Genomic DNA, 72089 nt, shown 5'->3' with positions numbered 1-72089 from the left:
GGCAGAGAAGAACTCGAAGAAGAGCAGGAGCGATATACTTTCGATCTGCATAAAGTTGCGCATGAGGCGGAAAGGTATGGAATTCCGAGTCTAGCAGCAGCTGCCTTCGCAACCGCAACATTACTGGACACAAAAGATGATTTCAATCCGACGATGATAGTCGACAAAAACAAGCTCGTTCGTGCACGAAAAAGGCTCCGTTTAGAGACGAGTCACTGCGCGTCCAGTTCGCTCGGCACAATAGTTACTTTGACGACAGAAAGGATAAAACCCTTACATTGAATGGCATAACTGGCTATCGTCAAAAATCAATGCAAGCCCACTACGTGATGCTGAAATACCCAGGATCTGAATATATCAACCACGTTTCCATTCAAGGGCGTTCAACTGGGAACAACATTGCCAAAACGATGTTGGCTGCTCTTGAAGTCAAGGAACTGATGCGAAAGGCATTCGGGTCGTTGGCTGCGACGGAACTGTCCTATGGTCTTGCCCTATGGTCTCGCCCTATGGTCTCGCCCTCTGCTAATTCAGCAATTTCACATAGAAGCAGTGACGCTAGAAACCTGAAATTTCTTGACTTTTACTTTTTTTTCTTGCCCCAACTTTTAATCCCGATAATGTTGGTATCGGATAATTGTAAAGTTCACAATAAACCTTTTGTCACAGTCAGTTATGAAATGCAAGAAATTTGCTGATATTCAATAGCTTGATTGACAGTTTACTATTAGCGTGCGGTTTCATTTTGTGTTAACGCGACGGCGCTAAAATTCCATTCGGTACCCAGGCAGCAAAATCCGTCATTTTCACATTGATTCAACGTCGATTTTGCTGTCTGGGTAGGGAGTTATTGGTCTTTGACGCGATATGAGTCATTCTTTGCTGGCAGACAATAATTAGGAAGGTAATTTGTTATTTGGGCAAATTGCTTTGTAGTGCAAAAAGTGCATGGAGTACTGTTTGCACAGAAACGGAAAAACAAAATCGATGAAATTCTGTGTTCAATGCAAGAAGACCCGCAAAATAAAATGTGAAGTGAGAAATTTGACCTAGAAATGGCGAAAATAGGTCAAAAACCGAGTCTTTATCACCTTTTCTACCTAAAATACACAATCACGAATATATTTTGCGAAATAAATTGATTGAAGTGATAGATAAGGCTTTTGACCAACGGCATACTTATTGCTAATTACCAACGGAGTAATTAGCAATAAGAGGGACGTAGGCCTGATGGTCTCGGCCAGTAACTCTTGCCGCCAAAAGGAAGCAGTAACAGATACAGGCTCCGATGTGGTTTACTACCAAGCGAAACAAGAAGATTCACTTTGCTGCTCGGTCCTTCCTTAGGTTGATTAAGCTGACTCGTTATCTGACAGGCCAATCAGTAAAAGTTGTCGATAGTTGCCTACAAACAAACGTCTTCGCTGCGCATCCGAAGAATGTAGTGTTGGCCCTTTTACATGACGAGTCTAAACCAATGCGTAAGCTCGCAGTTCATCGGATCCAGAAAAAAAGGGACGAGTACACGGGTGGAATACTTCATTTCGAAATTCCGAAACTAAACTTTGGGTACACAGATTTGACAACAAACTCGTTGCTCCGGTGGAGCGAGCGGAAACTTACTGAGCCACCAATCTACGCAATTTCAGCATCCAACAGCTCACAGAGCGTTTTGTCGAGACCGATGTTTCTATATCGATTGACAGTTTTCCGTGCTGCACACAAGCAGTTGAGCGCGCAATCAAACTCGTCACCGAAGTAAGCGATGAAGTCATCGGCCATGACAGCAGACATGAACTTGCTGACGCGAACTGCTGCTCGCTCACAGCGTTCACATTTTGAGTCAAAAAAAGTTTACGTTCTGTGATTGTTTTTGACTGTTTTCTTTGTTTTGAATATTTTATATTTTTTTAATTATTTAACTTTTTTTTTTTTAGAAGAAAATATGTTTTTTTTAATTTTGTTTGGGTAATATTGACTTTTTGTGCGGCGTTTTCCCGCGGCCCAATCTAAAAAAAATTTTTCAGATTGTTTGTTTGTGACCTAAGCCTCCTATCTGAGCCGAGTTGCTAAGTGATTTGACAAAAAAAGTGCATTGTCGGCCCTCCCTATTATATACTATACATATATCAATTACAATGACATATATTTCATTAATTGATCTTAATTCCTGACATAATTTTAAATCATTTAACATTAAAGATTATTTTACTCAGAATGCTACTTTGCTGCTCGTTCGAAGGATCCAGGACCTGAGGATTACACTTTAGTTAGCAACACAGTATCTCCAGGATTCGAATACGAAGATTTCCAGTTGGTATCTTGCTCAAATTTGACTGAGAAGTTTCCCCAGCACAAAGATCTCATTAAACAACTCACAAGATACTGACCCCTGTTGGTGACTTTGACGCATAACGTGTAAACTTTTGGAGTTTACCATTGCTACTATTTTACCATAGTTTACCATAATTTACCTTTATAACTTTACACCTCATCTTCCCATGACGCTTGGTATCAAACGTAACCGCATTGAAACACAACCTAAAAAATTTGACATGCTCATTATTTCAATTAATGTAAAAAAACACCAAATAAATGGATTTTAGCTTTTGTAGCCTACTTTCTTTATAGTGTGTAGTAGATGTCATATTAGTAACCAACATGGCTACTTATGACACAATATGGCACCAGAGTCCAGTGCTTAAGCTACTGCAAAACATTCCTGATCACACTTTATTCGCTTTCTCACTGACATTATAACAAACTGCGTCATTAATGTTAACTCAGTTAGTTTTATATCTCTGTGGTACAACTAAGTTAACTATCCACCAAATCACTTCTAATAAATCTATACAACAATACCTTGGTTGGCTGATTTGAATTTTTATCCTTTGACAGGCTAAGTCTTGGTAGGTTATTCCTGATAGTTTCGCATTCTTGTAGAGGCTTTTGACGCAGAGCCAGTTACCGAGATTGGCAGCGTGAAATTTCGGAATGTCAAAGTGTTGTTATGTGTACATTATTCAATGCACTAGGTGTCGCTGAATGGAGAGCAGTCCTGAAAATGCGTTGCTCAAGCGCACACCCCGAGAGTTGAACCAGCGCCACTTTATGTTGAGGTTTCTTCGTGCACAAATTCGGCCGCTCATTGCGCTCAATCAACTGAACCTACGTAATTGACGAGTGACGAAATAGGCTACTTCTCTGCACCACAATTGCATGCCGAAGACGTTGTGCGATGTGCACAGCATAGGTCCATAGAAGAACTCCCAGCAATGTTTTTTTTGGGCCAAGGCCGTCGCTAGACTACGATTCTACTGGTATGAAAGTATGGATGACAAAATTATTGCAGGACCCCGGAAGTATTTAGTGCCGTGTCCTCTACCTAAAAACTCAGAATAAAAATGTAATTTTTTATTCTAATTTTTCACTTTTTTTCGCTTGCTCAGTCGCATTGCTTTAAACCTAACCTACTGTATAGCCTACTTGTATAGCATAGGGCACGCCGCATGCATCATTCACAATAACAACAACAACCGGTTTAGGGTTAGGCGTTTGGCCATTTGCTTAGCAAATTTTTAAGAAAAATACAGTAGGTCTATTCCCATGAAGTGAAAACATTACTCATACAACTAATTTAAAGAAACACTTAAATTAAGCTATTCTAGGGGTAAGTTACTAGGCTATCAAAGGTATACGATAAAGTAGCCTATTTTTGTAGGCATGTACTATAAGACGGGGGTCACCCACTGGCGGCCGCGGGCCGCATGCGGCCCGCCACGCTGTTATGTGCGGCCCGCGGAAGGTATCAGCGTACAAGTATAATCAAAATTACTTTTCTTGAACAGTTAAAGATCATGAAGGTAAAAAATCCTTTCGGGGAAGCATAATTTCGCTTTGCATACGATTCCACTGACCGACCAATAAGATGGTAGTTCTAGGTGGGGGTTGCTTAAAGTTATTTCACACTGTCCCAGTGGTTGATTAAAACGCCCGTTTTCGAAATTGTCTATGAGTATAGGTTTGCTTATTTTAAGTTTGTAAATGTCATGTAAACACTAGTGTGGGTTTCACGAGCAGTGTTCCCTTTATACAAGTTTTTTTGGGCAAAATAGGTCGGTATGCCAACTCAATTTATAACAAACTGGCAAAATATTATATATAAATTTAAAGACTTTTTCTGGTTGTATTATGAAAATATTTAGCTTAGTAGGTTGCAAAATGTTGTTAAATCAACAATTCTTGCCATGCTGATAAGCACCGCAATTGACAGTTGTCAAATATATTCAAAGAAAGACGTTTTACAGACTCTCACGTAAAGGATGGAAAACCAACTCATTGCTTGTTTAGAGGGAACACTGTTCATGAGTTACGATAGAAACGTTTTTTCGGTGATTTCCACAAGCGTTTGTTTCATGGTGCCTGGTTTCTTTTTCCTTGTTATTGGAGTCTATTTTTCGCTGATATGTTTGCAGGTCACTATTGTTGCCTGTATTGCGATGCGTCAAACATTTCCTTGTTTACTGAAGCTTTGCAAGATATCTTTTGTGAAATAAGTGACAACACCACTCTTGCTTGGCGATGAATATTCTGATGAAACTGCACGCCTCGCTATAAGTGCTCAAAACAAGTGGCTTCGTTTATTAGGCATTGTTAAAGAAGTCAAAAGTGTTGTTAAAGGAGCTTGACCTGGCAGTAGCGTTGTTCGACTAATTTTGTTGCTGCGGTATTCTAAGATGTAACACTGGATATTGGGTACGAAATGTGTTCTTTTCTAGCATAAGAGTCAACCTACCTAAAATTTTATTAGTGCGGCCTACTACAGCCCTCCATAGTGCCAAAGTGGCCCGCATGCAAAAAAGGTTGGTGACCTCTGTTATAAGACATTGATTCTTACAATCATAGGCCGCAAAGTCTTTAATTTCAAAGGAATTGTAAAACGAAGAGCATGGAAGGATAAGGATTACAAGTGAACCCCAAAAATCATTTGAGACGCGGTGAAAAACAAACAAGTAGATCAATTTTGAGCCGCGGAGATAGAGAGTTTGCGAAGCATAGGGACGCTACTTACGGATTTTAGAAATTTCCTTGCTACGTGAAAATCAAGATCAGCACAGACAAAAGTTTGTGTCTAATGTGGTAATATCACTGTGAAAAATAGCAAGCGGACTATTGTAGCTTTCGTTTTAAAATTTTACATTAAAAATAAATAGAAAAAATGCCTGGTCCCACTTCATTTTAACTTCGCCCTATGTTGCCTAAAACCTATTCAAAACTTTTTCAAAGACTGGCTTATTGACAGTTTGCTCCTCAAATGGGGGCCAGATCTTCCCTCTCCCTCATACTTCCTTAGATTACTAGAAGCACAGTAACGCCATACACTTGGTTTTTCTCAACTTTTCTCAAAATTGCCAGGCCGATCTGATGATATTAAATTTGATATTAAAATTTGTGTGGTTTTCTTGTAAATTCAACATTTTGGTAAATTTTTGCTGTTTCTAGTTAACTTCCAGCAAAGCGTGAAATGGATTACATTGCGGTTACCAACCATAAGCTCATAATTGCTTCGTGCATCCATATGCGCAAGGAAAGAAGCGCATTGTCTTGTTTTCCATTGTTTGGTTTGACCTCAATAACACAAAGCGCCTTATTTCTTGTGCAACAATATAAAAGCCAGTGAACACAAAGGTTCTTAATTTGAAGCAATAATAGCAAAGATTTTTGGGTTATCAGCTCTACGAGGAACAGCAATCCACGATCAAAATAGTAGGCTATGTAGGCCACAAACTATTCAAAATAGTTGTTTCAACGAGCGAATATCCATTGACAAAAAAACGTTACAATAAGAAATCTTCGCTTAGATAAAGACATGAAGAACCTAGTTTTAAAATAAACACTGTATGGAAATGCTCTCATTCGTGTTTCGACCAAACTTGCAATCGAGGAAATGTATCACCTCAAATGCATAGTCGGCTGCATAGCCGAGTGGTGAGAGCCTTGGAATGGCAATCGAAGGGGTGCCGGTTCGACACCGCTCAAGAGCATGCGGCTGTGTCTCTGGCAGGACACTTAAAGGCATGCCTGAAGGTGGACACGAAGATTGGCTTCCTTGCCTTCCCGTCCACTTAATCTAAATCTTCAACCACCGGGTGTAAGCCTGGATACGACGACCCCAAATGCTTTTGACAGAAACTGGAAAAATAATGGTTTTGCGAAGACAAACAATGAAATCATGAGAAAAGTTCCAGATGTTTGTTTCACCGTGCACTGCACAGTATGTTGTTGCAATGGACGCAAAACAAAAATGATAATGCCAGGCGTCACGTAAGACAAACAACAAATCAGCTTTTTTATCATTGATTCAACATCTGAAGACGTTGCGACAATATACAAAAAGCCGGCTATTGTGTAGACCCGCCATTTATAAACTATTCGATTGCACCAAAAGTGAGACAAACTAATGTAGTGGTTCTTAACCTTTTGCCTTATCGGTACCATCTTGAAATTACCAACCGGTTCTCGCACCTCCTCCTAAGATTGGCTGAAAAGTAATGGACACCAACAGTTCGAAATTTTGTTGAAACCTGGTAAAACAACTTTGCTTCTTACGTCATATTATAACAAACCTTGATAATTCAGCATCCCCGCACCGCCTAGGCACAGGTCTCGCACCCCTTAGTGGTGCATGCACCCCTGGTTAAGAATCCCTGGACTAATGGATCAAACAATGAATAAAAATGCAGACAAAGCTAAATCTAAGTGACGAACAATTCCGTCATCTTCATTTATCTTTGAAAAATGCTGCCTAAACTGATCAACAAAAAATACTGTAAATAACGACAGAGATCACAAAAGCGGCATTTGCTCGACTTTACCATAAATTTAGTCATAGGCCTACACCTAATAATTCCACTCATACAATAACGGCCACTCAATGGCTGTAAGATACAAAGTCAACCGAGTTCTGTCCACTTTGTGTAACAGTTCAGGGGAAGACACTACTTGAAATGATGCACTGCGCAAAACATTTTCAATGAAGACTGAGTCTAAAAAGCGATGTGGATTGTGCTGCACAGTGACTACTAGTCTAGCACAGAAAAGGCACAAAAATATCACTATGAAGACAAACATCTTGTGTAAAATTTGCGGGAATCATAACACAATGCAAATACCATAAACGCGTAGTTTGCATGCTGCTCCAAGCTGGCAGGCAACCACAAAGGTAGACAATAAAGGTAGTTTGCAACTCGATAACAACACATTAAACATTATAAATACGTAAACCGACAATTTTCTTTTACAAACGTTTTACGTCTATCGGTAAAGTTTCCGTAACAATTTTATGTGAAGCGTTTACAAACCACAATAATTTGCTTAGGCCTAATTGTTCCGGCTAATTGTTCCGGCTAATTGTTCCGGCTAATTGTTCCGGGTACATTTTCATCCTGATTTTCGCACATTTTCTAAAAATTGAGAGAAACGATTTTTGACGTTAAATTCAATTTTCCATTATCTGCCTGATATCTTATTCGGTCAAGCGTTCGAATTTATGATCGAGTAAACAAATAAACGGAACAATAAAGCTTCGATTTCATTAAAATATCAACAATAAAATAATAAATGTATTTGTTTATTATTTAAATGTTTTTTTTTAATTGGCTACCTGCATTTTTGTGTGTTGCTGCATTTGTTTTTCTGGTCCAACGGTTGTTCTGACTACAAGCCAACGTTTTGTAATATATTGTACATCTCTTATTGTAGCTGGTAGGCCTAGTGGTAGGCCACTATCTTTTTCGTCACAAATAGGCCTACGTGTTAGTGGACACTAGTGAAAGTTTACTTCAGGCAATAGCCTGAAGGTTGGTTAGGGTTAAAACATGCCAAAGCTTTAGCTTTTTGTGCAGGTAAAAGCAACCGATAATCACTGAAGCGTGAAATGACGCTCCGTGGTCAGTACATTTGTGTAGACGTGGACATTAATAACTTGACCATGGAATCGTTCTGTAGCAACGTTGAGCAGAAATTCTTGGCCAGAGAACAGAAGTTGCCAGAAAACAAAAGTCACATCGTCCAGTGTGGGTAAATGATGAAAAATGCAAAAGTAAACTTTTGGCAGCTCGTTGGTGATCAGTACAGACAAGTGACCACATACCTTTCAGTAAACAAGTTTTAATTCAGCGTTCAGTAGTAAACGAACCACCAAGCTAGAGACAGTTCAATCGCAGGGGATGGCTGGCATAGCTACCGGGACACTAACCAATGTAACCATAGTGACCATCAATCAGGAAAGCAGCGGGCAAGCAATAAAAACTGAAGTTGCAGCTTCCAAAGCTTGCTGTCCAGTTACTTGAACTGTTGTTGGTACTGTAGCCTAGGACTGGTCTTATTCTGCATTCGAATCTACACAACTTCCTGTAAGTGAAGATTAGCTATTTAACTTCTGCCTGTAAACTTCTGTTTTATCAGGCAATTCAGCTAAAAGCATTTTAAAATTGCTATTATTGCAACTGTAGGTGATATAAGGCTATTCAAAACGAACATCTTTTGCTCTAAACGATATTTTACGCCAAAGCAAGGTAATTAGATCTTTCGAAACGAAACAAAATGTTTCGAAATGAAATATGATAGGTTGATGAATATAGATAGGTATGAATGATAGGTATGATAGGTTAATGAAATATTACGCAACTTCAGTGGCGTAAGCAGAAAATTTTCGTGGTGGGTTCAAACTTTTCATTTTTATTCAACATTAACTTCACAGCAAAAACGAAAGTAAGTCTATGACAGACCATAAAACGTAGGCTTGTAATTGTGGTGATATTGATGAGGGATAAACGATAGTCTAGCAAGCTTTCACTAACATTACCATGCGCTCATTACCCCTTCAACGGCCGTGCCACCCAGCCCAACGAGTTTAATAAAGGTCACATTGCTTTATCTCGGAAACTGTTGACATAAACGTGAAGCGGGTGACTGTTGATCCAATTATGTAATCATGTAGTCGTTATCTAATCATTATGTAACCCTGGCTGCATTCTTGAATACTGCATCAATCACTATCTCTAATATATGGTGCCTTCATCAATCAAACATATGATGTCTGCACCAAATATATGGTGCAGTAGCAGTTCTTTTTCTAACTGTAGCCTACCTTAAGAAGGTCACATGCTCTTTTACTTTGCCCTGTGTTGACTGTTGGAAAAATTTGAGACATTTTCAGTCCCTCCACTCACTTTCAAAAAACATTATACACACCAACTAACTTAATTGAATAGTTTTTTCCCCAACTTTGAGCTTTGCGTAGCACCTCTAATTAGGCTTTAACTAACTTTTGACAAAAATTGACATGATTTGTTATTCCTAATCGAATTTTAGTAAGCCTTTCAACATTGTTATCATTTTAAGGCAAAAATGTGCCAGGAGCTAGTAGGCTATTTTGCTACATGAATACATATAGTGCAGAATTATAAGGACGGCTATAAGAAAGTTAACACTAAGCCAGGGCTTCCCAAACTGGGGGTCGCGACCCCTCAAGAGGTCGCGTAACGAACTTCAAGGGTCGCAGAAAGCATACCAATTTGCACAAGGTAGCCTACTGCATATTAACACTTTTGTGCGAGATGCTGTGACAGCTATTAACTTTACTAAGAGTCGAGCACTCCATAGGCTGCCAGCATTTTTGAAAATTTATGAGGTGAAATGAAATCGGAGTTAAAAACTCTTTTACTGCATCGCGAAGTGAGGTGGCTTTCAAAAGTCAAAGCTTTAAAATGGCTAGCCAATTAACCTTGAAGACCGAAATCGTGGTTTTTCCAACAGAATAAAATTCAGTCCACCATGTTTCCTAATAACATCTAGCTTTTGAAAGTATATCAAATGTCAGATTTGCTTGAAAAACTAAACATATTTAATTTATCTCTCCTAGGAGAAAACATCAATATTTTGCATTGAAATCTAAAATTGATGTCCATCAAAAAATTGAACATCTGGAAATCAAAATTTAAAAATGATTTATCTGAAATGTTCTCACTTCGCCTACCGCTCCAACCTAAGCAACATTGAAACCGTCTTGCGACCAGCTGTCGTCGTTCGTATGAAGCAGAAAGTTTGTGGTCAGCCGAGTAGAAGGACTTGGAGCCAACTTTTCGTCAGATCGTTAAGTGTGCGACCAGTGCAGACCAGCTGTAACCATGGCCACCTAAAGATACGGCCTGATTTGTCACATTTTGCAGAAATTTCCAGGTTTTTCTAACTTTGGGCGAACGTTTAAATAAATTTTTCTAAAAAGTAGATTTTTACGCTTTCTTTATTCTTTTTCCCAGATAACACAATAGGTTTTAACATTCTCACATGTTGAAAAACAAAGAAAATTCGATTTTGAAGATTTTAGTCAGACTGTTAATTTTCAATAACAGTCTGATTTTGCGTTTTTCAACTTACTTTTTCTCATTTGCTACTGCTTCCCCAAGGCAACAAAAAAGTTTTATGTCATTAGGAAACCGCAAAAGGTAAAAACATCTCAGAAAATGTCAGTCAAGCACTAGCAGTAGCTGTAATCAAAATCTGCAAAATGTGACAAATCAGGCCGCATTTCCAGGTGGCCATGCTGTAACTAACATTGAACCACGGCTGGACTTGCTTTGGAGCAGAAGGTAGCCACACCTGACACCCATCACACTGAATAAATGTGTTTGTTTTTTTGTTTTGTTTCTAGTAGGCTGCCCAAAAGCTTCGTCGTTATGGTCAGAAAAAAATAAAAACAAACTGAACTGAGTGCCGGTAAATTGTTTTTTTGTTTTCGTTCGATATAAGCTTTTCAATAAATATCACAAATGTATATTTTGCACTGTTCGTCATTTTAATCGTAAGGGGTTGCGAAGCATTTTAGGAGATTAAAAGGGGTCGCGAGCAAAAAAGTTTGGGAAGTCCTGCACTAAGCAATACAATACCAAGAAATTTGTAGATCTCAGGCTACAATACAACAGAGAAGGTTAACACTTTTACTAGTTAAACAAAAATGTTGTCCTTCTAGGATATTAGGTTGGCCAGTTTCTTATCAATCACTACAACCACCCAATTTATTACACTCTAGTAGAGGTGACCGGAAATTTTCAGCAATAAAGCTAGACACTAGCTTAAGTTGTTGTTGTTGTGACAGGTTGACATTATTGGAAAGCCAGCATCTTTTTATCCCGTTTCCACCGAGATACCGCTTAGCCTACCCGCAGGGCCATCCAATCGCTATTGCAATAATATATTGTACATGTTTACAAATAATTTGAACAGGCAAACGTCATTGGCAGATCCTAACCCTTCATTAGGAATCCGAAACTTTTCTAACAAAACAGTTAGTGTTGGATTGCAAATTGCGAGTTGCTCACTGTTCTAGTGAGTAGCCTACTCGGTACTTGGTCTTGTGCTGATTGCCAGGAAGAACGCTCCTTTCTACATTGTTTACTTTTAGTAGCCTACTTGCTGATAGAGGCGTTGGGAAACTCGCGGCAAACCAAGTCGTCCGTTAAAACGTCCGTTTAATCAAGCATAATTTTTTCTTTTGGAATAAATTGTCTTAGTCTAGATTGCGAAACATAAGTTAGTGTAAACCTTCATGTTTTTGACCGACTTATTTTGTGGTTTATACTAAACAGACCATTCCACTGTGAAAGTTGTTAAATAAACCAAGACTTTCTACTTTATGAAAAGTATCGGGATTTTCTCAAGAGGGGAGAGGGTATTCGAAAATTTTTTTTGTTTAATTGAAACAAAAACGAATTGAAAAATCACCCATTTGCTAATAACAACCAGTAAGTCATATTGTATAAGATTAGCCTATCATACTCAGGTTGCATTGACGATAATCTTTTTTAGTTTGCAGTAACTAGTTTACTCATTTGGATAAGTTTTGTATTAAAAACACAAAACGTGATATGACACTCTTGACGTCACATATAATGTTTTACGTAGACGACGTAGTTAGCTTACTCAATCCAATCAATCACGCGTAGCGGCGTATTGACAGTACGTTCAGTAGTTACTAGGGGAGTGGAGCGTTCAATATAACTTGAAAGTTTTTTTTATTAAGAGTAGCCTAATGCTATACTTTATAGTCTGACCAAAGTAGGTAGCCGAGGCTATTTGTTGGTAAAATATAAACTCTCAAGGTCTTTGCGTAGGCTATGCCACGGTATGTACGGGTTGAATTATTAAATATGTAAATATGAAAAGCATGATGGAAAAATGAAAATGTGAAAAGCTTAAACGGAAAAATAAAAACTGTAATAGTTTGATTTACAGGAAATGTCCAGATTAAAACATAAATCGAACCTCTCTGTGAAAGTTTAAATATCGAATGCAATTTATTACGGTAGGCTACTTTAAACAAAAATTATCGCACTCTGAATATGTATAAAAAGAAGGCCTACCCTACAGGGCTGCGTGAGCATCATCTCGCCCCTTCCTCTTCCCCCGAAATTCACTAATGGGCCTCCACTTTTTAGTAAAGGTGCCTAAAATGTTTTTCAAACCATTATAGGTTGTAAATTCGAATCAAACACATCAGACTGACTCCACAATCTGTTGGAACTCCATCTTTGACTACATAACAATGCAAAAGACTTTGGAGTTTAACTAAAATAACTAAAAGGTTTTACAGGGCCGTTTTCAAACGATAGTTTGGTAATGAAAAAAGCTGTCTCCAAAACATGTAATTGTATCACCCTTGAAATACAAAAACTAAAAACTAGAAAAAGAATGACCCAGTGTTTGTCTTGAAAAATAAAACGCTAGGTTGAATGTAAAACAGCCTACATAAACAAGGTAGTAACAAAAAATTTTGGCGACCTGGATTTTCCTTTCGCATCCCGCCCCGATAGCGCAGTTGGTTAGCGCGTGACTTCATGAACGAAAAAGATTCAAGATCAAGCGGCTCTGGTTTGACTCCTGGAGTGTGCGTTTGAGCAGCACATTCTAAGGACTGCTCTCTGTCAATCTCGGCAACCGGCTCTCCGTCAAAAGCCTCTACAAGTATGGAAAACTACCTAGAATAACTTAACAAGGCTTTGTCAGTCCGAGAATAAAGATTCAAAAACCAACCAACGCACCACCTTCCCCCCTCCTAAAATGTTTTTGAATTACAAAAAAAAAAAATCATTTCGAATGTAAAAGTATACGCTGGATAATCTCTGTCAACGCTTCTGCATGCCATTATTGAACATTTTTGCCGTTTCACGAGCATTTAATTTTGGACAGGTCTTATGCTATCAACTGTTGAAACTCATTTTCCACGAAAGCGAGAGGGTAGTAGGCTATTATTTCTCTTGTAAATTCAACAAAATAGCATAAATTTACTGGTTTTGCTGATTTGAAATAGTCATTCGAAACGATGACCAACAGTTAGGCTACAATAGGCCTACCGATGGATGCAACCTAAGCCACAAAATGTCGAGTTTTTATAGCAGTAGGCCTATATAGTAACATTGTTAATATTAAAATGCTGAAAAACGCTGCACCAACTAAATATGAATATGGGTGGGCCTCTAAACAAAGGTGTGATCCCACTAACTGGGGTTTTGGAAGCGGTAAATAGGGCCTTGCGTAATTTAAGGTATAATATCGAGCTTATGTAGCAACATTCACAACATTTTTTCATTGCAAATAGCCAAAAAAAGTAAACAAATTATAATGAGTGGACCCTAAAAAGCCGTTCCCCTTCTCGAGGAGTATGAGAGGCGGTTAATGCGGCCCTGCTACCCAAAACCCCTCTTGAACAACAATAACATGTTTGCACTACAAAATCAAAACAACGCTAAAAATAACATTTTATCAACATTTTTTTAACGAGGGGGCATGGCTCAATGGCCCTACCCCCTGCATACACCACTGATTGCTGGTTTAGTTGTTTTCTTTTTACAACAGGAAGGATACAACTGACTGGCAAAGGCGGCGATCGAGTTTCAGCGGCATAAATTAGCGGTACGATACTGACGAGCTTAGCTTCATGGGCGAAACACGGTGTCTATCGCTGTTAATTCTTGCTACAATCGGCTGCCGAAAAAATATAAAAATTTCATACTTTCTAACCTTGACTAAACAACAAGAAACCTTTTTTGTGTTGCTAATTTAGCTTTGGTGTAAAATTATTAATTGTTATCATACAAAGAAGTAATCTTTTATTAACATTTTGTAGCCTAATTTTAGCTTTGTTGTCTAATTATTTCTCAAAAAGCTCGTTAATTAAATATAAAATTCACCCTTTAAAATCAACTCCACACAACACAATAGATTGATTCGGCCTAATAATAATTATTAGCGGATCATACTTACACCTAAGATTTTTAAACCTTGCAACAATGCCAATAGTTATAAAAATACAAAAGTGATTCGTAAGATTTGTAGCCTACTTAGGCTAACTGTTTGAATTGTTAAAGATATTGTAAACAAAGGTCGAATTCTATTTTTCCTAGATTGTTTAAAATGGAAAACCATAAATTAGATGCTCAGTACTGGATAAACGAGTTGAATTTAATTCCACACGAAGAAGGGGGATACTATAAGGAAATCTACAAAAATAAGGAATCCACCAATCAACTTCCAGAACGGTACGAAGGTGGAACTAGAAGTTACGGAACAACTATTTACTTCTTGTTGCCGGTGAGAAATTAAAATATTACAATTTTAAATATTGATATACTGTATTTGTAGTTGGCTGTTATTTTATTGTTGTTTATTGGTTGTCGGCTGCGTAGCTGAGCGGTGACAACATTTTTTCACAAACTTTTCTGTTTTGAAAGTGTTTTCAAATGTATTAAAACTTTTTCAAAACAGAGGTTAAAGTTTTTAAAATAAAAGAGTGAAGTTAAAATGCTGTACAGTAAGTAGCCTATTAGCCTACTTATCAACAATATTGCCAATAATATCAACAATAGTGTTTTGAAATTGAGCATCGTTAGTTGAAAAATGAACAAATGTATGTACTCCTTTAGTAGTAAAGTATATTTCGTATTTTTCACAGGGAGATAGTTTTGCTGCTTTCCATATTTTGAAGACTGATGAAGTTTGGACTTATCTGTATGGAAAGCCGGTCGTGATTTACATGATAAACAGCGAAACAGGAAATCTGACGACAGCACATCTTGGTCCACATGAAAAAGATCGCTTCACCGGAATAGTGCCTAAAGGTGGGGCAAGTAGTGAGAAGGCTAAATAAGAACTTTGTAGTATCAGAATTTCTTATTCTGTAGCTTCTTTTCATGAGTATCCCAATACAACATTCTACTTTAACTACACAGGTAGCCTTAGAAGGTTTATTTTGGGTTGGTGGTTGTTTTCAAGCCAGTACTTTGCAATACAATTTGACCGGGTGATTTCATCACTAAAATCAAGATCCTGAGCTTTTAGTGAAGGGTAATTGTATTGGATGTAATTCATTCTGCTCGCTTGCTGGGGGCTTTGAATACTTTTTTTTTAAACTTGTTGGTTGGTTTTGAATCTTTATCGTCGGACTGACAATTCTGACAGACTGACAGTTTGACAGACGGACTGACAGTTTCGCGTAGTCTACTAACTGTAGAGGCTATTGACACAGGACCAGTTACCGAGATTAGCAGAGTGAAGTTTCCGATTGTTGAAATGTTGTTGCAGGGATCTTATTCCATTCATTAGGTGCCTCTGAATGGAGAGCAGTCCTGAAGTGCGTTACTCAAGTGCACACCCCGAGAGCCGAACCAGCGCCGCGTGATCTTAAGCCTGGCGCGTAACCACTGACCACTAACCACGGGGCGGACTATTGATTGTATTTATTGTTTAATTAGTCCATGATGTGTTTCTGGTTTGTGTTGATTTGTTTGTGATGTGTTTGTGTTATTCAGGACATTACTATGCTGCTCATTTGAAGGATCCAGAACCTGGGGATTACACTTTAGTTAGCAACACAGTATCGCCAGGATTCGAATACGATGATTTCCAGTTGGTATCTTGCTCGGATTTGACGGAGAAGTTTCCTCAGCACAAAGATCTTATTAAAGAATTCACAAGATATTGACCTCATCCAAAACAAGATATTTTTTGATCAATTTAAAAATAGTCATTAACAAACTACCTCATAAAAAGCATTAACTTATTTTCTATTATTAACAATATTGTAATTATTAATTTTTATTAATTTATTAACTATCACATAGCATAATTAATTATTATTAATTGTCATATTATTATATTGTGACTATTATTATTATTAATTATTATCTTATTATTAATGTTATTATTATTATTATTAATATAAAGTTATTTTTTATTAATTTAGATATGTTTCGTGGGATTTTAGTATCACTGGCAAATGTAGAAACCTCAATTATGAAAGGAGTGACCTCACTTTTTTTTGCTGTTTATTAAATTAGCACAAACAATGACAAAATAAATTGATTCAATTTTTTTGTGCTTTTTGGAGTCTGTCACAATCAATGTGCTAGGTCTTACGACGGGCCGCTTGTATCTCGATCGAGCGTGCTGTTTTGATTGTAAAATTCTTATGCTATAGGTTATCATCGGTCATTATCCTGAAGTAACCTCTGATTACAAAATCTGTATTATGTAACGTGTATTCTAGGTCATTCGATTGCTACGTGCAGTTCTAGAGTCTTCTTTAAACTTGCTTGTTTTTACCGCTCAATGCAACGTGACCGAACGATGAGTTCGTGTGATGCAACATTACGTAACCTTCTCGAAGTTACTAGACCGAACAAACCTTTTATAAATAGTGGTGTAATTTGCGTTATGATTATGATGGGAGTTGTATTATGATGAGTTGATTATTATGATGAGTTGGTTACAGAGATGGGCGTGATCTTGATCTTGATCTTCAAGATCACTTTTTTTTTGGTGATCTTGATCTTGATCTAAGATCACTTTTTTTTGACTGATCTTGATCTTGAAGAACAATAAGATCAAGATCACTTTAAAATTGAAGTTTACTTACTAGATAGAGTCATTTTTTTAGAACTCGTACTGTACAAAGTAGTTAGTGGCAACTACTAACATTAAGTCACTGTTAATATGATATGTGTCCAACAAAAGACGATTTAAAGTCTCCATCTAATCTGGTCAGTGTTGCCATTTCAAAATTGAAAAAGTTTTCTGTGTTGGTCATAATAAAGAAGTCAACTTCCGTGTACTTTATATTGACGTATAATAAAAAATGATTTAACTTTGTTCACAATTTCTATGTGTGAATTTTAAAGAAATGTTTTCTTTCTTTGACCCAATTTTAGATATTTCAAAAGTCTAGAATGGCGGTGTTAAAAAATCTGGACTCTAGCCGACTTTGGTCATGTAAAGTGGTTTATTGCAGCAAATCAACCAGACCAAGACTTGTTTACGGTCTGAGTATGGAGCGGTTTGTCTGACCGCAAACCTCTGAACTTTTTTGATAGCAGACAACAGTATCAAGGTTGCCAGATGGGTAAATGGTGCCATAAACATTGACATAATACAGTGAAAGTTAAAACTACTTAGTAACACGAATAAAAACTCCCACATGAACCAAACTAAAATTTGGTAAAAAATGATGCAGTTCAAAGTTTATTTTTATTTATTTATTATAAATAAAAAGTATAAAACTAATTGCAAATTTTGCGACTTTTTCAGAACTACTATAAGTAACCTCGGCCTTGGGTGTGACGTTGCGATTCTAGGCAAACTACGTCAACAATTTATAGGCCTAATAGCAACAGTCACTAACTTATTACAATTCTTAGGCCAGCGATCGAGTAGTTAAAAGTAAAAGTTAGCAATACCAACTATATACCTTTACCCAGGTTGCTTATAGTAATTATATATTTTTTGCAACATCATTGATCAAAAACTTCATTATTTTTCAAGTACACAAAAAGTGATCTTGAAAGTGATCTTGATCTTCAAGATCACGATCTTGATCTTGATCTTCAAGATCACATAGTTTGGTGATCTTGATCTTGATCTTCAAGATCACCTATTCTTGGTGATCTTGATCTTGATCTTCAAGATCACCAATACTGGTGATCTTGCCCATCTCTGGTTGGTTATGAGAGATCATTGCTGTAATAGTAGCAGTTGGTAATAGAAGCAAAGATTATTGTTGATCAAAAGTTGAAGTATTACATATGGGTAAAGCAAAGTTGATGCTGATATAATTTCTGATTGAAATTAGAATCGTATGAGAAGCTGTGAGTGGATTACGTTAAACTTGATCAATAGTCGCAAGCATTGGAATCTATTGCCGTTTACTGTTACTTTGTTTAATTGTTGGAAGTGGTGAACCATTCGTTGGAGTCCTTCAAGCGTTTTTATATATCATCTCACCAGTAGAACTATCCGTGAATTTAATTGACTGCTTTTCGGTTATAACCCATTAAACTACGTCATTGAACCTTTCCAAGTATTTTTCCTGGTAAGAGATAGAAAGAACTCGTGACATTCTGGGGGCTCGTCAAGGATAAATCGAAAAAAACCGAAAAATACCGAAGGATTTATTGAAAGAATAATAAATTAACAACAAGCTGTCAAGATTGCGGATACCGTCAAACATGAGATGATTGAAGACTTAGGGAGCATGGCTGAACGAATGGGGCTGACTGGTAATGAGAAGTCTCAGTTTGTGATGGAAGAGTATCACAAGATAATGGCTCAAAAAGCTCAGCGAGAAGCTGACGAAAGAGAAGAAGAGCTGTTCGTGAAATAAGGAAAGCAGAACTTGAAGCGGAGGAGAAGCGAGCACAACTTGAAGCTGAGGAAAAGCGAGCACAACTTGAAGCTGAAGAGAAGCGGGCGCAGCGCGAAGCAGAAGCTGAAGAGAAGCGGGCACAACGCGAAGCAGAAGAAAAACGGGCACAACGGCAGTACGAAGCAGAAGCTGAAGAAAGAAGAGCGCAATATGAATTGGAAAAGATAAGACTTGATTTAGAAAGACAAAAGCTGGACATTGATGAGCGATCTAATTCTACTAATGATAATGCTCGAGATGTTATTGTGGCGCAAGTTAGACGTCCAGATTTGCCATCATTTGTTCAAGAAAAAGATGAGTTGGATAGTTATTTGTTAAGATTTGAAAGATATGCTACAATAGCCAAATTGGAGAAGTCGACGTGGGCTACCCAGCTAAGCATGTTATTATCGGGACAAGCTCTTGATGTATATTCAAGACTTTCGCAAGAAGAGGCCATGAACTACTACAGATTGAAGTTAGCTCTGTTAAAGCAATACAATTTTACCGAGCATGGATATCGTCAAAGATTCCGTGAGGCAAAGCCTGAAAAACACGAAAGCCCAGGACAATTTATTGAACGTTTAAGAAACCTTTTGTTAAAATGGTTTGAACTTTCGGGGGCCGAACAATCATTGGACGGATTGGCAAACCTTATAGTTAAGGAACAATTCACAGATTCATGTTCAAAAGATTTGTCTGTTTATTTAATGGAGAGAAGTCCAAAGACTCTAGAAGAAATAGCCAGTGTGGCGGAACAATACTTAGTTGCCCATGATGAGAAATTGTCGACCGAAGAAATGTTATCATTCGATGATGACGAGGAGCAAACAAATAATTTTAAAGGAGGTGCTGTTCCAAGAGAAGTACGTTGTCTTAATTGTAATGGCTTAGGTCATAAGGCTGTTAACTGCCGGAGGAAGACTAACAGAAATCATCAGGAATCGAGGAAGTGGTGCAATCGTTGCAATAGGCAAGGACACGAAGCGAAGGAATGCAAGGATAAGTCGTTTTCCCGATCCAATCAGTCTGGAAAAGATAAAGACACGGACGTTTATCGAGGTGGTTGTGCGATAATGATTCATGAACCAGCGCTTGACGAGGAGAGACCGGATGAAGATGTTTGCGAAGAAATAATACCTGAAGATTACCTGCCAGTAGTAGATGGAAAAGTTGGAAACAAAAAGGTAAAAGTTTTACGTGATTCTGGTTCTACGGGTATAATGGTGAGGAGAGATTTGGTTAAAGACAGTCAGTTAACGGGAAAAACTGGAATTGTGATGTCGATAAATAACACTTCAATCCAAGGACCGTTAGCGAAGATATATATCGAAACTCCATATTGTAGTGGGACTGTGAAAGCGTTATGTTTACAAAACCCTTTAATTGATCTTATAATCGGAAATGTTATTGAGAGAAATTCTGAAGTTACTTGTTATTCTTGTGGCAAGAATGGTCACTTTGCTCGAGATTGTTCTGCAGATAATCAGCGACGATCTCACGGTCATGGATACAATGAGCGCGAAGAACCGAGGGGAAGAGGCAGGCGACGATCATTTGGAGTTTGCTATAGATGCGGTAGACGCGGACACTTCGCCAGGGAGTGCGTTGCTGACGGCGGACATTCGGAAAACAGACGTTGCCGTGACAACCACTGCTACCGATGTGGGGAAATTGGACACATAGCCAGGAGCTGCCCTTTTGATGAAAAGGCTTGCTACAACTGTCACAGAGAAGGTCATCTGGCCAAGGACTGTCCGGAGAGGAGGTGTTTCCGATGTAAGAAGATGGGCCATCTTGCTCGCCGATGCACTGAAGACATTGAGGACGATGAAAACTTTCACAGTAAACGTGATTATTGTTTTGAGAAAAGCTATCGTTGTTAGTTCATGCAACGATGGACTAATGAGTCGTTGAAGAAAACTCATGAGCATTGATTTATTGAGTAATTAATTGTTTTGTGGTGTGTTTTGTATTGATTGTGTTGTTATATTGTTTGCAACAATATTCTAAGGGGGGGCGTATGTCACAACCAATGTGCTAGGTCTTACGACGGGCCGCTTGTATCTCGATCGAGCGTGCTGTTTTGATTGTAAAATGTTTATGCTATAGGTTATCATCGGTCATTATCCTGAAGTAACCTCTGATTACAAAATCTGTATTATGTAACGTGTATTCTAGGTCATTCGATTGCTACGTGCAGTTCTAGAGTCTTCTTTAAACTTGCTTGTTTATGCCGCTCAATGCAACGTGACCGAACGATGAGTTCGTGTGATACAACATTACGTAACCTTCTCGAAGTTACTAGACCGAACAAACCTTTTATAAATAGTGGTGTAATTTACGTTATGATTATGATGGGAGTTGTATTATGATGAGTTGATTATTATGATGAGTTGGTTATGAGAGATCATTGCTGTAATAGTAGCAGTTGGTAATAGAGGCAAAGATTATTGTTGATCAAAAGTTGAAGTATTACATATGGGTAAAGCAAAGTTGATGCTAATATAATTTCTGATTGAAATTAGAATCGTATGAGAAGCTGTGAGTGGATTACGTTAAACTTGATCAATAGTTGCAAGCATTGGAATCTATTGCCGTTTACTGTTACTTTGTTTAATTGTTGGAAGTGGTGAACCATTCGTTGGAGGCCTTCAAGCGTTTTTATATATCATCTCACCAGTAGAACTATCCGTGAATTTAATTGACTGCTTTTCGGTTATAACCCATTAAACTACGTCATTGAACCTTTCCAAGTCTTTTTCCTGGTAAGAGATAGAAAGAAATCGTGACAGAGTCTTTGTTACGCAACAAAAGTTACGAAAATAACGCTCAGCTCACTCGAAACTAATGTTAAAGACTGAAAAGGAAACACCATAATTTCATGTTAAACAATATAAAAGGCAAACAATACTCGAACCTCAAAGAAAAATATTTTATAAAATTTTATACTGTAGGTGAGCCAACTTTGTCAGAAGACGAGCAACAAAACGATATACTGCAGACTTAGAATTGTTTATTCAAAGCCGAATTGTCCTAAATATTGAAAACTCAATGGATTATATTTTCAAAAGTTTTTAAATCTGGCAATGTTGAGTAAAAATTAACCCTTTGAAGGTTGGGGGGGGGCTGTCAATTCAACTTTTTTGTATCAACAGTTGTATCTCTAAAACTACTGAGGCTTCGACTACGAGATTTCTTGACTTTTCCTAAGTTTTATTCACCTCTGTTGAGCTGAAATTTTGAACAAATAAAGGTTATAAATTGAGAGATATAAGGCATTTCTCAGCACATCCTCTGAAATATTTCATATTCTATTGTTCAAAATTTTCCCACCAGCTGGATGAAAGCAATTAATTTGGCCCATGTCTCGTTAATCAAATGATTTAAATTGAGATTATGTAAAAAAAATTTAATCACAACATTGCAATGCATGTTTTTCATTACTCTATCAAAAAATACCAAATAATTCAAACGTCATATGTCACATCAACATTTCAACGTATATAAGCAGTTCTAAAATTTACATAGTTTTAATTTTCGGATATGCTCTGCGTGAATAGCTTTACAAAGTGAATTCCAAATTTTGAAACCGTGCCTTAAAAAATAACAGAGATATCACTCCTAAAGCATAAGAAGAATCGACAGCCCCCCCCCCAAACTGAGCAAGACTCCAGGAACCCAACCGCCTAAGGGTTTTAAACAGGAAAAAAATTTGAAAAGTGGCTCTAAAATATTTATCGTTATGATGCATGCAACATTATGAAGACGATATTTGTGAAGAAACGGTTTTATACCAAAAGATTGTCATTTTTATTATTAGATTGCTGAATAATTTTGTCTGTTTATGATCTTATGTTCCTCATCAAGTGATTTCGCATGAAATCCTTGGCTGTACTGAAGAGTTGTCGTGCTTCTTCTGAGAAACACCACTTAAGTTTTTATTGAAGCTTAATTTACACTTCTTTGGCAAGGAGTAATTTTGAGGAAAGCTGTACGGAAGCCCAAAACGTTTGGTTCATAGTTTTCTTCTTTTTGTAAAATCCTGTTTTCTTCTTTTGTTTTTTATGTTTGTAATAGAGAAGGGTAAATTGACAAAGGTTTTATATCACAAACCAATTTTCATTTTCCTAATGTCCCAGCGATTCGATTGCCCTCTCTTGTATTTGGATTTTGTGACGACGTCGTTTTTTCGTTATCGCGCGTTTGTTTTTTATGACATGGCCTGCCTGTGGATCATAGGCATTTTCGCTGTATAAACGCTTCTGCTCAAGGCCATTATGTTGAGAAGCCATGTACCAGTCATCCAAATTGTATACGTTCTAATTTTTATTCTCTCTTGTGTCTCTTTGTCTCTCCCCGTCAAAGGGCGAGTGTAAACAGTTTTATTTTTTTTTTCCATCTGACCATCCATCTGAGCATCTAATTTTATTTTTTAAAACAGAGCTACCAGTATTGCAAGTCTTGCTGATTGTACACCAGCAGACAGTCCCTCATGTAGAACGGAACTGTTTTAATTGTTGCTGCTGTTGTAAATTATGTTGCCTATATATTCTTGTAATTTTTATGTCAATTTTATATCCCTGCAGATTGCAAATATTTTAATATGGTCTTTACATCTTCTCGTTAAACTAAATTTTGGTTGGCCTAAAACATTCATTGAAACGTGATCTGAAGCTTTGTTGTTTGTGAAAATCCTCAGTAACGAAGATGCCATTGTCATTAGAAGAATGCGGCACTGAAAGCTTGCATGCAACAAATCTGGTAAAGTATGCAACAACAGCCATTGTTTAATTATTTTGTTCAATATAGGGGTTCCTTGACAGCCGCTTAATCTGGTTCAGATTTTTACCAGATCCGATACTGATCTGACCAGATAGAGTGATTGTCTGGTTGTTACTGCATATACCGTAGCAATAACTAATGTTGTTAAGGTTACGATTAAAAACCTAGCAATTAGCCTATATTGTATGAAGTCTATAGGTGATATGTCACCTAACATCTGCCTATTATTACATCTGCTGAATAAATATTTTGGTTAATTGAGATGCATTCCTTAATCTATTGTTTTAAAAGCCGACATAGCTTGTTTGTTGTCGGAAGCATTGACATTTGAAGTAAGAAATTCCTCTTTTTCTTTGAGCTTGATTGATTGTATCTTCATCCTTGGACTGAGAAATCTTCCTTGAAAGCTTAATCCGGAAGTTTTGCATACTTGTAGAGGGTTTGAACCACTGACACAACTTCGGTCACCGAGATTGACAGAGTTGAATTTCTGCTGAATGGAGAGCAGTCTTCAACATGCCTTGCTTAAACGCACACCCCTAAAGTCAAACCAGCACTGTTTGATGTTAAAGCTTTTTTCTTGACAAAGTCACGCACTAACCAAAGCTTCTGGGGTGGAGGGTCTATCCTTTCACTATCCCGATTGCAACCGTTTCAATAAACAATATTGCAATTGTTTCTCAAAATTGTTAAATATCAAAATAAAAAATTTGTAACCTTAATTGTTACCAACTAATAAACAAATCTGTAAATACATACAGGATGAACAATATTGGATAAAAACTTTGAAATTGATTCAAACTGACAACAATGGTGTGTATCTTTCTGAATTCTATCGAAGCTTTGATACATTCAAGGACACTCTAGAGAGATTAGAAAACAAGCCAAGGAACTTTGCTACATCAATTTATGTCTTAATAACGGTATGTTGTTAATATACGGTACAACGACAGTTTATCGAACGACAGTTTATCGAAACGACAGTTTATCGAACGACAATTCATCGAACGACAGTTTATCGAAACGACAGTTTATCGAAACGACAGTTTATCGAACGACAGTTAATCGAAAATCTAACTCTTAACCTAAAACCTAACCCTAACCCTAACCCCTAACCCCCAACCCCTAACCCCTAACCCCTAACCACTAACCCTAACCCTACCCCTAACCCTACCTCGTAACCCCCAACCCCAAACCCCTAACCCCAAACTCCAAACCCCAAACCCCCAACCACTAACCACTAACCCCTAACCCTAACCCTACCCCTTAACTCCCAACCCTAAACCCCCAACCCTAAACCCCCAACCCTAAACCCCTATAACCTCTAACCATTAACCACTAACCCCTAACCCCACCCTACCCCTACCCCTACCCTTAACCCTTAACCTCCAACCCCTAACCCTAACCCTTAACCCCTAGCCTCTAACCCCTAGCCCCTTCGATGAATTATTGTCGTTTGATGAACTGTCTTTCGATAAACTGTCGTTCGATGAACTGTCGTTTCGATGAACTGTCGTTTCGAAGAACTGTCGTTTCGATGAATTGTCGTTCGATAAACTGTCTTTCGATAAACTGTCGTTCGATGAACTGTCGTTCGATGAACTGTCGTTTCGATGAACTGTCGTTTCGAAGAACTGTCGTTTCGATGAATTGTCGTTCGATAAACTGTCTTTCGATAAACTGTCGTTCGATGAACTGTCGTTTCGATGAACTGTCGTTTCGAAGAACTGTCGTTTCGATGAATTGTCGTTCGATAAACTGTCTTTCGATAAACTGTCGTTCGATGAACTGTCGTTCGATAAATTGTCTTTCGATAAATTATCGCGTCACGTTAATATACATTTCAGAATAAAAAAAATATTTATGAGTAGGTAGATATTTGTAGAAGGTTAGACTACTCAACTAGCAAAATATGCCTTTTTTACATAGTTTCAACATTTTCAGACATGTTAAACTGTTAATACAGTGTGAGAGAAAGAACATGAAAACCTTGCTGTTTGGGTGATAACATGAAAACCTTTGAAATAGTCAGAAACAAACCTTTGAAGTTTATTTCAGTCAGTAGCTTCGCCATGTGTGCATTGAAAACTAAACAGCGAAACCGGCTGGAAGTTGAAGCCGACATGCGGCTATGCCTCAGCAAAATCACGCCTCGATTTCAAAAACTCACTGACAGCAAGCGAGCACAGCTATCTCATTCGTGATTTGATAAACATATTATTTTCGGAAAAAGTTACGGCTATTGTAGTGCTGGTTATTTGCAACGCAATCTTGTATCGCTTTTAAAATGCTACGACAATTTGCTTGGGTCGCAGGATTTTAGCGAACTGAATTTTTCTTTTAAATGGGTCGCCTTAAAAACGTGTCGGGAACCACTGCTCTAAGTCTAAGACACGCTGGCTACTGCGGAAAGTTTACTTAGGTAATTTACTTTCTATCAGAACTGTTTGCGTTTTTTCTCTGTGCTACCTCTAACTTCCATTTACGTAATGACGTCACAGACAACGCAGCTTCTGATTGGTTCATGCTTTATAGGCGCTTACAAAAGTTGTTATGTTACAGCGGCTACCGAGCGAAAAGGCAAAAGCAAAGTGATGTCACGTTTTCTTTTGCTGTTCAGACTAATTCATTGCACTAAAATTGGAAAAAAAAAACTTTTCACGTTATATTGCTGAAAATTAAACTTAAAAAAAACAAAGATGTTATATTTCGTTATGTATCATAATAAATATGTTAAACCCGCTAAAGTTACTTTGTTTTGTTTTGTCAACAAAGCAAACTCTCTAACCAAAGTTAAAATTTTTTTTTTTTAAACAGCCGAATCTCTTCTAGCCAACCGTCTTAAAAAATGAGCAAGATTTAAAAAATTTGGCTAGAAAAAAGCCAACATGGCAACCCTGGTAAATAGATTGGCAGCAGAACTGAAGTCGTTTAATTTGAATAATTTTGCAGGGGCACAGTTTGGTAACTTTTCATGCTTTAAAATCAGATGAAATATTTCACCATTACCAGGGGAAACCCTTGACCATATACGTCATCAATCACAAAACAGGAAACGTCCAGGTGGGGAACATTGGCCCAGGGGAAGATCATCATTTCACGTATGTCGTTAATCAAGGTAAGTGTGTTAAATTATCTGATTTCAGATGCAAATTAACCTGATTTTAGATGCAAATTAACCCAATTTCAGATTCAAATTAACCCGATTTCAGATGCAAATTAACCCGATTTCAGATACAAATTAACCCAATTTTAGATTCAAATTAACCCGATTTCAGATTCAAATTAACCCGATTTCAGATTCAAATTAACCCGATTTCAGATGCAATTTAACCTGATTTCAGATTCAAATTAACCCGATTTCAGATACAAATTAACCCAATTTTAGATTCAAATTAACCCGATTTCAGATTCAAATTAACCCGATTTCAGATTCAAATTAACCCGATTTCAGATTCAAATTAACCCGATTTCAGATTCAAATTAACCCGATTTCAGATTCAAATTAACCTGATTTCAGATACAAATTAACCCGATTTCAGATTCAAATTAACCCGATTTCAGATTCAAATTAACCCAATTTCAGATGCAAATTAACCCGATTTCAGATACAAATTAACCCGATTTCAGATGCAAATTAACCCGATTTCAGATTCAAATTAACCCGATTTCAGATTCAAATTAACCTGATTTCAGATTCAAATTAACCCGATTTCAGATGCAAATTAATCCGATTTCAGATTCAAATTAACCTGATTTCAGATTCAAATTAACCCGATTTCAGATGCAAATTAACCCGATTTCAGATGCAATTTAACCTGATTTCAGATTCAAATTAACCCGATTTCAGATTCAAATTAACACGATTTCAGATTCAAATTAACCCGATTTCAGATGCAAATTAACCTGATTTCAGATGCAAATTAACCTGATTTCAGATTCAATTAACCCGATTTCAGATGCAAATTAACCCGATTTCAGATTCAAATTAACCCGATTTCAGATTCAAATTAACCTGATTTCAGATTCAAATTAATATGATTTCAGATTCAAATTAACCTGATTTCAGATGCAAATTAACCCGATTTCAGATACAAGTTCACCCGATTTCAGATGCAAATTAACCTGATTTCAGATGCAAATTAACTTGATTTCAGATGCAAATAAACCTGATTTCAGATGCAAATTAACCTGATTTCAAATGCAAATTAACCCGATTTCAGATGCAAATTAACCCGATTTCAGATGCAAATTAACCTGATTTCAGATTCAAATTAACCCGATTTCAGATGCAAATTAACCCGATTTCAAGTGCAAATTAACCCGATTTCAGATGCAAAGCGAATAAATGTGAACATTGTATCAACTGACCAGCTCTTCCCCTACTTTTGGAACCGAGCCCGGAATGAATACACTTTTTTCACGTTTGCTTTGCGCAAAAAGTAACCACAATAACAGCTTGAATTTTTCAGGTCTTGTAAGATATTATCTTATCTATTGAGTAGGCTAGTAATCTTTCAGCTTCGCATTTTTTACAATTCATTTATAGCGCGCAATTTAAAAGGTGTTCTCAAGCGTATCAACTCACTTGCCACTGCAGGTCAGTTAATACACCATGGAAGGTCAGTTGATACACTACCTGAACTGCTTACTGTGCTAAAAATAACTTTTAAAATACAATGTTGCAAACATCTTTATAATATGTCTTCCTCACCAGGCAAAAACAAAATATCATAGAGCAATAAACGAATAATTACCCACTGGCTTATAGGACTGATGCATTGAGGATTAGTTAATAGATCGTGTAAATTTTATCAACAATGAATAATAAAGAAATAAAACAGAGTAACCTTAGCGGGTTTAACATACTTTTTTTACAAACAAAAAATATAACATAATTAAAATAAACCCAAACGTTTTCGACACGCACGACGTACGTGTGTCCTCACCAGGAATTAAATCTGCAATATACATAAAATGAAAATCGTAAGATAAAATGAATAATAATGTGTGCAAAACTGAAAGACTATAGCATAAAAGTAGAAAAAAATTGTCATAAAATAATACAACTTATTAAATAGAGTAATCATGTAACAAATCTATTTTATATTATATGGAAAATTGTAAACCTGCAAAGTGTAAGGTATCCATTTTGAACTCTGAGCGTTGTGCGAATAAATAATACAAAAAAAAATTAAAAAAAATTAAGTAAGCACCAGAAGAAAACATATCACTTAAAAATTGTACGTAGTTACCTTTATGAATACATAGAGCAGGTCAGTTGATACACGTGTATCAACTAACCCCTACCTATAAAATAATAATTAAACTTTTTTTCAAATTACTCCATACCATAGTCTTTCGGGCAAATTCATTTAATTATGTTTTCACTGCAGCTTTTTACCTGAATTATCGCTAGCTGGCAATACTTTTTTTCCAAAAAGTTTTATTTTTTTCCTGGAAGGGGGATGTATCAACTGACCTTCCCTATCAACTTACCCGCCCTCCCCCTACCTGTGGACCCCTGTCAACATTACTGAGAGTAGATTATTATTTTTATGACCACTTAATAATTCGCGTAGAAACCAACTTGCACTGCAACGTGCTTGGTTAGATGTTTGGTTGGTGTATCCATGGCCAGAGATGTACGTATACGCCGCAAATTCTACGTCGTAGACTTTTTGTTTACCCTAACGCTTGCGGCCACATTTTTTTGGATAGTTGTCGCTTGAGGCTACACCGTAAAGTTTTCGCGGTTTTTTAGCGTATAGCGTCAACGCATACTTTTTAATGTCTGTTTTTCGCTACAACACGCCAATACCTTCCAGTGCTGCAGTTGAAAGAATGTTTTCAATGTGCAAAGACATATTGAAACCAAAACGCAGCAAAATGTCAGATGAACACTTTCAGATGCTTGTGTTTCTTCGTGGAAATTCAAAATAAAACTTGTTTGTTTCGAGTGGTTTATACCGTGTGAATGTTTGGCACCTAGCAAACAAAATGAGTTTACGCTAGTGTATGCGCTGACGCCGCCAACTTTTTTCACAAGTTACGTTGACGCATACGGCGTATGGTTTTTCGAACGTTTGCGTTTACGCTGACGGCGTCAATATTTTTTTTGTATGCGCGTACATCACCGTCCATTGCCTCCTATATCTTAAGTAGGCCTTGGTATATCACCTTCTGCTGTACAGTAGCGTGTTTGTAATCTGTGGGTCGTTGCAGCAGATGGAGTGTTTTGACCGGTAGGCACTTTAAACAAAGCATAATTTTTCCTATGAACCAGCTGACTGCAGCATTGTGACCCTTTCTAACACTAAGCCAGAGAGTTGATTCTTGCTTTGAAGTTTGTTCGGTAATTAAATAAGAATAATGGCAGGAGTGGGAATCGAACCCACGTTATCAAGATGACTACCTCCCGAACCTTAACGTTCAAACCGCTACGCCACGCAGCCGAAACGTTCGCTTGTTTTTTTTTCTATCAGTGTCACGTGCATGCGACACTCCATCTGCTGCAGCCACCTACAGATTACAAATACGCGCACAGTAGTAAGCTAATTCTTCTTTCGTATGGGAAGTTCTTTCTGTAGACTATGTTCTATTGCAGCAAGAATTGACAGCGACCGTGTGCTACATTCAGGGGCCGATCTAGCAAGTAGTTTTAGGGAAAACACAATAATTGTTGAGGTCTACATTAGTCCGACATTGCAAGAGTTAAACTGACTGGTAAAGGCGGTGGTCGAATACAATTGTGGCATGAATTGGTTTTGAAGAAACGTTTCTTTTTGCAGTTTTCAATTTCCGGGCATCTTTTTTGATTTGGTGCCTTGGTTTTCATTTTACAGGAGATTACTTCGCTTGTCAATTGAAGAATCCAAACGAAAAGGACTACTGCTTGTTTGGTGCCACTGTTGTTCCAGGGTTTGATGTGAAGGATTGTGACTTTAGCAGCCGGGAAAAACTCATAAAAAAATACCCCCAGCATTCATCTTTAATTACTAAATTCACTTTACCTTAGTAGTCTTACTCTTACCAGTTTTTCAAGACAATGGAGCATTTCAAGAATTCAGGCTAAACGTCTGAAATGGTGTCATGGGCTATGCAGTATGCAGCATCAGTAGAATAATCAAATACTAAATCATCGCTGCTATTGAATAACTTACAATATATTAGGCCTCTAAGTTCCTTTATTTTTTGGCGACCAAGCATGGATTACCAGAGCTTCTTTTCGGTGGCCAAATTCTAGCGGCCGGCAGTCAAAATAAACAACCGGTTAAAAATCGTGTTTATAAATCAGTTAATTAATATTGTGTTTTTGCGTTCACTGGGGTAAGAACAACATGAACAAGGTCCTGCAACATATTTGCAGTTATAAAATCCACTCCTTCTCAAGAAGGTGTAGTGCAAGGGTCTGAAACTCAACTTGCTCTGAGGGCCTGATGAACACTTGTAAAATGTAAATTAACCCGAGGGCCGCAATACACAATAAGAAGTCAATAAACAAAATAACCCAGTTAAAACGCAATAAAAAGGGTAGTAAGAACACACCGAGAACGTTAGATCACAAGACAACCGACCAGGAGAGTAAAAATCCAGCAATCAAAAACTCGGAAAAACTAAACCCCTTGAAGAGCTGACCAGCAAATACCAAGGTTACTATTGCGATAAAGACACAATAAGAGAATACGCAATGTGGTTGTGATAAAACAATACCAGTTTCTCGCACGCAATAAAATGGCTCGACAACAGTGCTAAAAAGTTGCTTGAAGTTTGATGGGCATCTTCAGATTATTTGATCAATTTTAAAGTGCATTTTATCTTTCTAAATCTATAGATAAAATATTCACTGTGGTTGTAACTCTATCCCTCACTGACGCTACCAAACAGAATTGACCTTTTATTGGCGATACCAAAAACACGCTGTTATATCATCATGTTTCTTATGCTCTTGCATTGTGCAGGAAATTAATTTAAAAAACAAAGCTTTATTATAGACAGACAATTGATAACAACTTAATAACATTGAATTGCATAATTCAAAATTAATACAGAAATGAAATAGATACATAATTTCAAACGTTTTCGGCAAAACTTTCTGCCCTCTTCAGGAAAATATCTTAATTCATCTAAACAAAACAATTATTCGTAAAACGTTAATAATAAATGACTGAAATTCAATAAAACTATAATAAATGACTGAAATTGTCTGTCTATGGTTTTTAAAAAGTACCTCTCTACCAAAGCTTTATTAACTGTTTTATCTTGGTAAAGAGCTGCCATATTGTGTATTTATTCTGCAATCTATAATCTATCGTTGCTGCAAACATTTTATTTCTGTACGAAATTTGTAAATAGTCCTTGTTGTGATGGTCCGTTCCCTAATTTCAATATGGGTGTGTGTATTAGTTTGTTTTTGTGATGGTTTTAGGTTCAGTCGTGTTCTCATTGCTTAAACAACTGGCACTCCAGTTGTTTCAGGAACGAGGAGGCGACTGATTCTTAACTAATTCATCTACTTGTTTAAAGTATCAGCTTCAGGTTTGGTTGCCGTGCTTAACTATATTTATCGATGCATAAAGGCTACCGTAGAATTAGATCTCATGCAGGTCTGAAGCCATTATGATTTTGTCACATTTTCCTTTTGTTGGTTTTATTACGGTATTTCTTTTGCACAATATCATTTCTTCTGCATTCTGACAGAGAAAAATAAATTGAATTGTTAATTATTTCAAAGTTTAAAAATGCCTCGTGGGCCGCGTGTTTGAGATCCTTGGTGTAAAGTCAGTGCTCGAGTTTTTATAGGTCCACGCTCAGACTTTTTGCCAAACTTTTACCAACAACATGTCTTGTCAGCGTGTGGAGCCTTCGCCTTGTTTGTGAAAAAAGGTTGCGAATGCGAGTGAAGAGAAGTAAGTCTCACATAACTTGGTTTGGTTTTTGAATCTGTATACTCGGACTGACAGTCTGACATGCTTGATAGGTTATTCCTGGTAGTTTCGCAAGGCCGGTTACTGAGATTGACAGAGTGAAGTTTCCAATTGTTAAAGTCTTGTTGCCGGGGAATTATTCCATTCATTAGGTGCAGGGCCGGATTAACCATTAGGCTAATAAGGCTATAGCCTTAGGCCCTGGAAAAATTCGGCCCTCAATTTTTGTAAGGCTGATAGTGATACAGATCCAATACCAGTACAGTACAGTTTTTGCTTAAAAACGAATGACTGAGTTGAGTCAATACATATGAAGAGCCCATTTTCAAAACCACGTAGGCGCCACTTTACCGAAATTGAGTTTAGAGCAGGGCTTTTCAAACTGGGGGTCGCGAGCCGTTTTTCGGAGGTTCGCGAGGCGCTTGAAATTCCAGTCTACCGTATTGTTTTCAATTCTTTTTTGCCAGAAAAGATTAAAAAGTAAGTTTTTTTCGCAATCGCCCATTTCTCTACTTAAGATTATTAAGCTTATATCGTTTAAGCTTTCAGACGTTGCAAAGGCTTTAACTATAGGAAAGCATTCGATGTTTTTCACCAAGTTCTTGTACGTTGTTTTGTGCAGACTAAAGTTAACCAGTAACAACGCTATGGTAAAAATCGAAATTATGTAGAATCCTATGCAACGTGTAGATTTCTCAGTGTAGATCGTTTTCAATGGCATTGAAAAAATTTAGTGTCGGCTATTTTGTTTGAAAGTTTTTTCAACAACAGGTGCACGCATTGACAAACTTAATAGTTTAAAATATGCAGCACCAATTAACCATCACACTGAAATTGATTTAAATAAATCCATAAAAAATTGAAATAAATTCAACCGGTGAAAGTGCGAAAACGTAGATCAGGGTTACTTAACTAATCTTAACAAAGGTCCAGTTTGACAAGTTGAATATTTTTAGCGGTCCGGTGAATAAGTTATTTCACACACAATCATGAAGGTTAAACTATCTGCACTAAACCACTTTATTAGGTAAAATTTAACTCGAATTGGATTTCTGAGAAAGTGTTGGGGAGTCGAAGCCCCCCAACAACTAGGATAATCACAGTAAAAATTGCTTCCTCCCAGTAGAAATCTGTTTAAAGAAGCCCTGAAACGTGGCAATGAGGTCATTCTTCCAAAAGCTCAAGGTCCACCATTAGCACCCAGAAGGTCCGGATTCGGACCAGTTGAGTAGCCCTGACGTAGATTATTCTCATTATTTGCTTGATAGAAAATGGAAACAATAATCAGAAGAAATCTAATAAAAGCCGTGATAGCATCGCAAAAAACGTTTTTCGTTTCGGAAGTTTACGTTGGAACAGCAAAACTAAACATAACTGGATGTCGGCATGAAATTCATGCTTCGTAATCAAGTTTGGTTAAATTTTGGATTAAATATGCTTTTGTTGAATACTTTTATGGGGGGGGGGGGGGGTGGGGGGCGTGAGACTACATTGATTGCTCTGAGGGGGTCGCGGTAGAAAAAAGGTTGAAAACCCCTGATCTGCTTCAAACTTGACAATAAAAATTGTGTTTGTTTCCCAAACCAATTAGGCCTATGCGCTATTATCAGTGGCGTAGCCAAGGGGGGTTGGGGGCAGTGCTGTGTCAAGGGGGGGGCCAAGGGGGGCCCGGCCCCCGGGCCCACCATCTCAGGGGGCCCACAAGTAATAGACTTTTGCGCGTCAGTGTCATGTTTTTTAGCTGCTAAAGTTTACTGCGTGTACTTCCATTGAGAAGATAATTTAGGTCCGATACCAATGAGATGCCGGGCCTGGGCCCTTGTACCAAAATATCTCAAAAATCACCATATTATCTTGAATCAAAGTTAAAATAGGCTGCGACAACATTAGTAAAATCATTTGTATTTGAAACAAATCAGATTGGTTGCAATTGAATACTTGAAATCAAGAAGGGCCCAATTCCCACAAAGGTGTGTTTAAAATAAATGTGTTGTAGTTATTTTGTGATGGAATTTCAGGGGGCCCACAGGTAATAGACTTTTGCGTTTCAGTAACAATGTGTTTTTTAGTTGTTAAAGTTTACTGCGTGTAGCCTACTTGTCCATTAAGAAGATAATTTAGGCCCGGTACCAATGAGATGCTGGGCCCTTATACCAAAACATCTCTAAAAACATCACGTTATCTTAAAGAAAAGTTAAAATATGACATTAGTAAAATTACCTGTATTTGAAATAAAACAGGTTGGTTGCAATTGAATACTTGAAGTCAAGACGGGCCCAATTCCCACAAAGGTGTGTTTAAGATAAATGTGTTTTAATTATTTTGGTTGTTTATTTTTTCGTATTTTGTGGTAGAACTTTGGAATTGGCAACTGTTGAACTGAAACCACTTTATACACTGGTAGGATCACCATACTTTGTAAGCTACTGTTAAACCACGAAGTAGACAGCTCATTTTAAATTGATTGTCATAAATGGGAAAATTATGTAAGACATTTGCATAACTTTATTGCAATGCCTTGTCTAAATTTTGCAAAAGCATAGATTGAAACCTTTCTTTAGCATACCGGGTAAGGTGAAAGCGTTCATGTTTTGTAGGTTAGCTTCTCTTTAGCATAAACTTTAAGAGTGAGGTACGATTAATTTTGAAGTCTGCCAATAACTAAACAAGACACGTAAAATACTGTTTGTAATACTGGACTAGCTGAAAGTTTGGTTGGTCTATTGATATCCCTTTTAACAATAAAGTATTTTTCTACATCTACTGGTATAACTTGCAAGGTAAAAGTCTTTTTTGAAGTGTCATAAGCTGCATTAAGGCTGTTGCACTTTTGGCTTAACGTTTTGGTTTTACAGGGTGTTTTGTTTTCTTAAGCTTAACTTCAAAGTGAATGTTACTGGTTTACAACTGGTAGTCTAGTTCTAGAATGGTGTAACATTGCTATGTACCAAGATTTCATTCAGCATTTCATAAAGAAGATGTCTTGTTTGAACTAGCGACATTCTTGCTTTGAACATTTCAGATTTATAAACAAAACTCTCAAAGAGGAATTCTTTGAAATGGCTGACCATGGAGGTTTGTCAGAACCAAGCAAACTTTGCTTTGCCATTATTGCCATTGAAGTACATTCGTTTACTATGATTACTTATCAATGGTGCAGACGTGCTGCAAAAGTTTTGCAGAAGTTCCAAACAAGGGAATGTTTTTCTCAAAGCTCTTTGCATAGTTTTTTTTTCAAAAGTTATGTTGAGCCAAATGTTAAACCTTGAATGTACCAGAAACCATGAAGCATTTAATGCGATCTTTACCCATGTCTTTAATTGCTGTGGTAAGAACCAGATAAAGTGACCAGCAGGCCTGAAGAACAACCACCAAAAGTAAGGCAAACAATTCAAAAACTGACCTCAAAGGTCAGCAAGTAATTAGCGGACAGCGGACATTGAGTAGTGTAATAATCAATTCACCTGCCTTTAGATGTAGGCCTTAAAAATGTTTGTCTTATTTGTAGCCTATTCTATTTCTGCAGTCATATTTTGTTTACTGCTAAAAAATTGTAAACAGTAAACAAAATAGCATTTCTCATAGATTAATTAGCATTTCATTTTTAGCATTTACAATCCCGTAATTATAAATATCCCTGACTTTACAGAGGTACGGTAGCTATCGGCAAGTGTAACCAGCATACATTTAGATACCAGTATTATAAGTATTTTATGACAGTTGCCAGGATTTTGTTTGTGATTTCAAATTGTTGCTGCTTTATATTTCTTTTCTTTCATTCCAAGCAAAGATGAAGGTATAACTTGATAGACCTGTGTTTACTATAAATTATATTTCTGCTGTGTTCTGTACACTGCTGGGCTGATGGTTGTTTATGAAGTTATAAAAGTTTAACTAGGTAGTAGTCATTGTGCAGTAAGCATTACAACATTTCATTAAGCACCAGTAACCTATGAAGGCTTTCTGAGTAAGTCTGCAAAGTTGTCAGCTGAGTAATGAAGCTGTTAGACCTTACCTAGAAACTGCTTAACTAGTGTTGCACTGTAAATATTGCTTCGTTTTGTTAAAGTTCATAGTAATTTTCTTATGTATGCTGTGATTCCTGTGAAGTAGTTGCAACATGTGATAAAGTTATTAAATTTCATCTACATAAGTCAGCATTCATGCCCATGCACCATTCCAATAACAGCTGTTTTTAGCATGACCAATGGTGTTTGCATATGAAAAAAATAATTACATGTAGTAAAGTTAATTCAACAGTTAGATTACAGCAACTGCTGGTCATAATAATTGTGCTTTTTAAATTCAACAACCACAATGTTCCAAAAATAAAGCAATTAATAAAAAAAATGTTTTAGTGAAATATAGCATGATTAACAACAGGTTTCTAATAATAGTGTATTTTGTGTGAGTAGGCCTAGTTAATAAACCATGTACGCCATTCTGTGCTGTTATAAATTACCACTGTTCTGTTGTGAATTGGAAGTATATCACTAGATTGGTAACTACTGTTTTTATCATACTAAAGTTCCTGATTATGCACATTTGAGTTTTGAGTACACTTGAGTTTTCATGTTAGCATTTTGAATGGGTACTTGGGTAGCTTTTTGAAAGTATATTAATGGTGAGTGGTTTAATCAATCAATTAAAGGTCCGGATTCGGACCAGTTGAGTAGCCCTGGCGTAGATTATTCTCATTATTTGCTTGATAGAAAATGGAAACAATAATCAGAAGAAATCTAATAAAAGCCGTGATAGCATCGCAAAAAACGTTTTTCGTTTCGGAAGTTTACGTTGGAACAGCAAAACTAAACATAACTGGATGTCGGCATGAAATTCATGCTTCGTAATCAAGTTTGGTTAAATTTTGGATTAAATATGCTTTTGTTGAATACTTTTATGGGGGGGGGGGGGGGTGGGGGGCGTGAGACTACATTGATTGCTCTGAGGGGGTCGCGGTAGAAAAAAGGTTGAAAACCCCTGATCTGCTTCAAACTTGACAATAAAAATTGTGTTTGTTTCCCAAACCAATTAGGCCTATGCGCTATCATCAGTGGCGTAGCCAAGGGGGGTTGAGGGTTTCAATCCCACATTGGCACGCGTGTGACGTCACGATATTGAGAATGATGCTTTCAGCCTCTTTATGTCTCTAAAACAAAGTTTGCCTAATTTTAAACGAAACTGCGTTAAAAGAGCGAGTTTTAGCTTTGTTTCCGAAAAATGCCGAAGAAAACATGATCTTATCCTTTTGCTATGCCACCGGACAGCACCATTTTACAGGAATATTCATACCCACATTTTTGTTGAAAATGCTCTCAGAATGCATTAAATTCAAAGCAATTTTTCAAAAATTTCTGGGGGAAGCCCCCTAGACCCCCTACCGCTGGGTGTCGTTTTAGGCGAACACGCCGACGGGCTTCGCCAGCCGGCCGTCAAAACTCCCCATTCAAAATTGATGGCTACGCCATTAGCCATTTTTCTGTTATGTTTATGTTATTTTGCAGTAAATAATTTTAATTTTTCACGTAGGCCTATGTATTTTTATTACTTTTTGTAGCTTGGTTTGCAAAAATAGGCCCTTCTCTAGTAAACAGCCTTAGGCCTACAGTACCCTTAATCCGGCCCTAATTAGGTGCCGTTGAATGGAGAGCAGTCCTAAAATGCGTTGCTCAAAACCAGTGCAGGGGAGGGTCGCTAGTCTTCACACCCTGTGCCTGTGGCCGACGTTGCCTACATGCGAGAGTGGGAGCTCCCGATGTTGGGGTCCTTAGCGAAGGCAAGTCGATCCTTGTGTTCTATTAGAAATGATTTAAGTTTGTGGTACCGAAATAGAACAAAATCCCGAAAGCGGATAAAGCTGTTTCGTGCCACAAGCGCACACCCCGAGAGCCGAACCAGCGCCGCGTGATCTTGAGCAGGTGACTTACAAACGGGAGTGGAGAAAAAAGTTTACAATGTGAGTGGAAACACTTTTTTGGTTTTGAATCTTTATCCTCGGACTGACAAAGCCTTGATTGGTTATTCCTGGTAGTTTCGCATACTTGTAGAGGCTCTTGACACAGGGCCGGTTACCGAGATTGGCAGAGTGAAGTTTTCCGTTGAAGTGTTGTTGCTGGGGAATTATTCCATTCACTAGGTGCCGCTGAATGGAGAGCAGTCCTGATATGCGTTGCCCAATCGCACACCCCGAGAGTCGAACCAGCGCCGCTTGATTTTGAGCCTGGCGCGTAACCACTGAGCTAACGAGGCGGACACTTTGGCTTGTAAAAGTTTGTACACAACCTTTATATTCATAACATTGTCGATGAAGGGGGCCCGAAAATAAATTGGTACCGGGCCCGAAAAATCTTGTCAACAGCCCTGGCCGTAGCCTACGATGTCGTTGTTAACGTACAAGATTTAATTAGCGCTGCGGTGGGACAAATTATGATAAATTGAAGGAACGCTTGCTGCAGCGTTTCGAGCCGACGTTGAACGAACGCTTCGCTGACGTCATTGGTCACAGCGGTAAACCATAATATCTTCTTGGGAAAGTTGTAACATAAATTTCCCGGATCCTTTCGTCTGTAGGTCTATGTGATAACACCAAAAAAATACTCTTCTGAAAACGTCTTTCAATTTATCACGCTGACCATAAGCTTGCGCGTAAAGCAGACACTGCGACAATTCACCTTTAAACTCTTTCAAATCACTAGAAGAGATCGAAGTCAATTTGCTACCATAGCGGTACTTCCTAATTTCCGGTTCGGCAAAACGACCACCACGAACTCCAAAACGTTGGGACTTGGGACAAACGATCTAACGACATTTCTATCCTGTCTTCCTCTGACAAGCCAGGAGTGTCGGAAACCAAATTAGCAATCGTTTGAGCAGCTGTTCTAACACAAGCTGCTTGGAACAAAGTCAAACGAGTCCCTTTACAGGACGAAGCTGCCATCAAAACCGTAATAGGCTACGATTTTTAAAGAAGATAAATGGTATATTATTACCAATTACCATCGTACGGTAACCAATCAAGGCCGCCTTATCAAAAAACGTCCTACTATTTTGGTATTCAAAAAAGCAATCCTGCTGCTGAGAACTTGATTTAGCGGGAGAAGACAAGCTATAACCCGGAAGTGAGGGGGCTCAGTCACATGCACAGCCCGATCACGATCCTCACACACGTTAAAATCAGTAGACGCGACACGCCTCTCACAACCACCCAAATTACGTGTAGCTGGGCGATCAAAAACTAGCGGCGCAGAAAACTGTGAAGGGGCAAAACATTATTTCTAATAGCGGCCCCGTGACCTGTATGCTCTGGGGCAGGAGTTCGGCTATAATTTGCAGGCCTTGGCTTTAGATCCTTCGGAAGATCCTTAGTCGCGGCCCCGAGACCTCCTGATAACAGCTTGAAATTATGTGGATTGTACTGGACCACTTACGGATTGAACAGGTGTCTGGAAAAGGTTATCTAAGTTTAACCGCGATTGGTGTTCACTTCTGGAATGCCTAGAAGATCCCTTCTTAGAGCTACGCCGGGAGCCCACCTCTGAACGATATTCAGCTAAAGCTACCTCTTTACGTTGTTCAGCCCTCAACTGGGCGTCTTTGAGTGCAAACTCAGCAGCTCTCGCTTCGGCCTCAGCTGGTATCTGGAGCTCCTCTCTTCTTAGCTGTAGGTTAATTTGTGCCACTATCCGAGACGAACTCCTAGACATCCTAGTGCTTACATTTGAGGCGCTATCCTCAGGATGTATGTCAGCATCCAACCTACCTGAGTAGGCTAAGTTACTCACTTTCTTTTTGTTCAAAGTTATTTTTTAACAAGTTAAATTCAGGATCTACCCTATCACGAAGTTCTGCCAAATTTTTAGAGATAAAATTTTACCCAAAAGTGCATAGAAATGCCGTAGGTAAATTCTCTTTCAAAGTAGAGAACTTAGATCTAAAAATTAGAAATTCCCGCTTATCACCCAAAGAACCTAGGGTTACCGAAAGTTCTCCAATTTGAGTCAAAATATCCCTTCTAAAATACCGGGCCTCCCTAACTAACTTAGCCTCGTTACTGGGTCCCTCCCCAGAATGGTCTGCCCGACCGCAAAGAACATCATCAGGTTTAAACCCAATCGAGTCAACGGCGGTCGAGTCCTTGTCGACATCGAATGTAGACATATACTAGGCTTAACAATTAAAATTAAATTACACACACACACACAATTACAGTAGTTATAAAAACTTAACTGCAATGACCGTAAATATAGACAAAGAATTTAAATGCACAGTACCGTAGTTGTAGGGGTAGCCTATATGAAGTCTAACCCCTTCTGGAGTCTTCCAATCTCGGCTATTGAAAGTTCCACACAACTTGCTTGGATTCGTCCAGTTGAATCTTCAAGCACAGATCGATAGTTTTTAATTTTCTTTCTTGCCAAGAACCAACAAAGAGACGTTTTTAATTTTTAGCTTGAAGTTTTTCGGTCCCAACTGACAAGAACACGTCTTTGATTTTTCTTTCTTGATGTGCTTTTGTCTCAACTGACAAGAACACGTCTTTTATTTTTATGGTCACAGCGGTAAACCATAATATCTTCGTGAGGAAGTTGTAACATATGTTTGCTAGTACATCTTACACAAACAACAATGACATAGATGACCTTTTTATGCCTAACATATTTGAAACATATGTAGACTCAACAACTGTCGACAAACTAAAAATGGACTGCTCACTGGGGCCAGTCTTCTCTTCATTATGTATCAATGCTCGGTCTATTGTCAATGTAAAAAATTTCACCAAACTTGAGGCCCTGCTGATGTCTATAAAAATCAATCCTGATTTAATTTCTATTGTCGGATTTCATGGATTCAGCCTAATTGAAAAGGTCCTTACTTAAACCATAGATATCTTATATAATAGATATGCAACTCAGTGGTGCGTAACGATGTTTGAAGGCTAACAGCGTAGCTATGGCTGTATGCATTGACTTCAAACTTGGCACAGCAAAACAACTTTATTTTTAATATTTTTTTTTGGTTTTTGTTTAAATAAAACTTTCTTCGTTTTCAAGTTGACGTATGGATTGCTTCTGATGACGTCACATTTTCGTTCCGCATGGACTGCTTTATGGAGATTCTGGCGATTGAAAACAAATCACAGTGACAGAGGGTACCTCTAAATACCCATTGTCAGGCATTGTCGGGCATTGTCGGATTTTTGGGGGGTTGTGGAGCATTTTCAGGGGTTGTCGAACATTTTCAGGGGTTTCAGGTATTGTAGAGTAGGCTAACTACTTTCAGGCATTGTTGGGAATTTCTAGGCATTGTGTAGGATTTCCAGGCATTGTCGATCATTATCAGTGGTTTACAGGCTTGTGAGGCATTGTCGAACATTTTCAGGCATTATCGAACATATTCAGGGGTTGTCGAGCATTTTCAGGGGTTGTCAGGCATTGTAGAGTAGCTACTTTCAGGCATTGTTGGAAATTTCCAGGCATTGTCTAGGATTTCCAGGTATTGTCGATCAATATCAGTGTTTGACAGGTTTGGTAGTCATTATGGAACATTTTCAGGAATTGTCGAACATTTTCAGGGATTGTAGAGCATTTTCAGGGGTTGTCAGGCATTGTAGAGTAGCTACTTTCAGACATTTGTTGGGAATTTCCAGGCATTGTCTAGGATTTCCAGGCATTGTCGATCAATATCAGTGTTTGACAGGTTTGGTAGTCATTATGGAACATTTTCAGGATGGTTTGGTATTGGTATATCTACATATCTTGGTATCTAGATATCTTACATATCTATCTACATAGGCTTGGTATTGGTATATCATACATCGGTATGTCTACGCGGCATTTGGCCACGAGAGTGAGGGAGCACTTGGATTTAACTAATTTGAACAAGCAAAGTGCCATTAAAGATCACATATTCGATTGTCAAACATGTTCAAATAACAAACCATCCTTGGAGTCCTTTAGAATTATGCGTAAATGTTTCACCGAATTCGACACTAAAATCCACGAGGCTTTGCTAATAAAATCATACAATCCTCGCCTCAATACACAGTTGTTTGCCTCAGGTGCTTCTTATATACTCAACGTCTTTTCTTGATACGTCATATGTTGCGTCTTTGCCTGGTGTAATTTAAACGCCACGTGATGTGCCTTTCTTCTGTTCTGCCGTTTCATTTTGCATTTCGTTTTTCAATTCAGTGTTTAGATCAGTCATTCATTTTCATTGTAGATATGATAAGCAGTTATTTTTTGTTACTTGATAAGGGCTAACGTGTGTATGGCCGAAAACGTTTGTAGCTTATAGTTTATGTTCAATTTTAAACTTATTTTGTGGTTTATACTAAACAGAGCATTCCACTGTGAAAGTTGTTAAATAAACCAAGACTTTCTACTTTATGAAAAGTATCGGGATTTTCTCAAGAGGGGAGAGGGTATTCGAAAACTTTTTTTGTTTGATTGAAACGAAAACGAATTGAAAAATCACCCATTTGCTAATAACAACCAGTAAGTCACATTGTATAAGATTAGCCTATCATACTCAGGTTGCATTGACGATAATCTTTTTTAGTTTGCAGTAACTAGTTTACTCATTTGGATAAGTTTTGTATTAAAAACACAAAACGTGATGTGCCACTCTTGACGTCACATATAATGTTTTACGTAGACGACGTAGTTAGCTTACTCAATCCAATCAATCACGCGTAGCGGCGTATTGACAGTACGTTCAGTAGTTACTAGGGGAGTGGAGCGTTCAATATAACTTGAAAGTTTTTTTTATTAAGAGTAGCCTAATGCTATACTTTATAGTCTGACCAAAGTAGGTAGCCGAGGCTATTTGTTGGTAAAATATAAACTCTCAAGGTCTTTGCGTAGGCTATGCCACGGTATGTACGGGTTGAATTATTAAATATGTAAATATGAAAAGCATGATGGAAAAATGAAAATGTGAAAAGCTTAAACGGAAAAATAAAAACTGTAATAGTTTGATTTACAGGAAATGTCCAGATTAAAACATAAATCGAACCTCTCTGTGAAAGTTTAAATATCGAATGCAATTTATTACGGTAGGCTACTTTAAACAAAAATTATCGCACTCTGAATATGTATAAAAAGAAGGCCTACCCTACAGGGCTGCGTGAGCATCATCTCGCCCCTTCCTCTTCCCCCGAAATTCACTAATGGGCCTCCACTTTTTAGTAAAGGTGCCTAAAATGTTTTTCAAACCATTATTGGTTGTAAATTCGAATCAAATACATCAGACTGACTCCACAATCTGTTGGGACTCCATCTTTGACTACATAACAATGCAAAAGACTTTGAAGTTTAACTAAAATAACTAAAAGGTTTTACAGGGCCGTTTTCAAACGATAGTTTGGTAATGAAAAAGGCTGTCTCCAAAACATGTAATTGTATCACCCTTGAAATACAAAAACTAAAAACTAGAAAAAGAATGACCCAGTGTTTGTCTTGAAAAATAAAACGCTAGGTTGAATGTAAAACAGCCTACATAAACAAGGTAGTAACAAAAAATTTTGGCGACCTGGATTTTCCTTTCGCATCCCGCCCCGATAGCGCAGTTGGTTAGCGAGTGACTTCATGAACGAAAAAGATTCAAGATCAAGCGGCTCTGGTTTGACTTCTGGAGTGTGCGTTTGAGCAGCACATTCTAAGGACTGCTCTCTGTCAATCTCGGCAACCGGCTCTCCGTCAAAAGCCTCTACAAGTATGGAAAACTACCTAGAATAACCTAACAAGGCTTTGTCAGTCCGAGAATAAAGATTCAAAAACCAACCAACGCACCACCTTCCCCCCTCCTAAAATGTTTTTGAATTAAAAAAAAAAAATCATTTCGAATGCAAAAGTATACGCTGGATAATCTCTGTCAACGCTTCTGCATGCCATTATTGAACATTTTCGCCGTTTCACGAGCATTTAATTTTGGACAGGTCTTATGCCATCAACTGTTGAAACTCATTTTCCACGAAAGCGAGAGGGTAGTAGGCTATTATTTCTCTTGTAAATTCAACAAAATAGCATAAATTTACTGGTTTTGCTGATTTGAAATAGTCATTCGAAACGATGACCAACAGTTAGGCTACAATAGGCCTACCGATGGATGCAACCTAAGCCACAAAATGTCGAGTTTTTATAGCAGTACCCTTATATAGTAACATTGTTAATATTAAAATGCTGAAAAACGCTGCACCAACTAAATATGAATATGGGTGGGCCTCTAAACAAAGGTGTGATCCCACTAACTGGGGTTTTGGAAGCGGTAAATAGGGCCTTGCGTAATTTAAGGTATAATATCGAGCTTATGTAGCAACATTCACAACATTTTTTCATTGCAAATAGCCAAAAAAAGTAAACAAATTATAATGAGTGGACCCTAAAAAACCGTTCCCCTTCTCGAGGAGTATGAGAGGCGGTTAATGCGGCCCTGCTACCCAAAACCCCTCTTGAACAACAATAACATGTTTGCACTACAAAATCACAACAACGCTGAAAATAACAATTTATCAACATTTTTTTAACGAGGGGGCATGGCTCAATGGCCCTACCCCCTGCATACACCACTGATTGCTGGTTTGGTTGTTTTCTTTTTACAACAGGAAGGATACAACTGACTGGCAAAGGCGGCGATCGAGTTTCAGCGGCATAAATTAGTGGTACGATACTGACGAGCTTAGCTTCATGGGCGAAACACGGTGTCTATCGCTGTTAATTCTTGCTACAATCGGCTGCCGAAAAAATATAAAAATTTCATACTTTCTAACCTTGACTAAACAACAAGAAACATTTTTCGTGTTGCTAATTTAGCTTTGGTGTAAAATTATTAATTGTTATCATACAAAGAAGTAACCTTTTATTAACATTTTGTAGCCTAATTTTAGCTTTGTTGTCTGATTATTTCTCAAAAAGCTCGTTAATTAAATATAAAATTCACCCTTTAAAATCAACTCCACACAACACAATAGATTGATTCGGCCTAATAATAATTATTAGCGGATCATACTTACATCTAAGATTTTTAAACTTTGCAACAATGCCAATAGTTATAAAAATACAAAAGTGATTCGTAAGATTTGTAGCCTACTTAGGCTAACTGTTTGAATTGTTAAAGATATTGTAAAAAAAGGTCGAATTCTATTTTTCCTAGATTGTTTAAAATGGAAAACCATAAATTGGATGCTCAGTACTGGATAGACGATTTAAATTTAATTCCTTACAAAGAAGGGGGATACTATAAGGAAATCTACAAAAATAAGGAATCCACCAATCAACTTCCAGAACGGTACGAAGGTGGAACTAGAAGTTACGGAACAACTATTTACTTCTTGTTGCCGGTGAGAAATTAAAATATTACAATTTTAAATATTGATATACTGTATTTGTAGTTGGCTGTTATTTTATTGTTGTTTATTGGTTGTCGGCTGCGTAGCCGAGCGGTGACAACATTTTTTCACAAACTTTTCTGTTTTGAAAGTGTTTTCAAATGTATTAAAACTTTTTCAAAACAGAGGTTAAAGTTTTTAAAATAAAAGAGTGAAGTTAAAGTGCTGTACAGTAAGTAGCCTATTAGCCTACTTATCAACAATATTGCCAATAATATCAACAATAAAATTAATTTGCGTTCTTCTGGTGACTATTTACTAGGTTACCTCGTGATGTTAAAGATGATAACTAGCTTTTTTTCCGACGTTTCGTCAGTCAGCACGACTGACTTTATCAAGGTGGCTAAAACAGGTTAATACAACCTGTTCAGCAACGATGGCACAACACAAAAACATACTGATAAAATGAGTAAAGTAAAGCAGCAAGAATCAGAATTAAAACACGCAACAAGATACCTAGAGGTTAAACTAAATGCAGTGAATGCCTAAAACCAGTAGCCTACTGGTTTTAGGCATTCACTGCATTTAGTTTAACCTCTAGGTATCTTGTTGCGTGTTTTAATTCTGATTCTTGCTGCTTTACTTTACTCATTTTATCAGTATGTTTTTGTGTTGTGCCATCGTTGCTGAACAGGTTGTATTAACCTGTTTTAGCCACCTTGATAAAGTCAGTCGTGCTGACTGACGAAACGTCGGAAAAAAAGCTAGTTATCATCTTTAACATCACGAGGTAACCTAGTAAATAGTCACCAGAAGAACGCAAATTAATTTTATTACCAAATGCCTGGTGAACAGTCTCTCTCTGTTTTTAATATCAACAATAGTGTTTTGAAATTGAGCATCGTTAGTTGAAAAATGAACAAATGTATGTACTCCTTTAGTAGTAAAGTATATTTCGTATTTTTCACAGGGTGATAGTTTTGCTGCTTTCCATATTTTGAAGACTGATGAAGTTTGGACTTATCTGTATGGAAAGCCGGTTGTGATTTACATGATAAACAGCGAAACAGGAAATCTGACGACAGCACATCTTGGTCCACATGAAAAAGATCGCTTCACCGGAATAGTGCCTCAAGGTGGGGCAAGTAGTGAGAAGGCTAAATAAGAACTTTGTAGTATCAGAACTGCTTATTCTGTAGCTTCTTTTCATGAGTATCCCAAGACAACATTCTACTTTAACTACACAGGTAGCCTCAGAAGGTTTATTTCTGGTTGGTGGTTGTTTTCAAGCTACAATTTGACCGGGTGATTTCATCACTAAAATCAAGATCCTGAGCTTTTAGTGAAGGGTAATTGTATTGGATGTAATTCATTCTGCTCGCTTGCTGGGGGCTTTGAATACTTTTTTTGAAGTGAAGGAAGAAAATTATGAAGACGGAGGACACCTGAGATTACAAGAAGAAAATGGAGCTGCGCGAATTGGCGGAAGCAATGACGACTAAACAAGTTAGTGTCTACGATTTCGCCACAGTGGCGATCATTACGCGTGAGGGAGTGATCAAGAAGAATCTGAAGAAATGGGTCATGGTTAAGATGAAGAATAAAAACATTACGGCGAGAAAGACAGCTGAATGGAAATCTTCATTGAAGGCCAGTCTTTGCCTCCACACTCTTTTCGACGTCGTTGACAACAAATTGCTGCACTCACGCGAGGTTGATTTCGTTAAGAACTAACGCGGAGCACGCATTGGTTTTATTGGATTGGGTGGCGGTGAAATCTGAGAAGAAGAGGGACGAGGGAAAGGAGCAACTGTTTTTGAGAGAGAAGCGAGAAAACGAGCGGAAGAACGTGAAGAATGTACTTACGACTCGGACGACGACAATACAGAAGAAACTCCCGGAAGGCGCTTCCTTTAAGAGTGCTCGATCGGCAGAGAAGAACTCGAAGAAGAGCAGGAGCGATATGCTTTCGATCTGCATAAAGTTGCGCGTGAGGCGGAAAGGTATGGAATTCCGAGTCTAGCAGCAGCTGCCCTCGCAACCGCAACATTACTGGACACAAAAGATGATTTCAATCCGACGATGATAGTCGACAAAAACAAGCTCGTTCGTGCACGAAAAAGGCTCCTTTTAGAGACGAGTCAACTCGCGTCCAGTTCGCTCGGCACAATAGTTACTTTGACGACAGAAAGGATAAAACCCTTACATTGAATGGCATAACTGGCTATCGTCAAAAATCAATCCAAGCCCACTACGTGATGCTGAAATACCCAGGATCTGAATACATCGACCACGTTTCCATTCAAGGGCGTTCAACTGGGGGCAACATTGCCAAAACGATGTTGGCTGCTCTTGAAGTCAAGGAACTCATGCGAAAGGCATTCGGGTCGTTGGCTGCGACGGAACTGCCGCCAATACAGGTAAGCACACAGGGCCATCACTACCATTGAGAAACATATCGGGAGTACGGTGCAATAATCGATTTGCCAGTTTCACCCCAAAGGAATTGGAAATCCCAAGGGAAATCATCAGGACCGCAAACCTTCAAAGGATTTATCGGCCGTGTCATCGCTAATGATAAGTGCAAAATGGGAGAATTTGCAGTCGTCGAGTTCGAGAAGACAAAATCCAATCTGACGGAAGTCGATGAGGTGATGGTAATTAACGGCGATCAAAAGTAGACCTATCTGCTCGATAGCGTGTTGGTCATCGAGGGAAGTCTGCCTCCATAAAGCATTCGAATCCGTGATCCAGGAAAACAGGGTCATGCACGATGGCTTACTCTCGCTTCAAGGATATACCGAGTTTATACCTCGGAGCCAGAACCAACAGAGGCGCTGATAGAAATGACGACGTAGGCTACATCGTTAAAGTTTAACCGTACCTGTTACTGGCGTAGACCCTATGGTCTCGCCCTCTGCTAATTCAGCAATTTCACATAGAAGCAGTGACGCTAGAAACCTGAGAATTCTTGACTTTTACTTTTTTTTCTTGCCCCAACTTTTAATCCCGATAATGTTGGTATCGGATAATTGTGAAGTTCACAATAAACCTTTTGTCACAGTCAGTTATGAAATGCAAGAAATTTCCTGATATTCAATTGCTTGATTGACAGTTTACTATTAGCGTGCGGTTTCATTTTGTGTTAACGCGACAGTGCTAAAATTCCATTCAGTACCCAGGCAGCAAAATCCGTCATTTTTACATTGATTCAACGTCGATTTTGCTGTCTGGGTAGGGAGTTGGTCTTTGACGCGATATGAGTCATTCTTTGCTGGCAGACAATAATTAGGAAGGTAATTTGTTATTTGGGCAAATTGCTTTGTAGTGCAAAAAGTGCATGGAATACTGTTTGCACAGAAACGGAAAAACAAAATCGATGAAATTCTGTGTTCAATGCAAGAAGACTTTCAAAATAAAATGTGAAGTGAGAAATTTGACCAAGAAATGGCGAAAATAGGTCAAAAACTGAGTCTTTATCACCTTTTCTATACCTAAAATACACAATCACGAATATATTTTGCGAAATAAGTTGATTGAAGTGATAGATAAGGCTTTTAACCAACGGCATACTTTTTCCCATTAACCGACGGAGTAATTAGCAATAAGAGAGACGTAAGCCTGATGGTCTCGGCCAGTAACTCTTGCCGCCAAAAGGAAGCAGTAACAGATACGGGCTCCGATGTGGTTTACTACCAAGCGAAACAAGAAGATTCACTTTGCTGCTCGTTCCTTCCTTCGGTTGGTTAAGCTGACTCGCTATCTGACAGGCCAATCAATAAAAGTTGTCGATAGTTGCCTACAAACAAACGTCTTCGCTGCGCATCCGGAGAATGTAGTGCTGGCCCTTTTACATGACGAGTCTAAACCAATGCGTAAGCTCGCAGTTCATCGGATCCAGAAAGAAAGGGACGAGTACACGGGTGGGATACGTCGTTTCGAAATTCCTAAACTAAACTTTGGGTACACAGGTTTGACAACAAACTCGTTGCTCCGGTGGAGCGAGCGGAAACTTACTGAGCCACCAATCTACGCGATTTCAGCATCCAACAGCTCACAGAGCGTTTTGTCGAGACCGATGTTTCTATATCGATTGACAGTTTTCCGTGCTGCACACAAGCAGTTGAGCGCGCAATCAAACTCGTCACCGAAGTAAGCGATGAAGTCATCGGCCATGACAGTACACAACATGAACTTATGCTGACGCGAACTGCTGCCCGCTCACAGCGTTCACGTTTTGAGTCAAAAAAAGTTTACGTTCTGTGATTGTTTTTGACTGTTTTCTTCGTTTTGAATATTTTATATTTTTTTAATTATTTAACTTTTTCTTTTTTGGAAGAAAATATGTTTTTTTAATTTTGTTTGGGTAATATTGACTTTTTTGTGCGGCGTTTTCCCGTGGCCCAATTTAAAAAAAAAATTTCAGATTATTTGTTTGTGACCTAAGCTTCCTATCTGAGCCGAGTTGCTAAGTGATTTGACAAAAAAAGTGCATTGTCGGCCCTCCCTATTATATACTATACATATATCAATAACAATGACATATATTTCATTAATTGATCTTAATTCCTGACATAATTTTAAATCATTTAACATTAAAGATTATTTTACTCAGAATGCTACTTTGCTGCTCGTTCGAAGGATCCAGGACCTGAGGATTACAGTTTAGTTAGCAACACAGTATCGCCAGGATTCGAATACGATGATTTCCAGTTGGTATCTTGCTCGGATTTGACGGAGAAGTTTCCCCAGCACAAAGATCTCATTAAACAACTCACAAGATACTGACCCCTGTTGGTGACTTTGACGCATAACTTGTAAACTTTTGGAGTTTACCATTGCTACTATTTTACCATAGTTTACCATAATTTACCTTTATAACTTTACACTTCATCTTCGTATGACGCTTGGTGTCAAACGTAACCGCATTGAAACACAACCTAAAAAATTTGACATGCTCATTATTTCAATTAATGCAAAAAAACACCAAATAAATGGATTTTGGCTTTTGTAGCCTACTTTCTTTATAGTGTGTAGTAGATGTCGTATTAGTAACCAACATGGCTACTTATGACACAATATGGCACCAGAGTCCAGTGCTAAAGCTACTGCAAAACATTCCTGATCACACTTTATTCGCTTTCTCACTGACATTATAACAAACTGCGTCATTAATGTTAACTCAGTTAGTTTTATATCTCTGTGGTACAACTAAGTTAACTATCCACCAAATCACTTCTAATAAATCTATACAACAATACCTTGGTTGGCTGATTTGAATTTTTATCCTTTGACAGGCTAAGTCTTGGTAGGTTATTCCTGATAGTTTCGCATTCTTGTAGAGGCTTTTGACGCAGAGCCAGTTACCGAGATTGGCAGCGTGAAATTTCCGAATGTCAAAGTGTTGTTATCTGTAAATTATTCAATGCACTAGGTGTCGCTGAATGGAGAGCAGTCCTGAAAATGCGTTGCTCAAGCGCACACCCCGAGAGTCGAACCAGCGCCACTTTATGTTGAGGTTTCTTCGTGCACAAATTCGGCCGCTCATTGCGCTCAATCAACTGAACCTACGTAATTGACGAGTGACGAAATAGGCTACTTCTCTGCACCACAATTGCATGCCGAAAACGTTGTGCGATGTGCACAGCATAGATCCATAGAAGAACTCCCAGCAATGTTTTTTTGGGCCAAAGCCGTCTCTAGACTACGATTCTACTGGTATGAAAGTATGGATGACAAAATCAGTGCAGGATCCCGGAAATATTTAGTGCCGTGTCCTCTACCTAAAAAGGCAGAATAAAATTGTAATTTTTTATTCTAATTTTTCACTTGTTTTCGCTTGCTCAGTCACATTGCTTTAAACCAGGGGTTCTTAACCTTTTTTCCCTTATTACCCATTTCTGTCCAGATCAAAGTCCCATTACCCAAAATCTAATTTTATCTATTTTACCATATTAAAAATATAAAACAGCGTTATTCAGCAAAAACAACATTTAACGTAAAGAACGGCATCAATAGTTTCAGTGAGACATTTGCGCTGTTTTTGTGTACAATCGATGCAATATTGGGTGCGATTTTGGATACTGCACAAAGCAAATCTGACTTCAGATCTAACAGCTTGTTTCGAAGTTTTGACTTCAAAGCAACAACACTTGAAAATGCTGATTCACAGAGATAAGTGGAATGAAACATAGTCAACAATGTTAGTGGTTTTGCACAACTTTTGGATATGCTTATTGCTTTCCCCATCATTCCCCAGAATTTTCTCAAGCTTTCATCTTCAAAAGAATATAGCTCGCTCGTCTCAACACTAACTCTAAATGTACACTTAGCTATATAAACTACTTCAAACAACTGCTAACAGCAACGCAGCCATCAAGCTTGCTCATAAAACAACTGTAACTGAACTGATTATACAAGAAAAATCTTACTAATATGTCACAAAAATGAAATACATAAAACCGGCAACAAAAATGATGCGAAAAATAAATCACTATGACGAAAGAATTCTAAAAATGATAAAATATCACTGTGCTTGTTTGGTTGTTTTGAACGGACTCAAAACATAAAAAAAGCATAAGTAATAAAGCAACTTTACCACTTACAGAGCTCTGTGACATTGTTTGTTACATCTATAATTCTAAATATTCTGGTTCAGCTGATTACCCACCTGCTATCCTGAAATTACCCACATGTGGGTAATTACCCATAGGTTAAGAACCACTGCTTTAAACCTAACCTACTGTATAGCCTACTTGTATAGCATAGGGCACGCCGCATGCATCATTCACAATAACAACAACAACCGGTTTAGGGTTAGGCGTTTGGCCATTTGCTTAGCAAACTTTTAAGAAAAATACAGTAGGTCTATTCCCATGAAGTGAAAACATAACTCATACAACTAATTTAAAGAAACACTTAAATTAAGCTATTCTAGGGGTAAGTTACTAGGCTATCAAAGGTATACGATAAAGTAGCCTATGTTTTGTAGGCCTGTACTATAAGACAAGGGTCACCCACTGGCGGCCGCGGGCCGCATGCGGCCCGCCACGCTGTTATGTGCGGCCCGCGGAAGGTATCACCAGGCGCGGATTTATGGGGGGGGGGCCCGGGCCCCCCCCCCCGAAATTTTGTGAAAAATTGTATGTTTCCGCATCAAATGGTTTGATATGCTTCTAAACAGCTGATATTAGTCCCTCGGCATCACAATTGATGAAAATGGTTGTTTTAATGTCTATTTTCTAGCATATCGTATATGTCGTAGTATCATTGTTCATATCTGTTTAGCCTTTTCTTTTTTTTTAATTGATTTTCAAATTTTTTGGCCTCCCACGAAGAAAACTCTTAGATTCGCGCCTGGGTATCAGCGTACAAGTATAATCAAAATTACTTTCCTTGAACAGTTAAAGATTATGAAGGTAAAAAATCCTTTCGGGGAAGCATAGTTTCGCTTTGCATACGATTCCACTGACAGACCAATAAGATGGTAGTTCTAGGTGGGGGTTGCTTAAAGTTATTTCACACTGTCCCAGTGGTTGATTAAAACGTCCCTTTTGGAAATTGTTCATGAGTATAGGTTTGCTTATTTTAAGTTTGTAAATGTCATGTAAACACTAGTGTGGGTTTCACGAGCAGTGTTCCCTTTATACAAGTTTTTTTTGGCAAAATAGGTCGGTATGCCAACTCAATTTATAACAAACTGGCAAAATATTATATATCAATTTAAAGACTTTTTCTGGTTGTATTATGAAAATATTTAGCTTAGTAGGTTGCAAAATGTTGTTAAATCAACAATTCTTGCCATGCTGATAAGCACCGCAAATGACAGTTGTCAAATATAATCAAAGAAAGACGTTTTACAGACTCTAACAAAAAGGATGAAAAACCAACTCATTGCTTGTTTAGAGGGAACACTGTTCATGAGTTACGATAGAAACGTTTTTTCGGTGATTTCCACAAGCGTTTGTTTCATGATGCCTGGTTTCTTTCCCCTGTTAGTGGAGTCTATTTTTCGCTGATATGTTTGCAGGTCACTATTGTTGCCTGTATTGCGATGCGTCAAACATTTCCTTGTTTACTGAAGCTTTGCAAGATATCTTTTGTGAAATAAGTGACAACACCACTCTTGCTTGGCGATGAATATTCTGATGAAACCGGTCGCCTCGCTACAAGTGCACAAAACAAGTGGCTTCGTTTATTAGACATTGTTAAAGAAGTCAAAAGTGTTGTTAAAGGAGCTTGACCTGGCAGTAGCGTTGTTCGACTAATTTTGTTGCTGCGGTATTCTAAGATGTAACACTGGATATTGGGTACGAAATGTGTTCTTTTCTAGCATAAGAGTCAACCTACCTAAAATTTTATTAGTGCGGCCTACCACAGCTCTCCATAGTGCCAAACTCGCCCGCATGCAAAAAAGGTTGGTGACCCCTGTTATAAGACATTGATTCTTACAACCATAGGCCGCAAAGTCTTTAATTTCAAAGGAATTGTAAAACGAGGAGCATGAAAGGATAAGGATTACAAGTGAACCCGTGGCCTACGATATAACACGGCCGGATATCGTGCCGCGAAGAGAAAAAATTAGAGGGGTAACTTTTCTGCACAAAGTTGCATATACTAACAGCTTTACAATGGTTAACAGACAAAATATTTTACATTACTGAACAATTTATGGACATAATGATGCGTTAAAAAGCATTCAACATAAAATTGTACTCATACGCTGATATGCTTGGTTCAATTGCTAATCTGGTCAGCCAAAACTTAAAAATTCGATGTAGCAAAGTATCACAGCTACCGTCATTGTCACTTTCGCTTTCATCTTCTTCTTCAGAACTCGATGGTACTTCAATGACCTTGCGTTTCTTGCCTCTCTGACTACTGGTACTTCCAGATCCTGTTCCAGATGGCATTTTCGACATTTCTTTCTGTGCAGCTATGTCTTCAGACGTATAAGCCTTCCCTGCTGCTACTTTGGAGCCACGTTTTTGACGTGTTGTTGCTGGTGAAGACAGGTGCTCCTTCAACATGTTTGCCACAACTTCTCGCAGGGCCTCTTGGACTGTCTCAGTTGGATTGCTGTTTGCTTCAGGGAGACGCTTAAGCACCTGCTGCTCATCCTGAGGTACTAGACCGCAAGCCTTGAATCCAGCTGCAAGGTTTTCCTTTTTCTCCTCCATCTGGTTACACAGTCGTTTCAAAAGCGATGGAAACAAGGTCTTTGGTATGCTGCCCCTCACTCTGCTCTCCTTTCTCCAGTATCCTTCTCCACATCTTCTTTACTGGCCCAAATACGGCAACATCAATTGGTTGAAGTAGATGGGTTGCATTGGGTACTAAACTGATAAACTTGATATCATTTTCTTCACAATCAGCTATCACCTGTGTACTGAAATGTGATGCCAAATTATCCCCAATAAGCACTTTCTTCCAAGGCTTCTCCTTTACATGGTCCAGAAACAACTTGAACCACTCCTCAAACGTAGTGGAATCAAACCAACCACAAACTGAGTGATTGTATAATGCACCAGGAGGGCCACCTTCCGTCCAACCAGCATAGAGATTCCTTGATTTATACACGACCATCGGAGGGAGATACTCTCCCACTGCATTTCCGCAGAAAACATCATGCTCACGGCTTGCTTGGAGTGTGATGTCTTTCCACTCTTCGAAGTCCTCTTCTCACAATGCACTGTTTAGCCCCTGGATTGTCTGTTACATTGGTTTCATCATAATTGTACACGTTTTGGGGCTCTACCCCATTCAGTTCCTCATAAATGTTTTTGAAATATTCTTTCACGATAGTTGAACTAATTTCAGCACGGCTTGGCTTCACATTGTCAGCAAGTCGTTGAGAAAGATGTTGACGTTCTTTAAATTTTTTTAGCCAGTCCCAACCAGGCAGGTTTTCCCGGAAGATTTTTATGGTTTTACCTTGTCGATTAACATAATCTTGTACAAGGTAGGTAACGAATGTCAGAAGACGATAATAGAAATTTCCAATCAGTTAGGTGGTTGATGACTTTTACGAGTGCTGTCTCTTCAGCAGCCAATAACACTGATTGTCCACCTGGTTTTCCTGCATGTTTCACTGTTGGACGTGTCTTGTTCCAAACCGTTCCATATGGTATTTTGAACTGCTTCGATGCAGCATGAATGGTCAATTGTCCATTCTGCACCTGCCGTACAGCATTTTCTAGGTCTACTTGAGTATATGCAGTTTGATACCCCCTCGACCCAGCTTTCCGTTTGTAGACTCGTGGCATAATTGTTACAGTATACTATCAAACTTAATCAGTATCTACAAAGACAACACAAAATACAAATTTACTATCATAAAAACACAACTATACAGAATTTTGGACACCATTGTTCAATTTTTGACGTTCAGTGTGACTTTGATAACCAATGTCAAAGTCACACTGACTGTCAAAGTCACCCTGATTAACGGTATTCCAAATATTGCTTAAGCTACAAACATATTTTATAATTAATATGCATATACAATTAAGGTATAAGCACATAAACTATCTAAACCAAGGCTGTAGCTATATTGACAAAAATGAGGCACTTGACTTCCACAGAAAAATTTCAATGTGCATGATTATGTCTGTTCAACCTTGTGACATTTGACAAATATATATATACTGGTTATAACCAAGTGGTTTTTGGAATATCAGCCAAAATTTCCTCTAGTTTGGTTGCTTCTGGGCTTGTACAAGGACATTTTTCAAAAATTCGACAACAAATTACTAAATGTTAATAAAAGGATTTTTGGAAAAAATGCAAACTATTTAATTGCTGCTCTCGATCCTGACTACGGCCTAGATCACATCACAAAACTGAATAATCTAATGACTAATAATGTAATGCCTACCCATTATTGCAGATTATAACATAGAGCATAACTTAGTACTGCAGCACAATATACGTCTACCCTGTGGTGTCATCACTGCACTAAAACCTTAACCTGTTAGTCACTATTGCTAAGTAATATTTTCTGCGCAAAAACTTATCGCTATATTATTGTTATTGTTTATCTTCAAGCATTAACAAGCTGCTCCAATCAGCAATTCAAACTAGATTAGATATGGCTCAATAGCATTGCCAGATAAGGAATTCTGCCCTAATTTGAGAAAAGTTCAAAGCTGTTGAAAACAAAACTTGTATTTTGGAAATTTTTTTAGTCCTGGGAAAAGATCCTTAGCTTAACCCATCCTAACTTTAATCCTAACTCTGGCAAAACCTGATTGTGACCATGGCAATATGTGGGTAAAAATAGCCACTCCGAATTACATTTGCTGTTTCGTCAGCAAAATTGATACTGCTTGCTACAGCAAAGTTTTTAACAAGACCAAAGATGTTAAAATGGTGTATGATTACTGGTGCTACCTAGTGCCTACTCTTGCAACAGATACCATTCTAAAAGCTTTGGTTTTATAGGAGCTGTGCTGCAACAGCAACACTTTACGTTTAGGCTACAATTTAATAGTAACTTCAGAGAATGAAATTAAATGGTGAAAATTGAACTGACAGTGTTGCCAGACGCAAAGCGTTACCCCTCTAATTTTTTCTCTTCGCGGCACGATATCCGGCCGTGTTATATCGTAGGCCACGGTGAACCCCGAAAATCATTTGAGACGCGATGAAAAACAAACAAGTAGATCAATTTTGAGCCCCGGAGATAGAGAGTTTGCGAAGCATAGGGACGCTACTTACGGATTTTAGAAATTTCCTTGCTACGTGAAAATCAAGATAAGCACAGACAAAAGTTTGTGTCTAATGTGGTAATATCACTGTGAAAAATAGCAAGCGGACTATTGTAGCTTTCGTTTCAAAATTTTACATTAAAAATAAATAGAAAAAATGCCTGGTCCCACTTCATTTTAACTTCGCCCTATGTTGCCTAAAACCTATTCAAAACTTTTTCAAAGACTGGCTTATTGACAGTTTGCTCCTCAAATGGGGGCCAGATCTTCCCTCTCCCTCATACTTCCTTAGATTACTAGAAGCACAGTAACGCCATACACTTGGTTTTTCTCAACTTTTCTCAAAATTGCCAGGCCGATCTGATGATATTAAATTTGATATTAAAATTTGTGTGGTTTTCTTGTAAATTCAACATTTTGGTAAATTTTTGCTGTTTCTAGTTAACTTCCAGCAAAGCGTGAAATGGATTACATTGCGGTTACAAGCCATAAGCTCATAATTGCTTCGTGCATCAATATGCGCAAGGAAAGAAGCGCATTGTCTAGTTTTCCATTGTTTGGTTTGACCTCAATAACACAAAGCGCATTATTTCTTGTGCAACAATATAAAAGCCAGTGAACACAAAGGTTCTTAATTTGAAGCAATAATAGCAAAGATTTTTGGGTTATCAGCTCTACGAGGAACAGCAATCCACGATCAAAATAGTATGTAGGCCACAAACTATTCAAAATACCGGTAGTTGTTTCAACGAGCGAATATCCATTGACAAATAAAAAACGTTACAATAAGAAATCTTCGCTTAGATAAAGACATGAAGAACTTAGTTTTAAAATAAACACTGTATGGAAATCCTCTTATTTGTGTTTCGACCAAACTTGCAATCGAGGAAATGTATCACCTCAAATGCATAGTCGGCTGCATAGCCGAGTGGTGAGAGCCTTGGAATGGCAATCGAAGGGGTGCCGGTTCGACACCGCTCAAAAGCATGCGGCTGTGTCTCTGGCAGGACACTTAAAGGCATGCCTGAAGGTGGACACGAAGATTGGCTTCCTTGCCTTCCCGTCCACTTAATCTAAATCTTCAACCACCGGGTGTAAGCCTGGATACGACGACCCCAAACGCTTTTGACAGAAACTGGAAAAATAATGGTTTTGCGAAGACAAACAATGAAATCATGAGAAAAGTTCCAGATGTTTGTTTCACCGTGCACTGCACAGTATGTTGTTGCAATGGACGCAAAACAAAAATGATAATGCCAGGCGTCACGTAAGACAAACAACAAATCAGCTTTTTTATCATTGATTCAACATCTGAAGACGTTGCGACAATATACAAAAGGCCGGCTATTGTGTAGACCCGCCATTTATAAACTATTCGATTGCACCAAAAGTGAGACAAACTAATGTAGTGGTTCTTAACCTTTTGCCTTATCGGTACCACCTTGAAATTACCAACCAGTTCTCGCACCTCCTCCTAAGATTGGCTGGAAAGTAATGGACACCAACAGTTCGAAATTTTGTTGAAACCTGGTAAAACAACTTTGCTTCTTACGTCATATTATAACAAACCTTGATAATTCAGCATCCAGGCACCGCCTAGGCACAGGTCTCGCACCCCTTAGTGGTGCATGCACCCCTGGTTAAGAATCCCTGGACTAATGGATCAAAGAATGAATAAAAATGCAGACAAAGCTAAATCTAAGTGACGAACAATTCCGTCATCTTCATTTATCTTTGAAAAATGGTGCCTAAACTGATCAACAAAAAATACTGTAAATAACGACAGAGATCCCGAAAGTAGCATTTGTTCGACTTTACCATAAATTTAGTCATAGGCCTACAGCCCTACACCTAATAATTCCACTCATACAATAACGGCCACTCAATGGCTGTAAGATACAAAGTCAACCGAGTTCTGTCCACTTTGTGTAACAGTTCAGGGGAAGACACTACTTGAAATGATGCACTGCGCAAAATATTTTCAATGAAGACTGAGTCTAAAAAGCGATGTGGATTGTGCTGCACAGTGACTACTAGTCTAGCACAGAAAAGGCACAAAAATATCACTATGAAGACAAACATCTTGTGTAAAATTTGCGGGAATCATAACACAATGCGAATACCATAAACGCGTAGTTTGCATGCTGCTCCAAGCTGGCTGGCAACCACAAAGGTAGACAATAAAGGTAGTTTGTAACTCGATAACAACATAATAGGCATTATAAATACATAAACCGACAATTTTCTTTTACAAACGTTTTACGTCTAACAATAAAGTTTCCGTAACAATTTTATGTGAAGCGTTTACAAACCACAATAATTTGCTTAGGCCTAATTGTTCCGGCTAATTGTTCCGGGTACATTTTCATCCTGATTTTCGCACATTTTCTAAAAATTGAGGGAAACGATTTTTGACGTTAAATTCAATTTTCCATTATCTGCCTGATATCTTATTCGGTCAAGCGTTCGAATTTATGATCGAGTAAACAAATAAACGGAACAATAAAGCTTCGATTTCATTAAAATATCAACAATAAAATAATAAATGTATTTTTTTATTATTTAAATGTTTTTTTTAATTGGCTACCTGCATTTTTGTGTGTTGCTGTATTTGTTTTTCTGGTCCAACGGTTGTTCTGACTACAAGCCAACGTTTTGTAATTTTTTCCGTTTTTCTGCGTAATATATTGTACATCTCTTGTTGTAGCTGGTAGGCCTATAGTGGTAGGCCACTATCTTTTTCGTCACAAATAGGCCTACGTGTTAGTGGACACTAGTGAAAGTTTGCTTCAGGCAATAGCCTGAAGCTAGGTTAGGGTTAAAACATGCCAAAGCTTTAGCTTTTTGTGCAGGTAAAAGCAACCGATAATCACTGAAGCGTGAAACTCCGTGGTCAGTACATTTGTGTAGACGTGGACATTAATAACTTGACCATGGAATCGTTCTGTAGCAACGTTGAGCAGAAATTCTTGACCAGAGAACAGAAGTTGCCAGAAAACAAAAGTTACATCGTCCAGTGTGGGTAAATGATGAAAAATGCAAAAGTAAACTTTTGGCAGCTCGTTGGTGATCAGTACAGACAAGTGACCACATACCTTTCAGTAAACAAGTTTTAATTCAGCGTTCAGTAGTAAACGAACCACCAAGCTAGAGACAGTTCAATCGCAGGGGATGGCTGACATAGCTACCGGGACACTAACCAATGTAACTATAGTGACCATCAATCAGGAAAGCAGCGGGCAAGCAATAAAAACTGAAGTTGCAGCTTGCAAAGCTTGCTGTCCAGTTACTTGAACTGTTGTTGGTACTGTAGCCTAGGACTGGTCTTATTCTGCATTCGAATCTACACAACTTCCTGTAAGTGAAGATTAGCTATTTAACTTCTGCCTGTAAACTTCTGTTTTATCAGGCAATTCAGCTAAAAGCATTTTAAAATCGCTATTATTGCAACTGTAGGTGATATAAGGCTATTCAAAACGAACATCTTTTGCTCTAAACGATATTTTACGCCAAAGCAAAGTAATTAGATCTTTCGAAACAAAACAAAATATTTCGAAATGAAATATGATAGGTTGGTGAATATAGATAGGTATGAATGATACGTATGATAGGTTAATGAAATATTACGCAACTTCAGTGGCGTAAGCAGAAAATTTTCGTGGGGGGGGTTCAAACTTTTCATTTTTATTCAACATTAACTTCACAGCAAAAACGAAAGTAAGTCTATGACAGACCATAAAACGTAGGCTTGTAATTGTGGTGATATTGATGAGGGATAAACGATAGTCTAGCAAGTTTCACTAACATTACCATGCGCTCATTACCCCTTCAACGGCCGTGCCACCCAGCCCAACGAGTTTAATAAACGTCACATTGCTTTATCTCGGAAACTGTTGACATAAACGTGAAGCGGGTGACTGTTGATCCAATTATGTAATCATGTAGTCGTTATCTAATCATTATGTAACCCTGGCTGCATTCTTGAATACTGCATCAATCACTATCTCTAATATATGGTGCCTTCATCAATCAAACATATGATGTCTGCACCAAATATATGGTGCAGTAGCAGTTCTTTTTCTAACTGTAGCCTACCTTAAGAAGGTCACATGCTCTTTTACTTTGCCCTGTGTTGACTGTTGGAAAAATTTGAGACATTTTCAGTCCCTCCAAACACTTTCAAAAAACATTATACACACCAACTAACTTAATTGAATAGTTTTTTCCCCAACTTTGAGCTTTGGGTAGCACCTCTAATTAGGTTTTAACTAACTTTTGACAAAAATTGACATGATTTGTTATTCCTAATCGAATTTTAGTAAGCCTTTCAACATTGTTATCATTTTGAGGCAAAAATGTGCCAGGAGCTAGTAGGCTATTTTGCTACATGAATATAGTGCAGAATTATAAGGACGGCTATAAGAAAGTTAACACTAAGCCAGGGCTTCCCAAACTGGAGGTCGCGACCCCTCAAGAGGTCGCGTAACGAACTTCAAGGGTCGCAGAAAGCATACCAATTTGCACAAGGTACTGCATATTAACACTTTTGTGCGAGATGCTGTGACAGCTATTAACTTTACTAAGAGTCGAGCACTCAATAGGCTGCCAGCATTTTTGAAAATTTATGAGGTGAAATGGAATCGGAGTTAAAAACTCTTTTACTGCATCGCGAAGTGAGGTGGCTTTCAAAAGTCAAAGCTTTAAAATGGCTAGCCAATTAACCTTGAAAACCGAAATCGTGATTTTTCCAACAGAATAAAATTCAGTCCACCATGTTTCCCAATAACATCTAGCTTTTGAAAGTATGTCAAATGTCAGATTTGCTTGAAAAACTAAACATATTTAATTTATCTCTCCTAGGAGAAAACATCAATATTTTGCATTGAAATCTAAAATTGATGTCCATCAAAAAATTGAACATCTGGAAATCAAAATTTAAAAATGATTTATCTGAAATGTTCTCACTTCGCCTACCGCTCCAACCTAAGCAACATTGAAACCGTCTTGCGACCAGCTGTCGTCGTTCGTATGAAGCAGAAAGTTTGTGGTCAGCCGAGTAGAAGGACTTGGAGCCAACTTTTCGTCAGATCGTTAAGTGTGCGACCAGTGCAGACCAGCTGTAACCATGGCCACCTAAAGATACGGCCTGATTTGTCACATTTTGCAGAAATTTCCAGGTTTTTCTAACTTTGGGCGAACGTTTAAATAAATTTTTCTAAAAAGTAGATTTTTACGCTTTCTTTATTCTTTTTCCCAGATAACACAATAGGTTTTAACATTCTCACATGTTGAAAAACAAAGAAAATTCGATTTTGAAGATTTTAGTCAGACTGTTAATTTTCAATAACAGTCTGATTTTGCGTTTTTCAACTTACTTTTTCTCATTTGCTACTGCTTCCCCAAGGCAACAAAAAAGTTTTATGTCATTAGGAAACCGCAAAAGGTAAAAACATCTCAGAAAATGTCAGTCAAGCACTAGCAGTAGCTGTAATCAAAATCTGCAAAATGTGACAAATCAGGCCGCATTTCCAGGTGGCCATGCTGTAACTAACATTGAACCACGGCTGGACTTGCTTTGGAGCAGAAGGTAGCCACACCTGACACCCATCACACTGAATAAATGTGTTTGTTTTTTTGTTTTGTTTCTAGTAGGCTGCCCAAAAGCTTCGTCGTTATGGTCAGAAAAAAATAAAAACAAACTGAACTGAGTGCCGGTAAATTGTTTTTTTGTTTTCGTTCGATATAAGCTTTTCAATAAATATCACAAATGTATATTTTGCACTGTTCGTCATTTTAATCGTAAGGGGTTGCGAAGCATTTTAGGAGATTAAAAGGGGTCGCGAGCAAAAAAGTTTGGGAAGTCCTGCACTAAGCAATACAATACCAAGAAATTTGTAGATCTCAGGCTACAATACAACAGAGAAGGTTAACACTTTTACTAGTTAAACAAAAATGTTGTCCTTCTAGGATATTAGGTTGGCCAGTTTCTTATCAATCACTACAACCACCCAATTTATTACACTCTAGTAGAGGTGACCGGAAATTTTCAGCAATAAAGCTAGACACTAGCTTAAGTTGTTGTTGTTGTGACAGGTTGACATTATTGGAAAGCCAGCATCTTTTTATCTCGTTTCCACCGAGATACCGCTTACCCGCAGGGCCATCCAATCGCTATTGCAATAATATATTGTACATGTTTACAAATAATTTGAACAGGCGAACGTTATTGGCAGATCCTAACCCTTCATTAGGAACCCGAAACTTTTCTAACAAAACAGTTGGTGTTGGATTGCAAATTGCGAGTTGCTCACTGTTCTAGTGAGTAGCCTACTCGGTACTTGGTCTTGTGCTGATTGCCAAGAAGAACGCTCCTTTCTACATTGTTTACTTTTAGTAGCCTACTTGCTGATAGAGGCGTAGGGAAACTCGCGGCAAACCAAGTCGTCCGTTAAAACGTCCGTTAAATCAAGCATAATTTTTTCTTTTGGAATAAATACACTTAAAAATAAGCTTTAGCGCACTTAGTGGGTTATTTGTGATGTGACAACAGAAACTGCTGTGCAGTTTTTGCTTGCTGTCTTAGTCTAGATTGCGAAACATAAGTTAGTGTAAACCTTCATGTTTTTGACCAACTTATTTTGTGGTTTATACTAAACAGAGCATTCCACTGTGAAAGTTGTTAAATAAACCAAGACTTTCTACTTTATGAAAAGTATCGGAATTTTCTCAAGAGGGCCGAAGGCATTCGAAAAATTTTTTTGTTTAATTGAAACGAAAACGAATTGAAAAATCACCCATTTGCTAATAACAACCAGTAAGTCATATTGTGTAAGATTAGCCTATCATACTCAGGTTGCATTGACGATAATCTTTTTTAGTTTGCAGTAACTAGTTTACTCATTTGGATAGGTTTTGTATTAAAGACACAAAACGTGATATAACACTCTTGACGTCACATATAATGTTTTAGGTAGACGACGTAGTTAGCTTACTCAATCCAATGAATCACGCGTAGCGGCGTATTGACAGTACGTTCAGTAGTTACTAGGGGAGTGGAGCGTTCAATATAACTTGAAAGTTTTTTTTATTAAGAGTAGCCTAATGCTATACTTTATAGTCTGACCAAAGTAGGTAGCCGAGGCTATTTGTTGGTGAAATATAAACTCTCAAGGTCTTTGCGTAGGCTATGCCACGGTAGGCTATGCCACGGTATGTACGGGTTGAATTATTAAATATGTAAATATGAAAAGCATGATGGAAAAATGAAAATATGAAAAGCTTAAACGGAAAAATAAAAACTGTAATAGTTTGATTTACAGGAAATGTCCAGATTAAAACATAAATCGAACCTCTCTGTGAAAGTTTAAATATCGAGTGCAATTTATTACGGTAGGCTACTTTAAACAAAAATTATCGCACTCTAAATATATATAAAAAGAAGGCCTACCCTACAGGGCCGCGTGAGCACCATCTCGCCCCTTCCTCTTTCCCGAAAATTCACTAATGGGCCTCCACTTTTTAGTAAAGGTGCCTAAAATGTTTTTCAAACCATTATAGGTTGTAAATTCGAATCAAATACATCAGACTGACTCCACAATCTGTTGGGACTCCATCTTTGACTACATAACAATGCAAAAGACTTTGGAGTTTAACTAAAATAACTAAAAGGTTTTACAGGGCTGTTTTCAAAGGATAGTTTGGTAATGAAAAAGGCTGTCTCCAAAACATGTAATTGTAACACCCTTGAAATACAAAAACTAAAAACTAAAGAAAAGAATGACCCAGAGTTTGTCTTGAAAAATAAAACGCCAGGTTGAGTGTAAAACAGCCTACATAAACAAGGTAGTAACAAAAAATTTTAGCGACGTGGATTTTCCTTCCGCATCCCGCCCCGATAGCGCAGTTGGTTAGCGAGTGACTTCATGAACGAAAAAGATTCAAGATCAAGCAGCGCTGGTTTGACTCCTGGAGTGTGCGTTTGAGCAGCACATTCTAAGGACTACTCTCTGTCAATCTCGGCAACCGGCTCTGCGTCAAAAGCCTCTACAAGTATGGAAAACTACCTAGAATAACCTAACAAGGCTTTGTCAGTCCGAGAATAAAGATTCAAAAACCAACCAAACGTACCACCTTCTCCCCTCCTAAAATGTTTTTGAATTAAAAAAAAATCGTCTCGAATGCAAAAGTATACGCTGGATAATCTCTGTCAACGCTTCTGAATGCCATTATTGAACATTTTCGCCGTTTCACGAGCATTTAATTTTGGACAGGTCTTATGCTATCAACTGTTGAAACTCATTTTCCACGAAAGCGAGAGGGTAGTAGGCTATTATTTCTCTTGTAAATTCAACAAAATAGCATAGATATACTGGTCTCGCTGATTTGAAATAGTCATTCAAAACGATGACCAACAGTACAATAGGCCTACCGATGGATGCAACCTAAGCTACAAAATGTCGAGTTTTTATAGCAGTATATAGTAACATTGTTAATATTAAAATGCTGAAAAACGCTGCACCAACTAAATATGAATATGGGTGGACCCCTAAACAAAGGTGTGATCCCACTAACTGGGGTTTTGAAAGCGGTAAATAGGGCCTTGCGTAATTTAAGGTATAATATCGAGCTTATGTAGCAACATTCACAGCATTTTTTCATTGCAAATAGCCAAAAAAAGTAAACAAATTATAATGAGTGGACTCTAAAAAACCGTTCCCCTTCTTGAGGAGTATGAGAGGCGGTTAATATGGCCCTGCTACCCAAAACCCCTCTTGAACAATAATATGTTTGTACTACACAATCACAACAACGCTAAAAATAACAATTTATCAACATTTTTTTAACGAGGGGGCATGGCTCAATGGCCCTACCCCCTGCATACACCACTGATTGCTGGTTTGGTTGTTTTCTTTTTACAACAGGAAGGATACAACTGACTGGCAAAGGCGGCGATCAAGTTTCAGTGGCATAAATTAGTGGTGCGATACTGACGAGCTTAGCTTCATGGGCGAAACACGATGTCTATCACTGTTAATTCTTGCTACAATCGGCTGCCGAAAAAATATAAAAATTTCGTACTTTCTAACCTTGACTAAACAACAAGAAACATTTTTCGTGTTGCTAATTTAGCTTTGGTGTAAAATTATTAATTGTTATCATACAAAGAAGTAACCTTTTATTAACATTTTGTAGCCTAATTTTAGCTTTGTTGTCTAATTATTTCTCAAAAAGCTCGTTAATTAAATATAAAATTCACCCTTTAAAATCAACTCCACACAACACAATAGATTGATTCGGCCTAATAATAATTATTAGCGGATCATACTTACATCTAAGATTTTTAAACCTTGCAACAATGCCAATAGTTATAAAAATACAAAAGTGATTCGTAAGATTTGTAGCCTACTTAGGCTAACTGTTTGAATTGTTAAAGATATTGTAAACAAAGGTCGAATTCTATTTTTCCTAGATTGTTTAAAATGGAAAACCATAAATTAGATGCTCAGTACTGGATAGACGATTTAAGTTTAATTCCTCACGAAGAAGGGGGATACTATAAGGAAATCTACAAAAATAAGGAATCCACCAATCAACTTCCAGAACGGTTCAAAGGTGGAACTAGAAGTTACGGAACAACTATTTACTTCTTGTTGCCGGTGAGAAATTAAAATATTACAATTTTAAATATTGATATACTGTATTTGTAGTTGGCTGTTATTTTATTGTTGTTTATTGGTTGTCGGCTGCGTAGCTGAGCGGTGACAACATTTTTTCACAAACTTTTCTGTTTTGAAAGTGTTTTCAAATGTATTAAAACTTTTCAAAACAGAGGTTAAAGTTTTTAAAATAAAAGAGTGAAGTTAAAATGCTGTACAGTAAGTAGCCTATTAGCCTACTTATCAACAATATTGCCAATAATATCAACAATAGTGTTTTGAAATTGAGCATCGTTAGTTGAAAAATGAACAAATGTATGTACTCCTTTAGTAGTAAAGTATATTTCGTATTTTTCACAGGGAGATAGTTTTGCTGCTTTCCATATTTTGAAGACTGATGAAGTTTGGACTTATCTGTATGGAAAGCCGGTCGTGATTTACATGATAAACAGCGAAACAGGAAATCTGACAACAGCACATCTTGGTCCACATGAAAAAGATCGCTTCACCGGAATAGTGCCTAAAGGTGGGGCAAGTAGTGAGAAGGCTAAATAAGAACTTTGTAGTATCAGAATTGCTTATTCTGTAGCTTCTTTTCATGAGTATCCCAAGACAACATTCTACTTTAACTACACAGGTAGCCTTAGAAGGTTTATTTCGGGTTGGTGGTTGTTTTCAAGCCAGTACTTTGCAGTACAATTTGACCGGGTGATTTCATCACTAAAATCAAGATCCTGAGCTTTTAGTGAAGGGTAATTGTATTGGATGTAATTCATTCTGCTCGCTTGCTGGGGGCTTTGAATACTTTTTTTTTTAAACTTGTTGGTTGGTTTTGAATCTTTATCGTCGGACTGACAATTCTGACAGACTGACAGTTTGACAGACGGACTGACAGTTTCGCGTAGCCTACTTGTAGAGGCTATTGACACAGAACCGGTTACCGAGATTAGCAGAGTGAAGTTTCCGATTGTTGAAATGTTGTTGCAGGGAAATTATTCCATTCATTAGGTGCCGCTGAATGGAGAGCAGTCCTGAAGTGCGTTACTCAAGTGCACACTCCGAGAGCCGAACCAGCGCCGCGTGATCGCCTGGCGCGAAACCACTGACCACTAACCACGGGGCGGACTATTGATTGTATTTTTTGTTTAATTAGTCCATGATGTGTTTCTGGTTTGTGTTGATTTGTTTGTGATGTGTTTGTGTTATTCAGGACATTACTATGCTGCTCATTTGAAGGATCCAGAACCTGGGGATTACACTTTAGTTAGCAACACAGTATCTCCAGGATTCGAATACGATGATTTCCAGTTGGTATCTTGCTCAGATTTGACGGAGAAGTTTCCTCAGCACAAAGATCTTATTAAAGAATTCACAAGATATTGACCTCATCCAAAACAAGATATTTTTTGATCAATTTAAAAATAGTCATTAACAAACGACCTCATAAAAAAGCATTAATTTATTCTATTATTAACAATATTATTACTATTATTATTAATTTTTATTAATTTATTAACTATCACATAGCATAATTAACTATTATTAATTGTCATATTATTATATTGTGATTATTATTATTATTAATTATTATCTTATTATTAATGTTATTATTATTATTATTAATAGAAAGTTATTTTTTATTAATTTAGATATGTTCCGTGGGATTTTAGTATCACTGGCAAATGTAGTAACCTCAATTATGAAATGAGTGACCTCACTTTTTTTTGCTGTTTATTAAATTAGCACAAACAATAACAAAATAAATTGATTCAATTTTTTTGTGCTTCCTGGAGTTTTTGTTACGCAACAAAAGTTACGAAAATAACGCTCAGCTCACTCAAAACTAATGTTAAAGACTGAAAAGGAAACAACATAATTTCATGTTAAACAATATAAAAGGCAAACAATACTCGAACCTCAAAGAAAAATATTTTATAAAATTGTATACTGTAGGTGAGCCAACCTTGTCAGAAGACTGAGAAATCTGTATGATGTAACGCATTTCCAGAATCGTCTGTAAGCATGCAAATCTGGAATGTTCTGTTGTTTTTCATAATTTCTGAGCGTCGTTTGTCATGACGTCATAAGGATGTTTACCAGTAGATGTCCGATTGCGAAATATTTATTATGTAAGAATCTTATACCCTACGTGACATTCTTTAGACTTCTTTAAGCTTCTGCTTGTTGACATTTATTGCAACTTGACAGAACAATGTGACATTACGTAACCTTCTCGGTGTTACTAGACCGAAACAACCTTCTATAAATAGTGGTGTAATTTGCGTAATGATTATTATGGAGTTGTATTATGATGAGATGATGCTTATTATGAGTTGATTATGAGAGTTGTGTTATGAGTTGTGGATTGGTAGTTGGTGCAGAAATTATTGTTGATTGAGAGTTGAAGAAATCGAATACAAGTAGATGAGAATTGGTGCTGATATAAATTGTGTTCGAAATTAGAGTTATTTGAGAAGCCGTTCGTTAAAGTCCTTCAAGAAGTTAGATTATCATTTCACTAGTAGAACCATTCGACATTTAATTGACTGCTTTTCGGTTATAACCCATTAAACTACGTCATTGAACCTTTCCAAGTCTTTTTCCTAGTAAGAGATAGAAAGAAGTCGTGACATTCTGGGGGCTCGTCCGGGATATAACCGAAGAAAAACCGAAGGGAATAACCGAAAAACCGAAGAATACCGAAGGATTTATTGAAAGAATAATAAATTAACAACAAGCTGACAAGATGGCGGATACCGTCAAACATGAGATGATTGAAGACTTACGGAGCATGGCTAAACGAATGGGGCTGACTGGTAATGAGAAGTCTCAGTTTGTGATGGAAGAGTATCACAAGATAATGGACCAAAAAGCTCAGCGAGAAGCTGACGAAAGAGAAGATAGAAGAGCTGCTCGTGAAATAAGGAAAGCAGAACTTGAAGCTGAAGAAAAACGAGCACAGCGTGAAGCTGAAGCTAAAGAAAAACAAGCACAGCGTGAAGCTGAAGAAAAACAAGCACAGCGTGAAGCTGAAGAAAAACGTGCACAACGGCAGTACGAAGCAGAAGCAGAAGAAAGAAGAGCGCAATATGAATTGGAAAAGTTAAGGCTTGATTTAGAAAAACGAAAACTGGACATTGGTGAGCGATCTAATTCTACTAATGATAATGTTCGAGATGTTATTGTGGCGCAAGTTAGACGTCCAGATTTGCCATCACTTGTTGAAGAAAAAGATGAGTTGGATAGTTATTTGTTACGATTTGAAAGATATGCTACAATAGCCAAATTGGAGAAGTCGACGTGGACTACCGGTACCCAGCTAAGCATGTTATTATCGGGACAAGCTCTTGATGTATATTTAAGACTTTCGCAAGAAGCCATGAACTATGACAGATTGAAGTTAGCTCTGTTAAAGCGATACAATTTTACCGAGCATGGATACCGTCAAAGATTCCGTGAGGCAAAGCCTGAACGACACGAAAGCCCAGGTCAATTTATTGAACGTTTAAGAACCTTTTGTTAAAATGGTTTGAACTTTCGGGGGCCGAACAATCATTGGACGGTTGGCAAACCTTATAGTTAAGGAACAATTCACAGATTCATGTTCAAAAAATCTGTCTGTTTATCTAATGGAGAGAAGTCCAAAGACTCTAGAAGGCATAGCCAGTGTGGCGGAACAGTATTTACTTGCCCATGATGAGAAGTTGTCGACCGAAGAGATTTCGTCATTCGATGATGACGAGGAGCAAACAAATAATTTTAATGGAGGTGCGGTTCCAAGAGAAGTACGTTGTTTTAATTGTAATGGCTTAGGTCATAAGGCTGTTAACTGCCGGAAGAAGACTAACAGAAATCATCAGGAATCGAGGAAGTGGTGCAATCGTTGCAATATGCAAGGACACGAAGCGAAGGAATGCAAGGACAAGTCGTTTTTCTTACCCAATCAGTCTGGGAAGAATAAAGACACGGACGTTTATCGAGGTGGTTGTGCGATAATGATTCATGAACCAGCGCTTGAGGAGAGACCGGATGAAGATGCTTACGAAGAAATAATAGCTGAAGATTACCTGCCAGTAGTGGATGGAAAAGTTGGAAACAAAAAGGTAAAAGTTTTACGTGATTCTGGTTCTACGGGATAATGGTGAGGAGAGATTTGGTGAAAGACAGTCAGTTAACGGGAAAAACTGAAATTGTGATGTCGATAAATAACACTTCAATCCAAGGACCGTTAGCGAAGATATATATCGAAACTCCGTATTGTAGTGGGATTGTGAAAGCGTTATGTTTACAAAACTCATTAGTTGATCTTATAATCGGAAATGTTATTGAGAGAAATTCTGAAGTTACTTGTTATTGTTGTGGCAAGAATGGTCACTTTGCTCGAGATTGTTCTGCAGATAATCAGCGACGATCTCAAGGTCACGGATACAACAAGCGCGAAGAATCGAGTAAAGGAGGCAGGCGACGACCATTTCGGGTTTGCTATAGATGCGGTAGACGCGGACATTTCGCCAGAGAATGCGTTGCTGACGGCGGACATTCGGAAAACAGGCATTGCCGTGACAACCACTGCTACCGATGTGGGGAGATTGGACACATAGCCAGGAGCTGCTCTTTTGATGAAAAGGCTTGCTACAACTGTCACAGAGAAGGTCATCTGGCCAAGGACTGTCCGGAGAGGAAATGTTTCCGATCTGAGAAGATGGGTTATCTTGCTCGCCGGTGCACTGAAGACATTGAGGACGTTGGAAACTTTCGCAGAAAACGTGATTATTGTTTAGAGAAACGCTGTCGTTGGTAGATCATGCAACGGTGGACTAATGAGAACTGTTTTATTGAGTAATTAATTGTTTTGTAGTGTGCTTTGTATTGATTGTGTTTTTATATTGTTTGCAACAATATTCAAGGGGGGGGGGGGGGGGCGTATGTCACATTCAATGTGCAAGGCCTCGC

General features: G+C 37.9%; 3 protein-coding genes and 1 pseudogene across 3 annotated transcripts in view; 3 read left to right on the top strand and 1 right to left on the bottom strand.

Annotated features, from left to right (window-relative positions):
• Nucleotides 1–2852, top strand: part of LOC145769619 (uncharacterized) — a 7568-nt gene extending 4716 nt beyond the window's left edge. The window contains exon 3 of the mRNA XM_082581289.1: nucleotides 2217–2852. Within this exon, the coding sequence (XP_082437415.1) occupies nucleotides 2217–2389 (173 nt within the window). The 3' untranslated portion in view covers nucleotides 2390–2852. The remainder of the gene's footprint in view (nucleotides 1–2216) is intronic.
• An 11620-nt stretch (nucleotides 2853–14472) lies between these two features.
• Nucleotides 14473–16039, top strand: LOC145769231 (uncharacterized). Its single transcript, XM_082580813.1, has 3 exons — nucleotides 14473–14649; nucleotides 15011–15176; nucleotides 15867–16039. The coding sequence occupies exons 1-3, from the start codon at nucleotides 14473–14475 to the stop codon at nucleotides 16037–16039; spliced, it is 516 nt and encodes a 171-aa protein (XP_082436939.1).
• Nucleotides 16040–54373: 38334 nt separating this feature from the next.
• Nucleotides 54374–56037, bottom strand: LOC145769230 (uncharacterized; annotated as a pseudogene).
• A 10922-nt stretch (nucleotides 56038–66959) lies between these two features.
• LOC145769229 (uncharacterized) lies at nucleotides 66960–68519 on the top strand. Its single transcript, XM_082580812.1, has 3 exons — nucleotides 66960–67136; nucleotides 67497–67662; nucleotides 68347–68519. The coding sequence occupies exons 1-3, from the start codon at nucleotides 66960–66962 to the stop codon at nucleotides 68517–68519; spliced, it is 516 nt and encodes a 171-aa protein (XP_082436938.1).
• Nucleotides 68520–72089: the final 3570 nt, after the last annotated feature.

This window comes from Aplidium turbinatum, chromosome 4 (genome assembly GCF_918807975.1).
Source record: "Aplidium turbinatum chromosome 4, kaAplTurb1.1, whole genome shotgun sequence".
NCBI classification, from domain to species: domain Eukaryota; kingdom Metazoa; phylum Chordata; class Ascidiacea; order Aplousobranchia; family Polyclinidae; genus Aplidium; species Aplidium turbinatum.
This window is presented reverse-complemented; position numbering and strand designations above follow the sequence as displayed.

Bases quoted from the DNA above. Each gene is read 5' to 3' on its own strand.
- LOC145769231 (XM_082580813.1), top strand. From the start codon at position 14,473: ATGGAAAACCATAAATTAGATGCTCAGTACTGGATAAACGAGTTGAAT. The intron at 14,650-15,010 runs GTGAGAAATTAA...TATTTTTCACAG, and splicing joins CTATTTACTTCTTGTTGCCG to GGAGATAGTTTTGCTGCTTT. The intron at 15,177-15,866 runs GTGGGGCAAGTA...TGTGTTATTCAG, and splicing joins CACCGGAATAGTGCCTAAAG to GACATTACTATGCTGCTCAT.
- LOC145769229 (XM_082580812.1), top strand. From the start codon at position 66,960: ATGGAAAACCATAAATTAGATGCTCAGTACTGGATAGACGATTTAAGT. The intron at 67,137-67,496 runs GTGAGAAATTAA...TATTTTTCACAG, and splicing joins CTATTTACTTCTTGTTGCCG to GGAGATAGTTTTGCTGCTTT. The intron at 67,663-68,346 runs GTGGGGCAAGTA...TGTGTTATTCAG, and splicing joins CACCGGAATAGTGCCTAAAG to GACATTACTATGCTGCTCAT.